Source organism: Homarus americanus, unplaced genomic scaffold, assembly GCF_018991925.1.
Source record: "Homarus americanus isolate GMGI-L3 unplaced genomic scaffold, GMGI_Hamer_2.0 scaffold42657, whole genome shotgun sequence".
Lineage (NCBI taxonomy): Eukaryota > Metazoa > Arthropoda > Malacostraca > Decapoda > Nephropidae > Homarus > Homarus americanus.
The window spans coordinates 358911-430999 of record NW_024722584.1 but is presented as its reverse complement, the minus strand read 5'-3'; the positions used below and the strand labels follow the sequence as shown (position 1 = coordinate 430999).

The 72089-nt window shown below is 39.5% G+C and overlaps 11 protein-coding genes across 13 annotated transcripts; 10 read left to right on the top strand and 1 right to left on the bottom strand.

Moving 5' to 3' along the window:
• The first annotated feature begins 3228 nt into the window (after positions 1-3228).
• On the top strand, positions 3229-4509 carry LOC121862848 (oleosin GRP-17-like). The gene has a single exon (XM_042361171.1). It carries the CDS (start codon positions 3229-3231, stop codon positions 4507-4509), a length of 1281 nt encoding a protein of 426 aa, XP_042217105.1.
• Positions 4510-11045: 6536 nt separating this feature from the next.
• Positions 11046-14393, top strand: LOC121862838 (keratin, type I cytoskeletal 9-like). 2 transcript variants are annotated; one of them, XM_042361159.1, is made up of 3 exons: positions 11046-11160; positions 12752-13584; positions 13618-14393. In XM_042361159.1, the coding sequence occupies exons 1-3, from the start codon at positions 11074-11076 to the stop codon at positions 14204-14206; spliced, it is 1509 nt and encodes a 502-aa protein (XP_042217093.1). In that variant the 5' UTR covers positions 11046-11073; the 3' UTR covers positions 14207-14393. The 2 variants fall into 2 exon arrangements, with proteins under 2 accessions (XP_042217093.1, XP_042217092.1); XM_042361158.1 differs by having other exon boundaries at positions 12752-14393.
• Positions 14394-26088: 11695 nt separating this feature from the next.
• Positions 26089-26903, top strand: LOC121862836 (keratin, type I cytoskeletal 9-like). The gene is made up of 2 exons (XM_042361157.1): positions 26089-26116; positions 26280-26903. Exons 1-2 carry the CDS (start codon positions 26114-26116, stop codon positions 26802-26804), a joined length of 528 nt encoding a protein of 175 aa, XP_042217091.1. The 5' UTR covers positions 26089-26113; the 3' UTR covers positions 26805-26903.
• Positions 26904-28903: 2000 nt separating this feature from the next.
• Positions 28904-29763, top strand: LOC121862835 (keratin, type I cytoskeletal 9-like). Its single transcript, XM_042361156.1, has 2 exons — positions 28904-28995; positions 29159-29763. Exons 1-2 carry the CDS (start codon positions 28993-28995, stop codon positions 29672-29674), a joined length of 519 nt encoding a protein of 172 aa, XP_042217090.1. The 5' UTR covers positions 28904-28992; the 3' UTR covers positions 29675-29763.
• A 2343-nt stretch (positions 29764-32106) lies between these two features.
• On the top strand, positions 32107-32897 carry LOC121862833 (keratin, type I cytoskeletal 9-like). The gene is made up of 2 exons (XM_042361154.1): positions 32107-32126; positions 32263-32897. Exons 1-2 carry the CDS (start codon positions 32124-32126, stop codon positions 32803-32805), a joined length of 546 nt encoding a protein of 181 aa, XP_042217088.1. The 5' UTR covers positions 32107-32123; the 3' UTR covers positions 32806-32897.
• A 3968-nt stretch (positions 32898-36865) lies between these two features.
• Positions 36866-37665, top strand: LOC121862834 (keratin, type I cytoskeletal 9-like). The gene is made up of 2 exons (XM_042361155.1): positions 36866-36906; positions 37043-37665. The coding sequence occupies exons 1-2, from the start codon at positions 36904-36906 to the stop codon at positions 37571-37573; spliced, it is 534 nt and encodes a 177-aa protein (XP_042217089.1). The 5' UTR covers positions 36866-36903; the 3' UTR covers positions 37574-37665.
• A 3373-nt stretch (positions 37666-41038) lies between these two features.
• On the top strand, positions 41039-41850 carry LOC121862832 (keratin, type I cytoskeletal 9-like). The gene is made up of 2 exons (XM_042361153.1): positions 41039-41079; positions 41216-41850. The coding sequence occupies exons 1-2, from the start codon at positions 41077-41079 to the stop codon at positions 41756-41758; spliced, it is 546 nt and encodes a 181-aa protein (XP_042217087.1). The 5' UTR covers positions 41039-41076; the 3' UTR covers positions 41759-41850.
• Positions 41851-55687: 13837 nt separating this feature from the next.
• Positions 55688-56867, top strand: LOC121862831 (keratin, type I cytoskeletal 9-like). 2 transcript variants are annotated; one of them, XM_042361152.1, is made up of 2 exons: positions 55688-55739; positions 55998-56867. In XM_042361152.1, the coding sequence occupies exons 1-2, from the start codon at positions 55737-55739 to the stop codon at positions 56733-56735; spliced, it is 741 nt and encodes a 246-aa protein (XP_042217086.1). In that variant the 5' UTR covers positions 55688-55736; the 3' UTR covers positions 56736-56867. The 2 variants fall into 2 exon arrangements, with proteins under 2 accessions (XP_042217086.1, XP_042217085.1); XM_042361151.1 differs by having other exon boundaries at positions 55705-55739; positions 55995-56867.
• Positions 56868-60884: 4017 nt separating this feature from the next.
• On the top strand, positions 60885-62017 carry LOC121862830 (keratin, type I cytoskeletal 10-like). The gene is made up of 2 exons (XM_042361150.1): positions 60885-60932; positions 61403-62017. Exons 1-2 carry the CDS (start codon positions 60930-60932, stop codon positions 61895-61897), a joined length of 498 nt encoding a protein of 165 aa, XP_042217084.1. The 5' UTR covers positions 60885-60929; the 3' UTR covers positions 61898-62017.
• Positions 62018-66147: 4130 nt separating this feature from the next.
• On the top strand, positions 66148-66848 carry LOC121862829 (ctenidin-3-like). The gene is made up of 2 exons (XM_042361148.1): positions 66148-66169; positions 66330-66848. The coding sequence occupies exons 1-2, from the start codon at positions 66167-66169 to the stop codon at positions 66750-66752; spliced, it is 426 nt and encodes a 141-aa protein (XP_042217082.1). The 5' UTR covers positions 66148-66166; the 3' UTR covers positions 66753-66848.
• Positions 66849-68537: 1689 nt separating this feature from the next.
• LOC121862828 (keratin, type I cytoskeletal 10-like) lies at positions 68538-69508 on the bottom strand. The gene is made up of 2 exons (XM_042361147.1): positions 69461-69508; positions 68538-69152 (listed from the first exon to the last, which is right to left on the bottom strand). Exons 1-2 carry the CDS (start codon positions 69461-69463, stop codon positions 68658-68660), a joined length of 498 nt encoding a protein of 165 aa, XP_042217081.1. The 5' UTR covers positions 69464-69508; the 3' UTR covers positions 68538-68657.
• Positions 69509-72089: the final 2581 nt, after the last annotated feature.

The following is a 72089-nucleotide window of genomic DNA, read 5'->3' as shown; positions in this document are numbered from 1 at the left end:
TAAAAAACACGTGTTTTAATAGGCTACGAAAATTATATAAAACACAAATTAAAAAAAAAATATTTAGAAAGTGCAAAACCAAATAAACACTTCTAACACAGACACAGTATTAAGTAAAATAATAATCATTAGAAATTGAAGTATAAACATATAACGTAATAAAACAAATAACTATACAAAAAAAATAAGCTTATTTTTAAACAGATGGAATTGGTAAAGACAAAATATAAAACTTAAATTGCCAGAGATTTAAGCAAGCAGAGAGGTTAAAAACTGGTGTGGTAGTTTTACGTTTTCCTCAAACCAGGACAGGAGATGCTGCGTCACTCTAGATATTTATTATACAGAGTGAGAAGGTGAGAGAAACCTGTGGTAGAGAGAGACACAAGAAAACAGTGAGAGATAAGAGAAAAAATAATTAAAAAAAAACTTGAAGATTAATGATAACTGAAGAAAAAAATGAGAAATTTAATTGGAATGTTTTTAATTGTTCACTTCCGACGTCAAGGTAAATCAGGTCCTCGTGCCATAGGAAAGTCAAAGGAGTCATAAATCTTGACATAATTTAAAGAAAATATTCATTATCAAACTTGTCTGGGATCTCGTGACATACAGACATAACAAATTTACTTAAAGTCAATTATTCCGCGAGAGTTACCGTGTCCGTGACTCCCGGATACACGGACTGAAGCACGCAAGCATAGACGGGCTGAGACTTCACAAGCACGGACTGACAGATGGAGAATATATACTTTTAAGTCGGGAGAAGATTAGTTAGCACCAAAAGATAAGTGAGAGAAAGATCTGCTGTAAATATTGATAAAACGAGGAAGATCATATGGATATAGAGAGAGTGGCAAACTGAATGTATAATGTGTCTCAGAAAAATGCAAACACGCTCGTCTTCCACATTTCAGTGGTTATGGTAGTAACATTGTTGTCACTTGTTAATGTGTGAGGTCCCCCATAACGTTAAGGGACACCTTACACATCAGCAAGTGAGGAAAATGTATAATGCATAATAGTAATGACTTTAATAATGAAATATTATAGCTATAAGCAACAACTATTTCCCAGGTAAGTTAGAAGACGATTTTCTGATTAAGCAGGTGGTAAATGGGTCAACTTTTACCTGAAAAAATAAGGTAAACCTGATTGATAAGGGTAAATTAATCTCCTATGATCCTTCAATCCTCAGGCTGTAGTAAACCTGGTCTTATTCACACTAAATAAGATTAAGCAAATAAAAGTAAAGTAATTGTCGCCTTTACTCGGCAGGAGGCAATTCCTCCCCTTGACACTCTCTACGTCAAAATAGGTAAACATAGGTTAATCTCTCAAGCTTCAGTTTCACAGTGATAATCGATTCCTCCTCTCCTTTCTCTCCTCCAGATCAGGAATTGCTCATTATTCCTGGAGGTAAATGTCCTTCCTTCCCTTTCCCGTACAATCTTTAGTGGGTAACGTAACCATTTACTTTCACTCTCGTTATACCACACTCACATGTAAATTTCACCTCCCCCTCTTCCTGCTAAGGGGTAATAAAAGCTTTATAATGTTTGACAGTTGAGTGAACGGTGTTTAGTAATCTTGGCAACTGAATTACCTAAAACTAAGACCTAGGTAATGGTGCTTAATAATTCGTGTAGTAGAAATATCTAAAACTAGTAATGGTGTTTAATAATACTGGCAGTAGAAATTAAAACTAAGACCTAGGTAATGGTGCTTAATAATCCTGGCAGCTTAAGCACTAAAGAACGACAGCAATAGCAAGAGGATTCCAGGCTGGTATCGTATGGCGCCACGTAAAAACTCTACACATAAGTTTACCCTTGAACTATGATATTGGTGACTGATCTGACACACACTACCAATTCTACGGCATCTGTACTGACCTAATTTCTCCACAATAGGTTCTTATCATTACGTGATTTTTGTGTGTGTGTGTGTGGGGGGGGTATTTGGGGGTTGGGGGGTATTTGGGGGTTGGGGGGTATTTGGGGGTTGGGTGTATGACTAGCTACGTAATAAATTGAACAAGAAATAGCTCCCAGGGTTAAGTGAAAGTTTCCAAAAACAAGAAACTTTCTAATGACTAACTGACGCAAGAAGAAATCTTCTGAAGGTTATCGTACCCACATTGACTTCATAAAGAATTCACAATTACAAAAACATTAAGAGAATGCGTCACCTCCTCGTAAAGTCCTTGATCCTATTTCTCGGAGGATAGAAACAATGCCACACTCGTCCTATGGAACGCAAAACCGCATCCCAACCAGAAACAAAAAGGCACTTCAAAATTCGCGTGTCGAGGTGACTGAACCGTGTGGTTCCTTGGCTGAGCAGAGACCCTGAAGTCTGAAACTGAAAAAGCCAGAGAGGACAGACGTGCATTGAGGGGGAGGTTGTCGAAGCGTGAGGTCCTGGAGGGGTTGAGTTGGTATATATTGAACGTGCATCTCTGGATCTCTTCATTCTGGTTATTTTTCGAGGACCTTCTCTTCCTGTCCTGCACGATGGTGAGCTATTATTACCCTGTGTTTATTTTCACTTTCCTTCCTTCCTTCCTTCCTTCTTTCTTTCCTTCCTTCCTTCTTTCTTTCCTTCCTTCTTTCTTTACTCTCTCTCTCTCTCTCTCTCTCTCTCTCTCTCTCTCTCTTCCTTCTTTCTTTCCTTCCTTCTTTCTTTACTCTCTCTCTCTCTCGTTCTCTTTCTTTCTCTGAGAGTTCATTTTTTTCTTTCTGTATATTTTTCAATTACCCCCATCGACCAGAGTTAGGAAATATACAGAGTACCAAAGTGTATCTGTTTGTTGTGTTAAAGAGAAGGAGTCTCGAGTCGCAGGTTCCACACATTAATTACGAGTGTGACCAAGAGGAGTGAGATCAACCTCACAGGAAAACAAGAGTTAAAGTCATGGACGTGTTTGGGTTTGATAACTCCTTAATGATCTGATTGCTGTTGTTACTTGCTTTGTTCTGTAGCTAGAAGTGAGGATGTTTATTTTTCCTTTTACGTGAATTAAATTTAATGATGGTAAGAAAATAATTGTATATGTATTATGACATATTGTCTATTATTATTATTATTTTTATTATACTACAGCTTGATAAAACGAACCTGATAAAATCATTGATTCATTTTAATACTATAACTATGTGTATTCTTGGACAAATTTTACGAGCTGCCTTTATTACACTTAATTTCTCGTGTTGACAGAGGAGCTTGATGGTACTGCTGGCAGCGGTGTGTTTCTGCCGGGCCGCCAGGTTGGCTCCCGTCACTCCTAGTGGTCTTGCTGGCCTCGAATCTGGCCCCGAGTCCACCTCTAATGACCAGCTTGTCAGTGGCGGTCATGGGAATACTGGTTCTCATAGCTTCCCGGTTAGACAGGGTAGTTCAGATGACCTCCCGGCAGAACACGGTGCTACCGAGGACCCTTGGACAGGTCAAGATAGTTCAAAAGGTTTTCCGCCTCGACACAGGGCCACAGATGTTTCCTTAGCGGCTGGACAAGGTTATCCACAAGGTAAATCGGCTGAGCACAAGGTTTCACTAGACCTCACAGTAAGAAAAATACCTTCCAGTAATACTCAAAAGAATAAGAATTTCGAGGGAACCTCTATCAAGTCATCAGGTTCTTCTCCTGATGGTGGTCCCGTCACCGAAGTCACTAGAAGCAACCATAATGCCCCCAATAGCTTGGTCAGTGATGGATCAGCTAGTGCCGTCATCCAGACAGTTGGCACCTCCTACAACCTAGAGTTGCCCTTAGGATACGACTTCTCGGAGGGTTCTCCTGACGAAGATGACGATGGTTCATTAAAGGTGGTATCAAGCGTAAAGCACCGTGATGGTGCCGCTGTTGGAGGTAAGACTCCTGGTTTGATCATTCGAGGTCACGGTCTTTCAGGTGGAGGTCATGGGTTATTAGGGTCGACTAATGGAGGTCGAGGTACCATAGCTGTAGGTGTTAGGCCGCCAGAACTTATTGTTGGAGGTCATGACGCCTCAGCTGGAGGTCGTGGACGACCAATCCTTACCATAACAGGTCACGGAGGCTTGACTGAAGGCAGTGGGCCAACAGGCTTTACTACTATCAGTGGAGGTCACCGGATATCAGGTAGTGGTCAGGCGTCGTCAAGCTTTAATAGCGGAGGTCATGGTGGATTAGGTAGAGGTTATGGACCACCAGGATTTACTAGTGAAAGTCACGGGATGCAAGGCTTCCCTCACGGCGGAGTCGGAGGTTCACACCTTGGAGGTTCCTCAACAGGATTCGTCGGCGGCGTCCCCGGAGTGTCCCAGGGGGGTGCTAATGGCTACGGTAGACCAACTGTGAATGGAATCTTCGGAAATTTCTTCCCTACTGGATGTGGACTTTCTGGTCCGAGACCTGGACACGGGTTCAGTGGGCCACGTAGTTGGTACGAAGCCAATGGTTTCAACTGTGGTCATGAGACACGTGACTCGGAGGACAAGGGCTACGTTTATAGTTATGGTAGATAAAGTGTGTAGTAGACATTAACTTAAGAATCCTAAACATCAGATATATGTGGATATGTGTGTGTGTGTGTGTGTGTGTGTGTGTGTGTGTGTGTGTGTGTCATACCTATTGCATGCAGTGTAAAGATAATTGAGTAAATAACGGTAGATGCAATACAAATTATATATATATATATTTTTTTTTTTAATTTGAACTGATGTAATACAGGAGCAGTAATGCAGAGAACTAAAACACAAGCTGTCAAATAATTTCATCAATAATAACGCTATCTTGAAAAAGTTTGATTATATCAAAATACAGGAAGGATGTCTACAGCTACTTTCCCATAATTACAGTCAATCACGTGGAAACTGCAACAAAAAGTTCTGGTTGAGACATGTGGAAGCCCCTCCGTAGTAAACACTCGGAGGGGATCCTAATGTTTCCACACACCAGAACATAATAATGTAGTTCCCACTTTGCTGACTATGTATTAATATCCACGAATTTATGAGAAAAATAATGTATATTTCCGCAGAGGATACTTTTACGTTTTAAGAATTAGATGAACGATTATCTCTAAGAAACATCAGAATATATACATATTCCTTTAAGAAAATATCAACGAGGCAGTAAGGAGTAATCCTAAGTTTGTAAGGCAGGAGATCTGATGCAGAGACTTACATAGGGAAATATTACAAGATGCTAAAAGCGACGTCCTGGGGAGAATTTTTTATATCATATAAATAAACAATGGTGTGGATCTCAAGGTACATGTGACTTGCATCTATAATACGGACATTTATTATAGATTATAAAAACTATATTGCGGAGGTTTATAAGAGAGCGTCAGCTGATTGTGGAACTGAATTATTATGTAATAGTATATCTTCTTACATTTCATTTTAGGTTATTTGTTATAAAAAGAAAGATTTTGATTATGGTAATGATAAAAATAACACCAATAAAAGTTATAAAAACAAAACTATTAATAATATTAACAACAAATAAACACCATTATAGGTGATATTGTTATATTTGTAATTCATAATAATTTAAATATTTTGCTACAATTAGTGTTCTTGTTATAATAACCACACTAGCCCTATAAAATACTGGTAAAAAAGCAGAGTATATATTAATTTGACTGTCAACATTATTTATCACTGCCACGGATATCATTGTAGTAGTACACGAAATAGTGATAGATGCAGCAGTAGTGTTGTTAGTAATCATATTATTATTTCAGCAGTATTAGTTGTAGTGACATTATCATCACAAAGCCAAATAATATTTTATGAAGGACTTTAAGTTGATCAGTACCAATATATTTTAAGCATGTTTACTTGACAATAAATTCACTATTTTAGCAGTCGAAATACTATTATTTATTACTAAATTTAATAGCATTAGATCTTGATGTTACAATTTCGATAAATAGCATTTTTAATGACTCAAAAAATATGACTTGTCCTTAAGTATTACTGATATGCAAGTCAGTTATATATTATTACTATTATTATTATTATTATTATTATTATTATTATTATTATTATGTCTAGCATCAATATTGTTAGTATATTTAACTTCTCACATAAAGCTATAATTATTCACAGCTTTTAAATCTTTAGTATCATGTTTGCGTAGATTACTTCAGGTTCATAAAGCTTACACAAATATATAGGAACACATGTTATCTTATTTTCTCTCTCATTACAAGTCAACAGGAATGATACACCATGAATCAGCAAATATCCCCAAAACGAAAATATATTGATATAGTTTTTAAACCCATTTGCTTTCACTTTACCATTGCCACTAGTAAGAACCATGGCCAGAACTTTTATCACGTAGCAGGTGTGTGTGTGTGTGTGTGTGTAAAGGAACAGATAGAGAAGTTTGTAGTCTATGATAAGGGATGATAAGGCAGGTTTAGGTTATGCTTGCATGACTTTACGAGGTACTTGTTCTGGTATTCATGGCAGTTGTGAGTTTTTGTACTGTTGAAGTGTTGAGTTATTTAGTGTGTTTGTTATATTGTTGTTTAATTTGCTTAGATTAATTTTTATAGTTATTGTTTATACCATTGGTATTATTATTAATGATACAACAACAACAAGAACTACTACTTCTACTACTACTACTACTACTTTATTTTTTTTACGTGGCCTCCAGCCTCCCCCAATAACCACACCTTCGCCACCATTTAATTACCTTAAAATCAAATATCCTAATACATAAGAAGCTATCCTATATGTGTTAAATTAGTTGAGCCGCAGATCTATGCGGCATTCGGTGACAGTAGCCTCATAGTCAATATCTGCAGCAGTTGTCGGAGTTGGGGCAGAAGCTCTCGTTCCCCTGAGGCAGAGCAAGGCCGATCGAAGGAGAGAGAAAGACAGTCGACATCTCATCCAGGCTGTAACATAACTTCTGGGCTGCTGTTTCTGTTCGGAGATCACCTCCGCGAGTCTGGCGTAAAAACATCTTGCACTTGGTCCCATCCCACCAGAGGTTGTGAACACTAGAGGAGTGAAGCTGCCTTGATCAACGTTTTGAATTCTCTCCCCATATGCCCTTCTCTTGTCGTTTCGTTCCTCCTATGTGCAGCATCGAGAGCTAGGTTACGGTGACATGCGGCCATGGGATCAAAAATCCTGATGTCGAAGAAAGCTCGCTGTCCCCGTCCCAGAATCCTCGAGCACTGACGTCCACACGGGCTTCGTTAGATGTGTTTGAAGTCCTGTGTTGGAAGATCTCGCCATCCAATGGAAGGAGGGTCGGTTCTACCATGACGTCCCGGCAGATTTCCTTCAACATATTTGCTGTGAGATCCCTTACCTCGTCATGCCTCATGCATATGAAGCCCCCCTTCTTGCACACCATGGCGTGATCGCCATCATAGGAAGAGCCACACACGCATTGGGAGGGCAAACCTTCTACTGGCCGACCGTACCTTAGAGCAATGGCATCTGTAAATTCTTGTTTATTAAGACTGAAACCATTTGCCCTTATCGGTAACGTAGTTAACCAGTTCGAGGCGCCCACCTCCTGCGCTATAGCTACTTTTTTTCAAATTTTCTGGTACCTGCAGCAACAGTTGCTGCAACTTATCATTTTGGCAGTGCTGTCGATCTGTCGTAATGGACCTACGAATCTTATTTACTTCACTGGTATCCACTTCCCCTGTTGCATTCTGGGCTATTATGTGGTCCGTGAGGGCTGCCGTGAGCTTAAGTGAATTTTGATGTTCAGTGGCAGCAATCTCCTCTGGATTTGTTAGTCCCATCCCTCCCAGTCTTGATGGAAGTGCAAGAAGTGCTCTTTCTGCTGGGGTTAAGTCAGGGTGTTTACTACTACTTCTACTACTACTACTACTACTTAATTTAATTTCGTGGCCTCCAGCCTCCCCCAACAGCCACACCTTCGCCACCATTTAATTACCTTAATATTAAATATCCTAATGCATAAGTAGCTATCCTATCTGTGTTAAATTAGTTGAGCCGCAGATCTATGCGGCATTCAGTGACAGTAGCCTCATAGTCAATATCTGCAGCAGTTGTTGGAGTTGTGGCAGAAGCTCTCGCTCCCCTGAGGCAGAGCAAAGCCGACCGAAGGAGAGAGAAAGACAGTCGACATCTCATCCAGGCTGTAACATAACTTCTGGGCTGCTGCTTCTGTTCAGAGATCAACTCCGCGAGTCTGGCGTAGAAACATCTTGCACTTGGTTCCATCCCACCAGAGGTTGTGAACACTAGAGGAGTGAAGCTGCCTTGATCAACGTTTTGAATTCCCCAATATGCCCTTCTCTTGTCTTTCTTCGTTCCTCCTATGTGCAGCATCGAGAGCTAGTTTACGGTGACATGCGGCCATGGGATCAAAAATCCTGATGTCGAAGAAAGCTCGCTGTCCCCGCGTCCAGAATCCTCGAGCACTGACGTCTACACGGGCTTCGTTAGATGTGTTTGAAGTCCTGTGTTGGAAGATCTCACCATCCAATGGAAGGAGGGTCGGTTCTACCATGACATCCCGGCAGATTTCCTTCAACATATTTGCTGTGAGATCCCTTAACTCGTCATGCCTCATGCATATGAAGCCCCCCTTCTTGCACACCATGGTGTGATCGCCATCATACTACTACTACTACTACTACTACTACTACTACTACTACTACTACTACTACTACTACTACATACTAATACTAATACTAATACTAATACTAATACAATACAATTAATAAATAATAATAATAATAATAATAATAATAATAATAATAATAATAATAATAATAATAATAATAATAATAATAATAATAATAATAATAATAATAATAATAATAATAATAATAATAATAATAATAATAATAATAATAATAATAATAATAATAATAATAATAATAATAATAATAATAATAATAATAATAATAATAATAATAATAATAATAATAATAATAATAATAATAATAATAATAATAATAATAATAATAATAATAATAATAATAATAATAATAATAATAATAATTATAATTATAATTAATTATAATTATAATTATAATTATAATTATAATTATAATTATAATAATAAATAATAATAATAATAATAATAATAATAATAATAATAATAATAATAATAATAATACTAAGAATGATAACTTTGTGCAGTTAACTCTGAAAGTATCAGTTCTTGTACCTAAATGAACAATATAAAACAAAATAAAATGAAATTCAAATTATATCAAAGACAAAATTTCCTTGTTAAAATAGATGAAAATATTTGAACCTAGACCTTTATACCATCAGGAGGAATATTAACAACATGACTGAGGGAAACTAAAGACACTTGACACTTTCCACTTATTGATGACACAAACGAACAATGGCCCGAAGAAGAATCACTAAGTGGTAGTCTTTCCCGATGACACAAACGAACAAAGACCCGAAGAAGAATCACTAAGTGGTAGTCTTTCCCGATGACACAAACGAACAAAGACCCGAAGAAGAATGACTAAGTGGTAGTCTTTCCGATGACACAAACGAACAATGACCCGAAGAAGAATCACTAAGTGGTAGTCTTTCCCGATGACACAAACGAACAAAGACCCGAAGAAGAATCACTAAGTGGTAGTCTTTCCCCACTTTAGAAATACAGAAGAGATGTTTTTCTAAGTATATGTAATCATAATCTTTATTGCCACACTTACCATCGATATATAACTTATGTTTACTGACCATTACTGTATTTCTCATTCCTTCTAAAATTATTTATGTGTAATAACTCTTGACCAATTGACACATTTCTAATTTATTGGAAATGACACGTTAACAAATAAACTTTGTGAATGATGCTACTCTACTCAACTTTGACACCTGAATCACGTAAAACTAAGACCTAATAACCCTGACACCTGAAGCACTTAAAACTAAAACCAAACCCTGACACCTGAAGCACTTAAAACTAAGACCTAATAACCCTGACACCTGAAGCACTTAAAACTAAAACCTAATAACCCTGACACCTGAAGCACTTAAAACGAAGACCTAATGACCCTGACACCTGAAGCACTTAAAACTAAGACCTAATAACCCTGACACCTGAAGCACTTAAAGACCTAATACGACACCTGAGCATAAACTAAACCATAACCCTGACACCTGAAGCACTTAAAACTAAGACCTAATAACCCTGACACCTGAAGCACTTATAACTTTAGACCTACTGAACGACGCTTACCCAGACAACGACAATTAATAAGGACAGCGTATAACTCCTTTCCGTTCATCAAACTGTACCACATGGTCTGTTTGCATTCAACTCACGTCTCGAAAACGATTAAGCTGGTGGTCGCTCCCTCTCCTTTACTGTTTCTCCCTCTCCTTATTTTCGCTTGTCACTTTATTCTTCTCGCTTTTCTCTGTCTATTTTTTCTCTTCGTTTACCTGTGGCTTTATATCACTCGTCTTATGTATGAATGTATGAATATACTGTATATCCGGTACAGTACTTCACTTGTTTATTTAATTCGTTGTATACCTGTTTTGTTTGTATGCATATATAAATGCAGATAAATTTAAGAGCACTGCTAATAATTCACATATCTAATATAGACCATTAATGTTACTGTAAAAGCGTAAGTTATCTTCGTTCAGTTATCTTTTATTATCAGTATTGAAACACAAAATCTTACATTTATTTATCCTTTTCTTTACGTGTACATCAACGTATAATAATAGGTTAAACTACTTGAACTTAACTAATACTTATATAAGTTCATTTAAAACTAAATAAAATAAAGTTTGTTCTTTTTTAAAGTGAAAGCATTTCATATATGAATTTTTTCTAACCGATAGAAAGTCCCAAGTGGTGAAATTTTATTATAGTTTCTGCTTTTCCTAGAATTCTTAAGTGTAAATATTATAAGCAAGATATTAGTGTTATATGATTAATAAGTATGCATGATATCACAAGAAGGACATGCCAACCGAATGCCCATCTACGTTGGGCCTGCCTGGAGAGTTGTGGGCGTCACTTAAGACTGGCAGTGGGCGTGGTTTAGCAGCGTGACCTGGCCAGAATGCAGATGGAAAAGGATGGTTCCTGGGAGGTATATAAGGGCTCATCACCTCCCAGGTACCATCACACTAAACTTACTTCACAAGCCCCTGACAACAACCATGGTGAGTGAGGTTCTCATTTCGTCTCTTGGATCAGCACTAGTGATAAGTCTGCATATTGGAAAACGTTGTAGTAAAATGTTCAGAATCTGATACGGAATATTTTCTTCACACAACTTTAAGTCAACACTTATCACAATACTGTGAAGTGGGCCATTGACAGTGAGTGTAGATTCAGAAACAGGAAAATAATTCACATTGTTGGGATTCGTGTGTGTGTGTGTGTGTGTGTGTGTGTGTGTACGGTCAGCCACAGGATTAAATATACAGCTATGGTTCGTTTTCGGAACAAAATATCTGGTAACACTGTCCTGAACATAATAGATAAAATAACAAAATGACCAGTAATTTATGTTTTATATTTACATATATGTTATAAATAACGGTGTGAATATTTTAGTCGTGTCTTGGTATAAATTAACAGTAATATATAGTATCCAATGATATTAAATTTGTTGCCGAATGGGTTTGAAGTTGTCTTACAGCCCCCACCTCCATTCTCTCCCCTTTTTCCTCCACACCTGTCTATCCCGTCTTTCCCTCCCTTCCCGGATTTACCTCTCATTCTCCATCTTTACTTTTCCCCACATCCTCCATCTTCTTTCCACGCCGCCACTGAGGAAATGCAGCGATCGTATCAAAATGCATTTGAACAATTAACCAGTTACAAAAAAGTCCATCACTACGATGACGCATTAATTATTTATTACGGGTAATGCCTGATACCTTAGGCTGTTTCATAGTCAACCACTATTCTGACTAGGTGTGACTCCAAACCCTCCCCGTATCACGTCTTCCCAACCAGCCATTCCCTATCCCGCACACTCCGTATTTTCAGTCCCCATTTACCCCAACACATTTATTGTTTCGATTGATTGAACAGTTCAGTAAGACATTGGATAACTCATTGATTTTATGAATTATGCCCGAATTCAGCCATGGCCGTAAGAGACTCACACTGTTTCGTAATTTATCAAATGCTTCGAATCTTGAAACCTAGTCGATAATTGAGTTATAACCTGACTTGTTAGATAGGACTTTTTATTGAGAAATAGATTAACCTCTTGTCTACGGGAGAGCCTTGCTTAAACCAAATCATATTTCTTTGCCGTCGTTAACAACATTAACACTTACAACAGCAGTCAGAAACAAAAAGTTAGGTCATTCTATCCACTGGGCTATGTGCTGATAATGTAAATGCAAATTAGGTTTCGAGTTATTATATAGGAGAGAGAGAGAGATAAAAAATAGAAAGGATGACTATAAATTATGGGAATGTGCTAAGGAGGGTGGGAGATAAGTGAAGGAAGGCGAGATGGAAAAGGAGGGAAGGAGAGCTGTTTCATTGTGCGTCTTGGCAGTTCCTATGTTTCCAGACCATTTTCGGGCCTGACACCTACAATGTGTATACTTATTCCTGAGGCCGACTGTACATGTGTGTGTGTGTGTGTATGTGTGTGTTGGGCGTGGCTTGTAGTTAAACTTACTGTTTACTTAACTTAACTTATTATTTGCACTTAATAATGTTTAGATACATTTCAAAGTGGATTTATTTTCGTATAATCTGATGGCGAGTCGATCATCTTTTATCCAGATTCTGCTGTTGTTGACGACCCTCCTGCTCGGGCTCACCTGTGCTGATCATCCCGTCTTATCTACTAGCTACGGCGCTCCCGGGTCATCACAGGCAAGCTTATCAGGAGTCAATACTGGGGCTTCCTTCAGCGGTTCATCAGCCGGCCATGCATCTGCTTCGGGATTTACAAATGGTCAAATTGGCTTCACTGGCGGCTCCTCAGGGGAACGATATGAAAACTCTGCTGAACATTTTTCCACGGGGAACAATGGAAACTTTCATGGTGGTTCCTTTTTCGGTGGTTCAAGAGTAGGTCACAGGGGCTCTATTCCCGTGTCTGGTTCTGTCAGTAGTTCCAATGGTAACGTATACAGAGGCGGTTCATCATCTTCTTCAGGGTTTTCACAGAGTGGGTCGTCTGCAGGCCACTTCGGATCCTCAGGGTTTTCTAATGAAATCCAAGGGGCGTCCTTCAGAGGACCTGCTGGCGGGGGGTACAGTGGTCTTTCTTCCAGTGGAATATCAAGTGACTTCTCTATTAACGGTCATGGAGTTTCTTCGGGTATTTCAGGAGGAACCGCCCAAAGACCGGCAGGAGGTTCCAACAATGGTGGTTCATTTGGAAGTCAAAGGCCGCAATCTGGTGTTTCACAAGGATTCTCTACGGGCGGTCATGGCGGATCCCACGGAGGCTCCAGCGGTACAGCATCCTACAGCGGTGGCTCGTCCAGAGATCAAGGATCACGTGGTGCATTTTCCTCCAATGGTGCTTCAGGATCTTCTCATGTAGGTTTCAGCCAGCAGTCCTCATCATCTGGCTCCTTCTCTTCAGGCCATGACGCCGGGTTCTCCAGCCAAGCACCCAGAGGAGGATCTTATAAAGGCAACTCCTTTGGTAGTTCTTCCTCCTCAAGCTTCCAAGGTGGCGCTGTTGGGTCTGGAGTCAGTAACAACTTCGCGTCATCTCGCCAGTCTTCTGGAAGGTATCAAGGCAGTTCAAGCAGTGGTCTGAGTTCTTTTGGCAGTGTTGGTGGTAATGGTGGTGGTTCTTTTGGCGGTGTTGGCGGTATTGGCGGTGGTTCTTTTGGTGGTGTTGGCGGAAGCGGCGTCTCACAAGGTTACACCAAGCCATCAAGAGCAGCAGCTTCTGGTTCTGGGTTTTCTTCTCCATCCGGATTCTCTGCCGGGACTTCTGGACACTTTGCTAGCCCCAAGGACATTCTCAGTCTGGACAGTCAGCTGGAACAAATGGATATCCTGCTGGCGGTCAAAGGGGTCCTTCTTCACGCCCTGCCCCTAGTAGTTCTTATGGCGTTCCTGGTGGTTCTAATGGTCAAGGTGATACGTCATCAAACCTTCAGATCATCAAGTCTCTCGGAGGCCGTGTGGACCTTCCTGGTGTTAGTGACAACTATCACTAAATGTTGCCATGGTAAAGCTTTGTATAATTGCATGCCTAAAGAAAAATACTAACATTACATTTACGTCTTGGAAGCTTGTAGCTCCCTTGATTTATATTTCAAACAAAATTTAATTTGAAAAGTATATGACTGAGTTTAGACTAACCTTTGCATTATATATATTTCATATAACACACAAAAAATGTACTTGCTGCAAGCCAGATTACTTTTTATATTAGGAAATAAAATGCAAAATACAACATGTGTATTATTCATGAATTCCAAGATAAGTGGATAAACCTGTAGACTATATGTGAGGCCCAGTCCAGGATCTTTGTAGTCTTAGTGATGCTCATGTCTAAATAGAATAATTCTGATATGAAAATTCTTCCAAAAGTTAATCCTACACTATCATGGAACGTGTGAGATCTGCTCCTTCACCTAATCAGACAAAGAGTAGAAGGGACTATTATGACATACGCAATGAAGTTGTTTAAGTTAATTGGTTATAGCAGTAATTATGGTAAATGGGAGTGGTATTGGCTGCTCTAGAGGACGTGTTTGTCATCATGTAAATTGTTTTATAACAAAGGATCGCCGAGTGTTAAATATATTCTGAACTGTATTTGGTGTTGTGACTGATCAATTAAATTATCTTCACTTTGGTTCCTACGTTTAACAAACACCAACAAGTTATAAGTATAATGCTGGAACACCAAAAAAGTTATATCTATAGGAGCCATATATAAATTACGGTGTCACCCCAGCTACCAAAGTTGTCAATAGCAACCCCAGCATGGCGCCCACTTCCGGCACATTGCGGCAGACGTAACGCCCTACACTGAATATCGCACAACTGACTGAACCTAAAAGACCATCATTTCAAGGTAACAAAAAAAAATCAGTACTGCTGCACATTCACTCAACAAAGCCACGTTTCACTCATTCAAGTGAATATCTTGATAGATGCTGACCCGAGCCACACACCCTCAAGTGGATGATACCAGGACACTCCAGCCACACACCCCTCTAGTGCGGATGAGATACCAGCATCCAGGCACACACACCCTCGAGTGGATGACCAGGACCCAGTTACACTCGAGGATGATGCCAGGACCCAGCCACACACCCTCGAGTGATGATACCAGCATCCAGCCACACACACCCTCGAGTGGATGACATACCAGGACCCAGCCACACACCCTCAAGTGGATGATACCAGACCAGGCCACACACCCTCAAGTGGATGAGATACCAGGACCTACAGCCACACACCCCTTCGAGTGGATGATGCCAGCATCCAGCCACACACCCTCGAGATGATACCAGGACCCAGCCACACACCCTCAAGTGATGATACTAGACCCAGCCACACACCCTCGAGTGGATGATACCAGGACCCAGTCACACACCCTCGAGTGGATAATACCAGGACCCAGCCACACACCCTCGAGTGGATGATACCAGGACCCAGCCACACACCCCTCGAGTGGATGATACCAGGACCCAGCCACACACCCTGAGTGGAGGATACCAGACCCAGACACACACCCTGAAATGGATGATACTAGGGACCCAGCCACACACCTCGAGTGGATGATACCAGACTCAGCCACACACTCTCGAGTGGATGATACTAGGACCCAGCCACACACCCTCCTCGAGTGGAGATACTGACCCAGCCACACACAACCTCGAGTGGATGATACCAGGACCCAGCCACACACCCTCGGGCGTGGATGATACCAGGACCCAGCCACACACTGAGTGGATGATACTAGGACCCAGCCACACACTCGAGTGGGAGGATACTAGGATTCCAGTCACACACCCTCGAGTGGATGATAACAGGACCCAGCCACACACCTCTAGCATGATAATTAGGACCCAGCCACACACACCCTCGAGGGATGATAACAGGACCCAGCCACACACCCTCGAGTGGATGATACTAGACCCAGCCACACACACCTCGAGTGGATGATACCAGGACCCAGTCACACACCCTCGAGTGGATGATACCAGGACCCAGCCACACACCCTCGAGTGGATGATACCAGGACCCAGCCACACACCCTCGAGTGGATGATACCAGGACCCAGTCACACACCCTCGAATGGATGATACCAGGACCCAGCCACACACCCCTCGAGTGGATGATACCAGGACCCAGCTACACACCCTGAAGTGAATATACCAGGACCCAGTACACACCCTCGAGTGGATGATACCAGGACCCAGCCACACACCCTCGAGTGGATGATACCAGGACCCAGCCACACACCCTCGAGTGGATGATACCAGGACCCAGTCACACACCCTCGAATGGATGATACCAGGACCCAGCCACACACCCTCGAGTGGATGATACCAGGACCCAGCCTGAAGAATCGTTACGACCAGTAAGTATACAGCACAAATTGGCCGGCACTGCACTCGACCACCTTCACTTTGTCCAACTGTAAAGTTAGGTACTCAATCACAGATGGGTGAATTATGGATGCCTCGAGTGTGAGCGAACAAGTTTATATGTTTTCTGCTCATAGGCGGAAAACATAATCGGCAGATTCAACAGGATGCAGCCCTGTGCTTCAAATTCCATTAAAAAAAATCAATTTCAGTTTTCTTCTTTGGTTGTGGCCCTAAAAACTGAAAAGTCTACGGTGAACAAGACAACGTTGGGGAAATTCGTGCCTGCCAGGGAGCACCATATTTCACGACGATATAATATTATTCTATTTGAAAAACAAAACAAAACATTCAAGTAGGAATATTGTGTTTCCTTCTAAAAATATGAGAAGGATCACAAAGATCAGACAATCTAGATTCAGTACGATGTTGTAAAAAAAGTACAATGAAATATTACTTTTGAATATTGTGATACACTTTAGACCCGATCTTTGGTAATCACAAGAAAAAATTATAAACTTGCCAGTTCTATGAGGATGCATGATACTGGAATGGAAAATAACTTAAAATTTCAAAGTTTCGGAAGTTGATTGACTTAATGATATACGCAAATCTCTATCTAGAAAAACACTGGATCAAGAAAATTTCCCGAGTGACTTTATACAGCAAACGTGATTCCGATCTGCAACACGGGAGGTAACGGGAACTTACTCAGTTAGCGGAGACATAAGACTCCCGAGTAAGTAAAAAAAAAAAAAAAAAAGATAGCTGATGTATAAAACTAAATTGGACATACCTGAAGTGTGAAACGTTGTGATGTGTGCCGGTCCCTCGATGAGCTGTTAACTTTCACCTACCTGGAAAAAACACACAAAAACACATTAGATTAACCTTCCATCCCGCTTTACTCCTATAGTTTATTTTGTGTAATAGTCGTCACTTATACCGTGTTATATATTGGGAAGGATCTCAAGGATGTGTTTGTTTTAAATGTAAGGTAATGGTGGAGGCGACAGCTAACACCAGAAGCAGTTGTTAGATTTCGTTCATTTTTTCCACATGACTGTAAGTAATACAAACGATACGACAACGCACAAAACCTAAAAAGCCTGACCTAACAAACCAAACCTACCTAACTTTACCAAACCTACCTAACCTTACCAAACATACTTAACCTGACCTAATCTCCTAACCAACGGGCGGAATCCCTCGGACCCCCGGCACATTAAGCAGAAGTAACTTAGTTTGATACCTGGTAGGCTGGTACCAATTATAGTAATTTTCTTGAAGCGGAATATGTAATGTTATGTTTTATTGTGATCGTAAAAATATGATCGGTGTGTTGCACTGAAACACAAAGTACTTTTTCAATGTCAGTTTTCTGTTGCATTTTGAGCACTTGCACGTCCTGCCAATTAGTTCATGTTGACTATGAGCTGTTGGAGACGGTCTTCATCCTCCACAATCACAGATAAATTGTGATATTATTTGCACAACCTATAATCATGAGACTATAACATCTGAATAAAAACCCCAATGTTATGCTCCTTTGTTTTGTTAATTTCCAAGTGAAGAAATTCCCGATTCAAAAGTTATTAGTTTAACTGCAAACATAAACACGCGGCACCATGGGAAAAGTTATTGGAGGAATATTTACGGTAAGTAATTAATTTCATTGCCTACAAAGTACGCAGAGATGAAATGACTGTCATATGATTAGTTTTTCAGTACGTCCCCTCAATTTCCATTATCTTTCATGCCCTGCTGGCAGATTGAGACTGTACCTCACAGAGTGTGACAGTAGGCACCAAGCAATGAGCCTACTATCTATTACCCATGGCCCTGTGTTAGTTAATCCATAAATTAACCCAGCAGAGTGATATTTTCTTTATAATAAATAGAAAGGGATGCTAGTGTTCAACTGAAACTTTCAGGTGTATTACTGATGACTCCTGGCAAACCTATCAGGACGTAATATCTACAATCAGCAAAGTAGGACAGTGGTAAAGACTACATACTATTTTATTTCTTCACCACAAAGTTACATGAAACAGTTCTCAGGTTGCTTATCATCTATCCATAATCTTACTGTCTTCAATGAGACAGGGGCTAATATAATAATCCAAACGATAACTGTGGAAAACATTAACAAAATCGAACAACTGCTTCTGCCATAAGCCATCTCTTCCACTATTACCTAAAGTAAAAATGTTCTTGCAAAATGACAACAGCTGGTGGGGCTCCAACAATTAGCGACAGCAACCAACCTAATCACTAGATACATAAGATCGTAAGTTTGGTGTAGTTGGTTCGTGCTTTCTGTCAGCATTAGTCGTTTACACCCTCAGCCTTTCTGGGAAAGTTTTGGTGACAAGATCATAAAATTCTGAAGTAATACTGTATGTATTTTACATTCCTATATTTTTTCTGGCTCACCTATTGGATAAGTATCTATGCATTACAACACTTGCTGTACATCCCCCCAAAAAGTGGTAACCCTCTTCTTGATCTGTACCAACAACATTATTTCACTCTTGAACTCACAGGAACACCCTGATACTAACAATATCTTAAATTAAAACCAAAAATTAATAGACACTTGTCCACCGTGTCTTAGTAAGTGTAGCAGAAGTAGTGCTCACCTTGCCCTGGTGGTAGAGGAAGCCTTGACATTGCCAGCTATGTCTTGGGCCAGGGACCATCCTGCCTGAAAAAAACAAAAACATTCATGAATGAGGTCATTATTCTGCTTTAAATAATCTAATTATATACACCTTCATTTAAATTTAAACACAAGAAATGGTGGATACTTCCAACTCTCAATAATGATCAGTACAGAACCTCAATATAACTTGACACAGAGAGGTTCCAGAAGTCATAATGGCCAGAACCTCGAAGTGTAACTCAGTCATAAACCTACACTGACAATTTTCTGGTGCTGTTATTCTTATTCGTTGGTGTGAATATTTTCCTATGACATTTTCTCTAAGAAATGCCTAATATTTGTATGTCATTTTACCCCTCAGAACACTGCTCTTTGTCAGATTTCAGTTATCATTCTAGGCTATAACACTTTAGCATACAGACATCCCCCATGATATGGAATCCCGGGGTACGGAAACTCGCTCTTACGGAATTTTGAATTTATGATGAAAAATTCAAGATACAGAAAGAGAAACCTTGCCCTTGGGGGAATTTTGGTAAATTTTTAAATTAAAAATAATTGCAATCTTTATCCCAATTTTTTACCAAAATAAAAAAATTATTTAGTGTGGAATTTTTGTGGTAGCCACATGGCTACCACAAGGCTATTATATTTTCGTCCCCCAGGCCCCGATGTGGGTCAGTGACCTAATCCCTGTAAAAAAAAAAAGGGCTGCTCAATTTGAATTCCTTCCCCAGTTTGTGTTCGGTTAAGCATCTGCATTACTGTGTACCCTTATTCAAAGTGAGTGGAAAAAGACGAAGTTCAAGTGAAGTTTTAAAGAGGTAACTCCCAGTAATTCTGATCCCAAACCTCACCTCACCACCTTCTGCAGCAATCAACATCGTTTCTAGAAAGTAAAATTCGAGTGGTTTGTTCATCTATTATCATGTTACATAATGAATGACTCATTGTTTGTGGCAAAATCTGTCTAATTTCATACAGACTGTACATGTGCATGTGTTATGTTTTTGGGCCTTAAAAAATTTCCATGGAAACGCATCTCAACTTATATAATAGAAGTCAATGGAAAAATGGTTTCGTGTTACAGAATTTCACGTTGCGGAAAGATTTTCAGGAAAGGAACCCCTCCGTAATCCGGGGGATGCCTGTACTCTATGCTACTCCATTTTTCTTATATAATATTTAGCCATCACTGGTTGAATAGCCTGGTAGTCTACACAACTGGGACGACTACATATACTTCCAGGCTATTCAGTCGTGAACCCATAAACATATTAACAACTGTATATCTGTAACTAAATACACAGTTTCTGCTAAATATGCCGGAGGGGGGGGGGGCGGTTAGGAAGTTAGGTAATGTTAGGTTAGGTTAACAAGGTTGGGTCAGGTTTTGTTAGGTTCTGTGAATAGTCGTTTGGATTTTATTGTTTAGTATCATGCAAATAACATCTACAGAAATTTTGGTGCAATTACAGTATATAAACTCCTTGGGATACTAACTGGCTCCTCCACCATCACCCCAAAATTAAACTCAGCACCTGAAGGAATTTATAGAATTGTACACAAATTTCTGGAGATGTTATTTGCATAATAATAAACAAGAAAATGGAAAAGCCTATTCACAGAACATAAGTAAACTTGCTGATGACACTAAAATAGGGCATGTAATTAAATTTGACGAGGACTCCGCAAAATTACAGGAAGATCTAATAAAATTTTTCGAATGGTCTGAAAAATGGCAGATGAAATTCAGTGTGGACAAATATAAAGTACTTAGTCTAGGAGATGTAAACAGAGAAACCAGATATCAGCCCGAGTTGACCACCACTTACCTCTTGATTTTATATTCCCTCAAAAACGACGACACTTTACAACACTTCACTGTGACACTTCTTAACACAACAAAAGTAGCAACGAAAGTGACCGTCGCGGTTCATGACACTGATTCATAAAGCATCTCAAAGCAGTCGGAACTTCATGGGACTGAATTGAACCTGTCTCATTACTGTGAGAAGACTACGATTGTACAGTATCTCTATCTGAATTTACCAAATACGTGATTCGCTGTAGGACCCATGTTATTACTTATTTATTTGTCAACATAAATTATTCTGTGCTCATAAGAAGCCTTTACTCTTTTAATTATAAAGATTATTATCCCATATGAATGAGTTTAGTGTAACGAACACAGTCACCGCTGGTTATGAACCTCTGAAACAATACGTCCAAACTCTGTCCTCATCAGTGTTTCAAACTGTCCGTCAACTATGAAGAAACTAAAAAAAACATTCTTAATTTGTTTAAATCAGCTTATTGACTGAACACAGCAAAAAGAAAACTGATAATGAGATGAAACACAACTATATATATCCTCCTATCATTAGCAAATGACAAAAGAGATGTTTTTCTTTTTCAATTCAATGCTTTCGAAGACGTCCACCAGGCAGAGACACCAACACAGAGAGGGCCGGATACAGGAGTGGGCAAAGTGGCCAGCTGCCCAGGGGCCTCCACATATTACATTATTCTATTTATTTGTTTATTCATTTGGATTATTTTTATTTTCATTCTTGTGTGTGTGTGCTTGGAATTTGTACACTATCAATAAATATACAGTTAATTAAAAATTTCTCAATGTTCTAATTTCCTCAATATAACTGCATATGGCTTCAAAATTCTCCAAAGAAGTGTTCAAATTTCAAAATTTTCCCGGGGGGCTTACAGCGCCCCCCAGAACTCCCAGATGTTTAGGCTCGCTTCACTCGCCACCCCTCCCTCTTGGGTAGTTATAATGAGGGGGGCCTCCACAAAGAGGCTGCCCATGGGCCTCCACAGGTCTAAATCCGGCACTGAACATAGATCACCACCTAGACAACGTGATACGCAAACTATATATTATAACATTATCCTTGGGACTCTTGTGATTCACTACAGTTTTGTAATACCAATGTGTTATATAGACTGTAGGTAAACTTAGTGCTTCTTGTGTACGTGTATTAGGAAGCGAGGAATAAATGATATAACAGTCTTAACAATTTGGTGAAATTTCCAGGAATTTCACAAAGTGACTGGTTTCACAATCTTACCGTGACGTGCGTGTGTGTGTGTGTTCATCCTTTTATCCATACCCGTTGTCTCCTGTTATGGTATAGTCTCACCCAAAAGTTCGTTAACTCTCTTATCGATTTCATGTTGTGGTTGGTACTGAGGCAGTGTCAAACATCTGAAGTAGGCAGTGCAGCAATAGTTGGCTGGGAGAGTTAACGAACTTTTGGGTGAGACTGTACAACAAACGCAGGAACTAAGACAAAAAAACATTATTTACGTCATCAAAGTTGCCGCCGGAAAACAAAAGTACACGATACAATTAGGATGATTAATATCCCGCCTTTAGAGGTTAATTACAACTTATTATTTATATCACAAAATATTTTCGAAGATGATCCATAACTCTACATTTATTTAAAAAAAATTACAAAGAACAAGCAAGGACGTAGGAAATTACTAAAGCAGAAAACACCGTTTTTACTGCATGTTAAAACACACAGATTTATATGTAAACATTTACATTGGTAATTTAGGGGCACAATGGCTCCACAAACTCTCTAGTTAATCTTCTCTGGATATTGTTAATATCTTTGTTTTCCTGAGGACAAACAATAGTACACAGGGATAACAAAAAACGTAAATAATCGAGGAAATTAACAGGATAATGCCACCTGGCGCACACCTCAAAGGGCAGAATTTAGAATATAGTTACCTGACACTGACCTGATATAGGCTAGAAATGGGATACTATAAATGAATACATGTATACGGAGAAACAGAAAGACAGATATACAGACAGCAACTATCACTCGAGACCATGAGGAAGAATATACCCTGGACCTTCCTGTGTTTATTCGTACTGTACTGTGTTCCTCAAGTTCCTCGCTCCTCCAAGATTGTTTGCCACGAGTTTCCTCTTCGCTTGGGTCGATTCACCAGCTTTTTACAGTCGACTCGAGCTATTGTGAGGCAAAACTCCTCCTGGTCTTTGTTCTTTAGAAACTAGTTACGTGAATCTTTTGTTTATTCTTGGATATTAAGACAAATTGAGTATGAATGTTATTCGAATTCATATTAATAGAGATATTTGTGTTGTATCTTAAGTTAATCGTTATCATTTTTGTTCCCAGTCCTTAATTCCTAATCCCTAATTGAAAAAAGTATTGTGAGTCTTTGAGAAGCCAATTCCTGGGTCTCCACTGGCAATGATTCGTAGGGTATTGAATTAGCTGATTGATTTTAGCTATACAATAAAGCCTAAACAGTGTTGAAATTACGGAACCACAAATAGGTGTTATTGACATACACGTCTTCAAGAATCCGGGATGAGTTGCTGTCTTTTAATGGCAAATTGAGTGCTATTTTACAATTGAAAAACGTTGCTTTTCTGCATGTTGACAAGGATATTATGATAACTGACGCCATTCATTGAAATGGTCTTTACACTTGGGGTATGTTGCAAGTACGTGAAGGAACACCAAATATGCAATAGAGAGTTAGAACGGCCCTTCATTACTTACGGAAAGGAAAATCATGCAAATCACTGTATTTTTTTTAATACAATTTTCACTTACGAACATACAGCGGTCATAAGAAACCTCAACCATGTAAAGGAGACATTTAGTTTTCATTCTGAACCTAAGTCGCTCCTATGTGTTTGTTCAAATAGTTGCCACCACACGACCTCATTCCTGGAGCGTTGTGTATTATTCCCTGCTGTTGTGTTCACCATGACCAAGCGGGATTCTCATTACCACATAAGGCATGACAGGAATATAAATACGTTGCGAAAAAAGTTTACCATCTTTGAGTCTCTTTACTTTATGATCTTCAATAGGAGTATGAATGGAGAATTATGATGATGTTACAATGTTTTACACTTGAAATATAGAAGAATTTTATCACGTAGTTTAACAAATATGATAGAGGAACATTTAGCCTACAGTCTGTGGTTAAAGATTACACTCCATTGCAATTTGATAGATCTGCAGTTTCTGTAATTTCTGACTCTCAATTTCAAGGCAATTTTTAATGACTGGCAAAATCTTGGGATATTTCAGGAATTATTTTGTGATGTGAAAGTTTGTTTTAGACGGGCACGAAATTTTAGTATTAAGAGCAGCTGTGCGTAAATTGTACTGTAGCTTCTCAGACGACCGTAACTTAAGGTTTAAGATATCATAAGCAGGAATTTTCAAATAATCGTAAAACGCAATGAGGCAGATAACGATGTTGTTTGAAAAGGAAGTAAAAACAAACAAAAAATGGACTCGTATTTGTGTCTAAGGAGTCATAATACCATCGGACAGTATCCGGGGCTTATGACATACCACTTTCACTTTTGAGCGAAGCATTTTTACGATCGATAGACAGATAGATAAAAAAATAAATAAAGAAACAAAAATAAATAAAGAAACATAGACTCACAGACAGTTGAATAAAATAGTCAAAGAAACAAAAAGAAAACATCGACACACAGACAAGAGAGAGAGTTAGCAATTACAACTGTTTGTAGGGAAGAAAAAAGTTTTCATTTTGTTTCATTTTTCAGTTCAACATATCCATCAATTATGTCAATGCATTTTATTGTAATAATATAAATATAATTATAAAATGTTATTGAGAGGATTGTACAATAGAAGAACGAGAAGAACGAGACACGGAGAGTAAATATTATGCTTAATGAATGTTACTGTGGCGAGCATCGAGGTATGTACAACTGTGAACTGTTATCACAGGTGTAGAGGCTATGTATTTTGTTATTATTTTATGACTTAATACATTCAGACAAGCACACCTCAATGAGAAGAAAATACAAACATAGCTAAATACGTAATATATACATACAGGACCTTGTTGTTGAGTCTATCCCTGATCCACAACTCTTTATCAGTCTCATATAAAAATCTATTACAGGTGAAATAATCTTTACTACTGTACTTAAGGTTGAGCATCACGAGAAGTAGCACCCAAGATATGAGAGAGATGTGGCAAGAGAGGTCACATATGCCTCATTCGTTCCTGAGGAGTTTATCCCCAAGGAACTTGTATAGTGCATTATGCCAAATGAAAACGAACTGGTCGGTAATTTTACATTGAAAAACACGATTTTCCTTTAATTACATCGAAAGGACTCCTTTCCTTGGCCTTTTTAGCCTGAACAATATTCTAAATTAGTATTAAATAATATCAGAGAATGAAATCATATTAGCTATCATAAATTATGTTACAAAGATATAAATATCAGATTAGTATTACGGTTTGTGTATTAATGTTACAGTTTAGATTCATGTATGAGATGACGAGCTGTTTTGGAACTATCTTACCAATTACATAAATAAAAGTAAAATGCAAAACGAAAAAATATAAGAATGAAAAAGAAACCCGTCAAGCATACTGTCCGCGAGGTCTGCTTAATATCATGCAGCGTCATAAATCTTCTTGGCAGACAAAACCGCCGACCATCCTTAACAGTGTTCAGGGCTCTCACGAAACACATCTCCGTAAGTACCTAATACTTGACTTACAAAAGATAACATTGAGCTTTTGAAAGGTATGGATCGATTTCTATTTATCAAGAAAAAATTACTATTACTCGTACATTTCCACTCTGGCAACCTATCTTAAACGTCAAGGGGATGTTATGGAAAATATTAATCCTTCAGTACGTCCTGTTGTTATATTTGCAAATGGAGATCTTGACATTTAGTAAATTATATTCTGCTCTCGTCTTTATGACAAACATATGTTATGACCTTGTGGTGAGCAACAGGGAACAGGATGTTGGGAAGTATATATAGACTCCAACGGGTGCAAAACAGCAAGTCAGTCTTTAACCACCAACGACTTGCTACAATGGTTAGTCTTTCTCTCTTCACTTACTCTTCTGTAAACTCAATTTTCACCTACACAAGGGTCTCTAGATTTGAATGCTGAATGAATATTTATCTTCGTTTTTCATGTGATTTTCATTAGATTTGATGTATGTCATTCTTCTCTAACCGAATTCTTCCTCCTCCAGAAGCTGTTGATGATCACCGTGAGTGTTGGTCTCCTGTTGGGCTCTTGCACGGCAGATGGCGGCTCCAGCTATGGCCCTGCAGGTGGCAGCTTTTCACGTGGAACCCACGGAGGAGGCGGTTCTGGCGGTGGCGGTAGTCGTGGGTTCAACGGCGGTTCATACTCCAGGGGCGGCTCTCATGGTGTAATTGGAGGCGGTCAAGGGTTCATCGGAGGTTCCAGTGGGGGCCAGGGCTTCACCGGAGGTTCCTCAGGAGGCTTTTCATCTGGCAGTAGCGGTGGATCCTATAACGGAGGGTCTGTTGGAGGTTCTTTCACAGGAGGCCGTGGAGGATTTCCAGGTTCATCGGGAGCTAATAACTTTATATCCTCCGGGGGTGGATCACGAGGGTATGGTTCCACAGGGGTTCAGGGTGGTTCCTCCGGTGGCCAAGGGGGATCATTTGGTTCTTCTGGTAGTTCCTTCGGTGGTCAGGGTGGCGGCTACAGAAGTCGAGGTTCCTCTGGCAGCTATGGGGGCCGCTGAGCTGACATCCATAGAAGTAACGATGAAGTATAATGATATCCTCTAATTCCTTTATACAATGAATAGAAAGAACCTAAATAAAAAGAGATGCAGAATGAATCATATTTTAATTAGCTTCCTTTTGAACAGTCATTGAGTAATGTTAGAAGTAGTAACCTATGGTGTTTATGAATGAGGTTTCTTTATATTTACCCTAAGAAACCTGTATAGCGTCTTTTATAGATAAAAATAAATTTGGAACCCGTACCTTAAACTAGCTGAGACTGAACACTGAATTAAGACATTTTTTAATTACATGAGAAGTTATCATTTTATTCTGAAATGATGATGCATTAAATAAATGAAGGCATCAAATTAACTCCATTTATTACACTTTTGATGTAAAACAGATATTAAAAAAAAGGTTTCCTCCCAGATAATGAAGTGAAGAAAATGACTAAGATTCTCCCGAAAATACACAGGAAAAAACCATAGTAGATTGATTTTACACACACACACACACACACACACACACACACACACACACACACACACATCTTAGGGATCTTATAATGAACTACATATCTTTATTTATTCATAACCTAATAATCTTTATTTCGTCTTTCAGTTCATATTTTAATGTAATCCTTCACAATACAAGTTTCCACCATTTGATCAAGGGTGTAAACCATACGCCGGTCAATACTAAATTTTCTCTCTATATATATTAGTTTATTCTAAACCCGTAAGGAAAAGATTATTTAATTCCGATAAAATTTTTCTGAAAATAAATTACATGCTGAAAAATTTGATGAAAAATAAGTGGAATAGGATTTCTGTCTTATCATATTAACCGACCTTATTTTTCACCGCTCCTTTGTGTTCTTTTTAACACCAGAGAGAGAGAGAGAGAGAGAGAGAGAGAGAGAGAGAGAGAGAGAGAGAGAGAGAGAGAGAGAGAATATGGTGAAACGTTCCAACTGGAGACTTCTCAACACTCTAGTGACGTAATATAAAGACTTTCCTTTGAAGTGTCTGTCTTCATTTGTTCAATAAAAATGCTGAGTTCATTATAAGCACAAACACCAAAGAACTGCACTGAACCTAAGAAAGAGCCACTTGTTGAAATCCTTTACCACAATATCACTCCAGGTATAAATAACAAGAAACTAACAAAGCTTTAACAGATGTCGACACCTTTATCAAAGTGTAATGACAAAATGTATTCTTAGATCACTACTATAATTTATTCTCACTAATATCCAAAATTTTAGCCAAAGTATTAAAGTCGTGTTGGTTTTGTTTATATGAGAAGTTGTGATGAAAAGAAATAGTGAATATATGTATAACTCGAACTTACTCATAAAATAAAATAAATTAAATTAACTTTCATACTTGAGGGTAGAATTTACGACATTGATATAATTGTGATATTACGTGTGGCCTATAAGATTAACATTGTGAGTTTGGGTTGTAATTAATATCCTGTAATATAGAGAAAGCGAATGTTAACTTTGAACATTAGAATACATGTCTTATTCCTCCTCCTCCTCCTCCTAAAGAGACAGTGCTGTTGTGCTATAAACCAAACCTAACCTAACCTAACCTAACCAAACCTAACCTAACCTATCCCACCTACCCTAACATAAGGGATCTTGCAAAATAGTTTAGCTTGACGAGTTCTTTTAGATCGTTCATTTAAATACAAAAAGAATTTCACTGCAAAATAGCAGGTAAATTTTGATAGCTGGTATGTCGGAGCATTATGAATACCCTGTGACGACGACAACAACTATGTCAATAGAGTAAGATGACGGAGAAAGTGACCCTTATAAGGCAGTCATGATAAATAGGCGGCTCTATAATATGTTTCCTTGAATGATAAAACCAAGAATACATATTTTCATGAGTGAAAAATCTTTATCACAACGGGATCAATTCTCGTGATTCACGATACAGTTAGCCAATGAACATGAGCCTCACAAAGTCACAGCCGTAAAAAAAGTAGCAGTGAAGTGCTCATCATTGTTATCGTACTATATAGGTTTACGCAACATGACTTTGGAAGAGAGGAGAAATCTTTTTCGTCATATGGGAAAAGTGTTATTACCTTGAGGCTAACATTAAGGAACAGCAGGCGAACAGGTATATAAGGCCCCAACGCCCACAGCACAGCAAGTCAGTCTCCAACCACCAACGACCTGCTAACATGGTCAGACCTTCTTTCGCAATAGGCTGTTCAAGATTCTTTGTTTCTGTTTCAGAAAATTCTTTTAAGCTCTGTTGTTGAAGATAATATTATTTGAATTGCATTCATTATAGATATTATAATTCTCGCTTATCATTCTTCTCTAACCAGAGTCTTCCTCCCCCAGAAGCTGCTGATGATCACCGTGAGTGTTGGTCTACTGTTGGGCTCCTGCACGGCAGATGGTGGCTCCCACCATGGCTCTGCAGGTAGCTCCTTTTCACGTGGGGCACACGGAGGAGGCAGTTCTAGTGGCGGTCGTCGTGGGTTCAACGGCGGTTCATACGCCGGGGGCAGCTCCGGAGGTGGTCATGGATTCGTTGGATCTAGTGGGGGCAACGGCTTCACCGGAGGTTCCTCAGGACGTGGGTCAGGAGGCTTTTCATCTGGCGGTGGCGGTGGATCCTACAACGGTGGTTCTGCTGGAGGCTCTTTCACAGGAGGCCGTGGAAGGTTTGCCAGTTCCTCTGCAGGTAACGCCATCAGCCAAAGCGGAGGATCAGGGGCTTATGGCTCCTCTAGGGGTGGTTCCTCCGGTGGCCAAAGGGGCTCTGTTGGTGGACATGCTGGATCATTCGGTGGCCAAGGTGGCTTCCCCGGTAGTCGTGGCGGTTCCATCAGTGGCGGTAGTTACGGCGGCTGATCTGACTTACACATAACGCTGTAACATGACCAAACCCACTTATCTTTCTGTAATAGAAATAGAGCATAAATAAAAAGAAATACATAAAATACGTATTCTAATTATCCTACGACTGTGAAAAAAAATATTAAGGTGTCTTTTCTTTCTTTTATATATGACATATTGATATACTGTATTATTTATTGAACTGTCCTGTGTATGTTTTAATTTATTGGTAGTAGCTTGTATAGTATCTGCTACATATTATAAATTATTTATCTATATATCGAATTAAATAAGAAACTGCATTACAGTTCACACCCACATGTTCTGGAGTTATAGAATTAATAGTTTACTTTATAATTTGTGCTGATGATAACTCTTCCTTCAGACGACACACAAGTTTCGTTCCCTCTGTGATTTGCTAAAGTTATCAAGATATAATAAGGAAAGTTTTGGTTCCATTAGTCCATCTCCCCCAAAATATAGTACTTAAATAATTATATAAACAATGATATTAATATAAAATTGTAGAAATTTGGCTATAAACTAATACACTATATTGCCGTGAACTTCTTTCTAATATAAATAACTACCAACAAAACCTAACCTAAACTTAACCTATCCTAACCAAATCTAACCAAAGGCCAACCTTACCTTAACTTATCCTTAACTTATCCTAATCTAACCTAACCTAACCTAAATTTAACCTATCCTAACCAAATCTAACCAAAGGCCAACCTTACCTTAACTTATCCTTAACTTATCCTAATCTAACCTAACCTAACCTAAATTTAACCTATCCTAGCATAAACTAAACTAAACTAACCTAAACTACGGACACTAAATGTATAAATAACTAAGGGATTGAACAGCCACCATGGTTTAGTTTTAAAAGAAATTCATAGTAAAATTGACTATGTGTATAGATAACATGATGTTACCGTAATAGATGCTGTATTTACAAATTATCTGATCCATTACAAATGTTAATAACCTCAAGACAATCATAGATAAGATACAAAGCACACGAGGAAATAAAAAAACACGAAATAGGTGTATGTGTCCGTGTGTCTGTGTGTCTGAGTGTGTGTGTGTGTGTGTGTGTGTGTGTGTGTGTGTGTGTGTGTGTGTGTGCGTGTGTGTGTGTGTGTGTGTTATTTCACTCATAAAAGTTAATTGTAAGTCAATTGTTATACACTTATTTAAAAAGTATCGTCGATTTTTTTACGAACATAATCACTTAGTCGAATAAATTGTGGTCACACAAAATTAAGAAGACGACGGCAGGTGGCAACTTAACATTAACAATCAATAACTATTGTGTAGTGCATTAGTGAACCAAATTGTCTTCAACAATTAAGTTGTTCCAGAGAGAGAAAGAGAGAGAGAGAGAGAAAGAGAGAACTAAGGACTGTGAGGGACAGAGAACAACGTTATCATTTACAGCAGGTGGCTATGATTCTCTTAAGACAACTATCGTCTCAGTTTACTTGAATGATGCCATATACAGAATTTTTATCAAGTATTCCACAAATAGAGTGTGGACTTAGTTCCCCGTTGACAAGGCTCCAATAGCTACTTGTATTGATACTCTTGTGCAGAACGATTTTGATACCTTCCATAAAATGAATCAGAGGTTTCGTCCTTTAAAGGATCACTGTCAAAGGCCGAAACCCGAATCCCATCCTGGTTCCATCTGATGACTTCAGGTTTGATGTTTTGTATTATGGTAATTTTAGTAATGTGAGATTGTTCAGCCAATGATTATGTTGGTTTAAGGTCATGATGTCTTTTGACTTGGTAACGTTTCCTCTTATAATATTTAGTGAATCTGTTATAGGCGAATTATTGCACTATACCCCCTGTATAGAGACAATTGCTTATTAACGAAGACTTCTATGTATTTCTCTCTTTGGGAAACCTCTAACTAGCCGTAACTAATCACGAACATAATATTTCCGGCATAACCAAAGTGTCCGGTAACAGATAAAATGCCATTAACAGATAAATCCTGGATGGCGGATTACACGTCTCAATCAGAGTAGGTTCCTAATTTAAAAATCTCTACATCCATTCCAGTACCCGTACGTATAATTAAAAAAAAAGCTAAATAAGTAAATAAAAACAAAGAAAACTATAAGATAAACCCAGAACTGATGATGTACAGTATTTAAGGCGACATAAGTCATGTTACAACAGAGTCATTCCTCGTGACATACTGTACAGTTGACCACAGAATATATACCCCAGAGCTACACACAAACAAAAGAGTTATCCTTGAAGTGATCACCCACGTTAAACTCAACTAATATTAACTCGAACATAAAGAATATATTATTTTTATGTACTAGTCATGGGTAGAAACTGTAATGTGACCTTGAATACAGCCTGGGGTACAGGACTCGGGGAAGTATATAAGACCCCAACACTCACATGGAAGCCAGTCAGTTCTACACCACCGACAACTATGGTAAGACGTTCTCTCCTACTTTGTATATTGTTTATATACAACTTTTCTCTTCGATTAAATGTGTTCACGTTTCCTTAAAGTATTATTTCCGTTGGCTGATCATAATTCTTTAATAATTTGAGTCTTCCTCCCTCAGAAACTGTTGATGATCACCGTGAGTGTTGGTCTCCTGTTGGGCTCCTGCACGGCAGATGGCGGGTCCCACCATGGCAGCAGCTTTTCACGTGGAGCTCACGGAGGAGGCTCTGGTGGCGGTCGTCGTGGGTTCAACGGCGGTTCATACTCCGGTGGCGGCTCCAGCGGTGGTCATGGTGGCTCCAGTGGGAGCCACGGCTTCACAGGAGGTTCTTTAGGACACGGGTCAGGAGCCATCTCATCTGGTAGTGGCGGTGGATCCACTGGTGGATTTTCTGGATCCACTGGTGGCTCCCTCGGTCATAGTGGCTCGGCTGGTAGTTATGGATCTGTCGGTGGTCGAAGTGGTTCCTTCGGTGGTCAAGGGGGTTCCTTCGGTGGTCAAGGGGGCTCCTTCGGTGGTCAAGGGGGTTCCCACAGTGGTCGTGGGGGATCCTTCGGTGGTCAAGGAGGCTCCTTCGGTGGTCAAAGGGGTTCCTTTGGTGGTCAAAGGGGTTCCACCAGAGGCCATCGTGGCTCATACGGTCGCCCATACGGTCAGTGATGTGAGTCCTCGTGACATTTACAGACACAAGGTCAAATCTACGTACTGCCTTGTGTCAGGCACTAAGTGTTAATAAATATAATCAAAATCAACATTGCTCTTTATTGCACCACCATGTCTTACACGATTAAGATTTTTCCTTTTGCTTATTGGTCATGTGTGTAGGTCTTTGTTTGTATGGAGGAGGCAGAGGAAGAAGGGCGTAAAATGATGCATCTTGTAAGGTATAATTATTTCTGTTTTACAAAACAAGAAGCTGAGCAGACTTAGCTATTTTACATGAAATTTGCCAAAAGCAAACAGTGCAATAGAGTAGTGTAGATAATTTAATTCATAATTCTTGGAGATATCATATGATAAGCATTTACAATCTCTCACTCTCTCTCTCTCTCTCTCTCTCTCTCTCTCTCTCTCTCTCGCTAAGTTAGGACAACAAAACATCTCATAGATTCTCTACTCAGTATGTGATGGAAAACGAAACCTGTATAACAACATTTTCCTCCTCTTAGATAAAGGAATATAATTAACTAATTACTACTGTATAAAATAGTTGGGGGCATGAGATATAAACCTTTGTTGAATGAATATTAATTATTACACTATACGAACACTTCTCCTGTTTGTAAGTATAATATTAAGCAAGATATCATACTTTAAGTAAACCAAAATTATGAATCAAGATATTAATATTCTTAATTATGTTTTACTAAACGCACGAGCAAAAATGATTAGTTTCCTTAGTTTAACTTCACTGAAAAACTATCTTACCTATTTGCTGTTACTTATTTACAGCCGTATTGTGTATTAATTGTGTTGCGTGTAAGAAGTAACAAATAAAAGATGTGATAATATGAATGACAACACAAATAATTAATAATGATAATAATAACAAATGACAATAATAATAACGACTGAACTACAGAAACACATCCAAATATAACACACACAGACGAAACAACATACAAAGCAGATCTTGCTCACTCGAATGACATCAGTGTCACACACAGGTACACACAGTAAGGAGCCATATTGAAAACAGGTACAGATTAAGTAGTATTGAATTTTACCTGACCTCATCTGCATACCGTGGAATGCTTGTGTAATTCGATCGACTTGAAACACCGATGTGATTGTCCTGACTATCCATCTTGTCCCTCACTACCTGGAGATTAACCAGCTCAGCTATCCTCCATCCCGTAACGAAGTACAGTAGTTATTTCCATCAAGCAGATGAAAAGTAACAAAGCCACATGGCCTGAGAGAAACCTAGCCGAGGCGTATAAAGCAGGAAGACCTCTGCTTACCAACTGTCTCCACTCTTTCCTGGAGACTGGGAAAAGGAGGAAATCACCCGAGATCTTAAAGACGCCTCCATCATCAATATTTATAAGAACAAGGGAGACCGGTCAGACTGTGGCAACTACCGCGGGATCTCGCCCCTATTCAGACCTAACATGATTATCGCCCGAGTCCTCCTAAACAGACTACTTTCTGAGGCGGAAAACGTCTTCCCAGAATCTCAATGTGGCCTTAGATAATCACGTGGACCCACTGACATGATCTTTACTGCCCGCCAGATACAGGAAAAGTGCAGAAAACAGCAACGTTACTTGTAGATGGTCTTCATCAACCTTACTAAGGCCTTCGACTCTGTCAACAGGAAACCCTCTGGCGGGACCACAGTCGCTTTGGTTGCCCAAGAAACTTCATCGCCAAAGTGAGGCAACACCACAATGACATGAACGACAGTGTCCTGCACAGTGGCACCCTATCTGAATTCCTTCCCATCCAAATGGGGGTAAGACAAGGATGTGTACTGGCACCAATTAACTCTCTCTTCCATTTTCTTTGCTGCCTCCCTTACTAGTGCCAGTGCCAATTTAGTCGGCGGGGTGGACATCCAGTACAAGATGAAGGGACTTTTCAACATAAGACGACTCCAGGAAGGAACAAAGGTGCCGGCCTCTTCACTCACTGAACTTCAGTATGCAGACGACCTCACCCTCGTCACTCACACTCAACATGACCTACAGGAGATTCTAAACACCTACGCAGATGCGTATGCATAATTCGACCTTGACACGAATGTGCGTAAGACTCAGATTCGCTTTCAACCTGCCCTTGGTTCAACCACACCTCCACCACCCATCCAGCTTAACGGTACTACCCTCTCTAATGTTACCCACTTTCAGTATCTTGGCTCCCATGTCCACTCCTGCGAAAATCGATGAAGATATTCAACATCGGATCAGATGTGCATCTCAAGCATTTGGCAGACTCCGGACCTGTGTTTTCAGCTGTTAGGAGCTGAAATAATCTACAAAGTTGCAAGCTGCACGTATATCGATCAGTGGTCCTTACCACCCTGCTGTATGGAAGTGAGACGTGGGTCACATACTGGAGGCACCTCAAGCCACTTGAAAACTTTCACCAACGTGGTCTACGTTCCATCCTCCAAGTTCGCTGGGAAGACAAAAGAACAAATTCCAGTATTCTCACTGACACCAACTGTAGGAGGATCGAACCAACCAGTATCCATGAACAACTAAACTCCTATTATTGTATCATAGCTGGATGGCCGTCATACCCAATTCCGAGTGGCAGCAAAGTAATAACAGTAGCAGCAGTAGTTGTGTGTGTGTGTGTGTGAGTGTTATTTCATTCATAAAATTTAATTGTAAATTAATTGTTATACACTTATTTAAAAAGTATCGGCAATTTTTTATTAAATATAATCACTTAGTCGAAGAATTGTGGTCACACAATATTAAGTACACGACGGCAGGTGGCAACTTAACATTAACAATCAATGACTATTGTGTAGTGCATTAGTGAACAAAATTGTCTTCAACAATTAAGTTGTTCCAGAAAGAGAGAGAGAGAACTAAGGACTGTGAGGGACAGAGAACAGCGTTATCATTTACAGCAGGTGGCTATGATTCTCTTAAGACAACTATCGTCTCAGTTTACTTGAATGATGCCATAATACAGAATTAATATCAAGTATTCCACAAATAGAGTGTGGACTTAGTTCCCCGTTGACAAGGCTCCGATAGCTACTTGTATTGATACTCTTGTGCAGAACGATTTTGATACCTTCCATAAAATGAATCAGAGGTTTCGTCCTTTAAAGGATCACTGTCAAAGGCCGAAACCCGAATCCCATCCTGGTTCCATCTGATGACTTCAGGTTTGATGTTTTGTATTATGGTAATTTTAGTAATGTGAGATTGTTCAGCCAATGATTATGTTGGTTTAAGGTCATGATGTCTTTTGACTTGGTAACGTTTCCTCTTATAATATTTAGTGAATCTGTTATAGGCGAATTATTGCATTTTCTATGAATTTTTCTCTTTGGGAAACCTCTAACTAGCCGTAACTGATCACGAACATAATATTTCCGTCCTAACCAAAGCGTCCGGTAACAGATAAATCCTGGATGGCGGATTACACGTGAGTAGGTGGAAAATTTACAGGTCTCAAAGTCTTTGTGTACTTGGAGTCAACATACTGTTTGACCTCTTATAATATTTAGTGAATCTCTAATGGGTTGCCTAAATGAATGGGAAACCTCTAACTAGCCGTAACTGATCACGAACATAATATTTCCGTCCTAACCAAAGCGTCCGGTAACAGATAAATCCTGGATGGCGGATTACACGTCTCAGTCAGATGAGGTTCCTTATTTGAAAATCTATACATCCATTCCAGTACCCATACGTATAATTAAAAAAAAAGCTAAATAAGTAAATAAAAACAAAGAAAACTATAAGATAAACCCAGAACTGATGATGTACAGTATTTAAGGCGACATAAGTCATGTTACAACAGAGTCATTCCTCGTGACATACTGTACAGTTGACCACAGAATTCAACCCCAGAGCTACACACAAACAAAAGAGTTATCCTTGAAGTGATCACCCACGTTAAACTCAACTAATATTAACTCGAACATAAAGAATATATTATTTTTATGTACTAGTCATGGGTAGAAACTGCAATGTGACCTTGAATACAGCCTGGGGTACAGGACTCGGGGAAGTATATAAGACCCCAACACTCACATGGAAGCCAGTCAGTCCTACACCACCGACAACTATGGTAAGACGTTCTCTCCTACTTTGTATATTGTTTATATTTAATTTTCCTCTTAGATTAAATGTGTTCACGTTTCCTTAAAGTATTATTTCCAACGGCTGATCATAATTCCTTAATAATTTGAGTCTTCCTCCCTCAGAAACTGTTGATGATCACCGTGAGTGTTGGTCTCCTGTTGGGCTCCTGCACGGCAGATGGCGGCTCCCACCATGGCAGCAGCTTTTCACGTGGAGCTCACGGAGGAGGCTCTGGTGGCGGTCGTCGTGGGTTCAACGGCGGTTCATACTCCGGTGGCGGCTCCAGCGGTGGTCATGGTGGCTCCAGTGGGAGCCACGGCTTCACAGGAGGTTCTTTAGGACACGGGTCAGGAGCCATCTCATCTGGTAGTGGCGGTGGATTTTCTGGATCCACTGGTGGCTCCCTCGGTCATAGTGGCTCGGCTGGTAGTTATGGATCTGTCGGTGGTCGAAGTGGTTCCTTCGGTGGTCAAGGGGGTTCCTTCGGTGGTCAAGGGGGCTCCTTCGGTGGTCAAGGGGGTTCCTACAGTGGTCGTGGGGGATCCTTCGGTGGTCAAGGAGGCTCCTTCGGTGGTCAAAGGGGTTCCTTTGGTGGTCAAAGGGGTTCCACCAGAGGCCATCGTGGCTCATACGGTCGCCCATACGGTCAGTGATGTGAGTCCTCGTGACATTTACCGACACAAGGTCAAGTCTACGTACTGCCTTGTGTCAGGCACTAAGTGTTAATAAATATAATCAAAATCAACTTTACTCTTTATTGCACCACCATGTCTTACACGATTAAGATTTTTCCTTTTGCTTATTGGTCATGTGTGTAGGTCTTTGTTTGCATGGCGGAGGCAGAGGAAGAAGGGCGTAAAATGATGCATCTTGTAAGGTATAATTATTTCTGTTTTGCAAAAACAAGAAGCTGAGCAGACTTAGCTATTTTACATGAAATTTACCATAAGTAGACAATGCAATAGAGTAGTGTAGATAATATAATTCATAATTCTTGGAGATATCATATGATAAGCATTTACAATATACATACATCACCAATCTCTCTCTCTCTCTCTTTCTCTCGCTAAGTTAGGACAACAAAACTTCTCATAGATTCTCTACTCAGTATGTGATGGAAAACGAAACCTATATAACAACATTTTCCTCCTCTTAGATAAAGGAATATAATTAACTAATTACTACTGTATAAAATAGTTGGGGGCATGAGATACAAACCTTTGTTGAATGAATATTAATTATTACACTATACGAACACTTCTCCTGCTTGTAAGTATAATATTAAGCAAGATATCATACTTTAAGTAAACCAAAATTATGAATCAAGATATTAATATTCTTAATTATGTTTTACTAAACACACGAGCAAAAATGATTAGTTTCCTTAGTTTAACTTCACTGAAAAACTATCTTACCTATTTGCTGTTACTTATTTACAGCCGTATTGTGAATTAATTGTGTTGCGTGTAAGAAGTAACAAATAAAAGATGTGATAATATGAATGACAACACAAATAATTAATAATGATAATAATAACAAATGACAATAATAATAACGACTGAACTACAGAAACACATCCATATATAACACACACAGACGAAACAGCATACAAAACAGATCTTGCTCACTCGAATGACATCAATGTCACACACAGGTACACACAGTAAGGAGCCATATTGAAAACAGGTACAGATTAAGTAGTATTGAATTTTACCTGACCTCATCTGCATACCGTGGAATGCTTGTGTAATTCGATCGACTTGAAACACCGATGTGATTGTCCTGACTATCCATCTTGTCCCTCACTACCTGGAGATTAACCAGCTCAGATTATCCTCCATCCCGTAACGAAGTACAGTAGTTATTTCCATCAAGCAGATGAAAAGTAACAAAGCCACATGGCCTGAGAGAAACCTAGCCGAGGCGTATAAAGCAGGAAGACCTCTGCTTACCAACTGTCTCCACTCTTTCCTGGAGACTGGGAAAAGGAGGAAATCACCCGAGATCTTAAAGACGCCTCCATCATCAATATTTATAAGAACAAGGGAGACCGGTCAGACTGTGGCAACTACCGCGGGATCTCGCCCCTATTCAGACCTAACATGATTATCGCCCGAGTCCTCCTAAACAGACTACTTTCTGAGGCGGAAAACGTCTTCCCAGAATCTCAATGTGGCCTTAGATAATCACGTGGACCCACTGACATGATCTTTACTGCCCGCCAGATACAGGAAAAGTGCAGAAAACAGCAACGTTACTTGTAGATGGTCTTCATCAACCTTACTAAGGCCTTCGACTCTGTCAACAGGAAACCCACTGGCGGAACCACAGTCGCTTTGGTTGCCCAAGAAACTTCATCGCCAAAGTGAGGCAACACCACAATGACATGAACGACAGTGTCCTGCACAATGGCACCCTATCTAAATTCCTTCCCATCCAAATGGGGGTAAGACAAGGATGTGTACTGGCACCAATTAACTCTCTCTTCCATTTTCTTTGCTGCCTCCCTTACTAGTGCCAGTGCCATTTTAGTCGGCGGGGTGGACATCCAGTACAAGATGAAGGGACTTTTCAACATAAGACGACTCCAGGAAGGAACAAAGGTGCCGGCCTCTTCAATCACTGAACTTCAGTATGCAGACGACCTCACCCTCGTCACTCACACTCAACATGACCTACAGGAGATTCTAAACACCTACGCAGATGCGTATGCATAATTCGACCTTGACACGAATGTGCGTAAGACTCAGATTCGCTTTCAACCTGCCCTTGGTTCAACCACACCTCCACCACCCATCCAGCTTAACGGTACTACCCTCTCTAATGTTACCCACTTTCAGTATCTTGGCTCCCATGTCCACTCCTGCGAAAATCGATGAAGATATTCAACATCGGATCAGATGTGCATCTCAAGCATTTGGCAGACTCCGGACCTGTGTTTTCAGCTGTTAGGAGCTGAAATAATCTACAAAGTTGCAAGCTGCACGTATATCAATCAGTGGTCCTTACCACCCTGCTGTATGGAAGTGAGACGTGGGTCACATACTGGAGGCACCTCAAGCCACTTGAAAACTTTCACCAACGTAGTCTACGTTCCATCCTCCAAGTTCGCTGGGAAGACAAAAGAACAAATTCCAGTATTCTCACTGACACCAACTGTAGGAGGATCGAACCAACCAGTATCCATGAACAACTAAACTCCTATTATTGTATCATAGCTGGATGGCCGTCATACCCAATTCCGAGTGGCAGCAAAGTAATAACAGTAGCAGCAGTAGTTGTGTGTGTGTGTGTGTGAGTGTTATTTCATTCATAAAATTTAATTGTAAATTAATTGTTATACACTTATTTAAAAAGTATCGGCAATTTTTTATTAAATATAATCACTTAGTCGAAGAATTGTGGTCACACAATATTAAGTACACGACGGCAGGTGGCAACTTAACATTAACAATCAATGACTATTGTGTAGTGCATTAGTGAACCAAATTGTCTTCAACAATTAAGTTGTTCCAGAAAGAGAGAGAGAGAACTAAGGACTGTGAGGGACAGAGAACAGCGTTATCATTTACAGCAGGTGGCTATGATTCTCTTAAGACAACTATCGTCTCAGTTTACTTGAATGATGCCATAATACAGAATTAATATCAAGTATTCCACAAATAGAGTGTGGACTTAGTTCCCCGTTGACAAGGCTCCACTACTTGTAATACTCTTGTGCAGAACGATTTTGATACCTTCCATAAAATGAATCAGAGGTTTCGTCCTTTAAAGGATCACTGTCAAAGGCCGAAACCCGAATCCCATCCTGGTTCCATCTGATGACTTCAGGTTTGATGTTTTGTATTATGGTAATTTTAGTAATGTGAGATTGTTCAGCCAATGATTATGTTGGTTTAAGGTCATGATGTCTTTTGACTTGGTAACGTTTCCTCTTATAATATTTAGTGAATCTGTTATAGGCGAATTATTGCATAACGAAGAATATTAAACCTTATGTATTTAATGTAACTAGATAAATCATGGGATAGAAACTGTCAATGTGACCTTAAGAATACAGCCATAAGGGAGTACAGTACAGACTCGAGGGTTAAGTATATAAGACTACCACAAACACCTCACATGGAAGCCAGTCAGTCCTACACCAGCGACAACTATGGTAAGACGTTCTCTCCTACTTTGTATATTGTTTATATTTAATTTTCCTCTTAGATTAAATGTGTTCACGTTTCCTTAAAGTATTATTTCCAACGGCTGATCATAATTCTTAAATAATTTGAGTCTTCCTCCCTCAGAAACTGTTGATGGTCACCGTGAGTGTTGGTCTCCTGTTGGGCTCCTGCACGGCAGATGGCGGCTCCCACCATGGCAGCAGCTTTTCACGTGGAGCTCACGGAGGAGGCTCTGGTGGCGGTCGTCGTGGGTTCAACGGCGGTTCATACTCCGGTGGCGGCTCCAGCGGTGGTCATGGTGGCTCCAGTGGGAGCCACGGCTTCACAGGAGGTTCTTTAGGACACGGGTCAGGAGCCATCTCATCTGGTAGTGGCGGTGGATCCACTGGTGGATTTTCTGGATCCACTGGTGGCTCCCTCGGTCATAGTGGCTCGGCTGGTAGTTATGGATCTGTCGGTGGTCGAAGTGGTTCCTTCGGTGGTCAAGGGGGTTCCTTCGGTGGTCAAGGGGGCTCCTTCGGTGGTCAAGGGGGTTCCCACAGTGGTCGTGGGGGATCCTTCGGTGGTCAAGGAGGCTCCTTCGGTGGTCAAAGGGGTTCCTTTGGTGGTCAAAGGGGTTCCACCAGAGGCCATCGTGGCTCATACGGTCGCCCATACGGTCAGTGATGTGAGTCCTCGTGACATTTACAGACACAAGGTCAAATCTACGTACTGCCTTGTGTCAGGCACTAAGTGTTAATAAATATAATCAAAATCAACATTGCTCTTTATTGCACCACCATGTCTTACACGATTAAGATTTTTCCTTTTGCTTATTGGTCATGTGTGTAGGTCTTTGTTTGTATGGAGGAGGCAGAGGAAGAAGGGCGTAAAATGATGCATCTTGTAAGGTATAATTATTTCTGTTTTACAAAACAAGAAGCTGAGCAGACTTAGCTATTTTACATGAAATTTGCCAAAAGCAAACAGTGCAATAGAGTAGTGTAGATAATTTAATTCATAATTCTTGGAGATATCATATGATAAGCATTTACAATATACATACATCACCAATCTCTCTCTCACTCTCTCACTCTCTCTCTCTCTCTCTCTCTCTCTCTCTCTCTCTCTCTCTCTCGCTAAGTTAGGACAACAAAACATCTCATAGATTCTCTACTCAGTATGTGATGGAAAACGAAACCTACATAACAACATTTTCCTCCTCTTAGATAAAGGAATATAATTAACTAATTACTACTGTATAAAATAGTTGGGGGCATGAGATACAAACCTTTGTTGAATGAATATTAATTATTACACTATACGAACACTTCTCCTGCTTGTAAGTGTAATATTAAGCAAGATATCATACTTTAAGTGAACCAAAATTATGAATCAAGATCCTAATATTCTTAATTATGTTTTACTAAACGCACGAGCAAAAATAATTAGTTTCCTTAGTTTAACTTCACTGAAAAACTATCTTACCTATTTGCTGTTACTTATTTACAACCGTATTTTGTATTAATTATGTTTCGTGTAAGAAGTAACAAATAATATGAATGACAACACAAATAATTAATAATGATAATAATAACAAATGACAATAACAATAACGACTGAACTACAGAAACACATCCATATATAACACACACAGACGAAACAACATACAAAACAGTACTAATTACACATATTATTAAAAATCTGGTTATCCCGTAATGACACCAGAGATACTCACAGACACACACAAAAAATGAAGCCATGACAACAGGTAAAGATCAAGGTGTATGGAACTTCATCTGTTCTCATCTGCATACTGATAAATTCTTGATTAGTTCGTTCGGTTTAAGTGTTTGTGTCAGTAGGTGAAGGAAGTGGTAGTTTTGTGTTATGTGTAAGAGGAGTAACTAGTGTTGTGTGTAAGAGGAGTAACTAGTGTTGTGTGTAAGAGGAGTAACTAGTGTTGTGTGTAAGAGGAGTACCAGTGTTGTGTGTAAGAGGAGTACCAGTGTTGTGTGTAAGAGGAGTACCAGTGTTGTGTGTAAGAGGAGTACCAGTGTTGTGTGTAAGAGGAGTACCAGTGTTGTGTATAAGAGGAGTAACCAGTGTTGTGTGTAAGAGGAGTACCAGTGTTGTGTGTAAGAGGAGTACCAGTGTTGTGTGTAAGAGGAGTACCAGTGTTGTGTGTAAGAGTAGTACCAGTGTTGTGTGTAAGAGGAGTACCAGTGTTGTGTGTAAGAGGAGTACCAGTGTTGTGTGTAAGAGGAGTACCAGTGTTGTGTGTAAGAGGAGTACCAGTGTTGTGTGTAAGAGTAGTACCAGTGTTGTGTGTAAGAGGAGTACCAGTGTTGTGTGTAAGAGGAGTACCAGTGTTGTGTGTAAGAGGAGTACCAGTGTTGTGTGTAAGAGGAGTACCAGTGTTGTGTGTAAGAGTAGTACCAGTTTGTGTGTAAGAGGAGTAACCAGTGTTGTGTGTAAGAGGTACCAGTGTTGTGTGTAGAGGAGTACCTACCAGTGTTGTGTGTACCAGTGTTGTGTGTAAGAGGAGTACCAGTGTCAAGTATCCAGTCCAGCCCCCTGTGCCACCACTGTTGTGTGTAAGAGGAGTACCAGTGTTGTGTGTAAGAGGAGTACCAGTGTTGTGTGTAAGAGGAGTACCAGTGTTGTGTGTAAGAGGAGTACCAGTGTTGTGTGTAAGAGGAGTACCAGTGTTGTGTATAAGAGGAGTAACTAGTGTTGTGTGTAAGAGGAGTAACTAGTGTTGTGTATAAGAGGAGTACCAGTGTTGTGTGTAAGAGGAGTACCAGTGTTGTATTGTATAGAGTGCGGTCCTGTTTACATTGGACGAAAGGGTCGGGAGCCCCGAAAGTTAGAGCCCGTTGTATTCTATTCACCTGAGGTACATTATAACACTAGAGACAATGGTGAGATGTTTGTCTAACGTGCTCGGGAAAAAATAATTTCCTCTGGGAGTTTCATTAGCTGAGTGGCCTTTAGTTCCTCGTCTGTTCTCAACCTATTCCTCCGCCTCCCTACCCCCTGCACACTTCGCTAGCACCTTCCCCCTCTGCTTCAGCGATGCTAATAAAATTGTTGTTTTAACCCTTCTACGCCCCTTTTCCCCACCCCCTCATCCCTCCATTCCTAAGGGGAATTATGATGTTCCGTCAAGGATTACTAACCGAGCCCAACCCACGCCGTGTTACCTGCTCCTTACTGTTATCTTCGTCTTAGGCTTTAAAAGGACTAGGATTATGCCATGCTGCCACGATGTCGCCACATTAATATTAATCCTACCTGACCTTCAATGCTCTCGTAGGATTTCACTTCCCTTCTCAGCCTTGCAATTACATGGTCCTGTACGCCTCCAGGGGCTAAATTACACACACACACACACGCGCGCACGCACGCACACACACACACACACACACACATGCGCGCGCGTGAACCAGACAGGACTGTATCAGAACCACGAGTTATCCTCTTCAACACCAAATTATCAATAGGTCAGAAATAAATTGTATCTTCACTCCATGTATTTAATTTGTTTTGAAAGTTTCTATTCAACAATCCACCCCTCCCCCCCCAATGTCATTACACCTATTACTGTACTGTAAGTATTATATTCGCTGCACCAGAAAGCTTGGCAAAAATGACTGCTATTATGGATAAACATTGTCGAAAAGAAAAAGTTGTTAAAGTGACTTAGTCAGAGAGGAGCTTCTTCAGGTTGATCTTTTATGTATTTAAAAGTAAATATAAGCATGCCTTATAAGAGGGAGATTGATATGATTTTTTTTCTGTTGTGTAAGGGTTTAGTGTTTGTTAAATAGTTGTATACTAAATCAGTGACTACCAAATGAAAGTAACTCTTTTCTACAATTCGTATTATGTCATGTAGAAAAGTTAAAATAGCAAATAATGAATAGAGAGTTGTTCACTAGAGTAAAAACAGAGAATGAGTGAAGGTTAAGAATCTGCCTCCACACTATAAAGGAATCTTGATCATAACACAAAACCCTATAAACTGTTCAGTAAAAGTGAAGGTGACTCAAGTAGTTAGAATATTAATTACATATTGTATGCAAGATTTATCCCAACGAAAGTATAAAGAAAATATAAATTGAACTTAAAAGCGAAACGGATTGTTATAGAAGTAAATACAGCTCACAAACACACATTTGTACATATATTAAGCATATTGATGACTTAACATAATTATCTTGTTAATAACCGTCGTAGATACGAGAAAAAATATTACTGCAGTGTCGTCTCGTTACAGTCAGTCTGAGCGTTCTTCACTTTACTGTATGGTAAACACATTGGAGAGACCTCGAGATTAATGGCACCGTGCAGCATGAAATAGTAAAGTGTAATACAAGACAGTGGTGAGTCAACTATGATCCTCCCTCTAGACAGGAAGATAATCAGATGTTTTCCTCTAATTAGCAATGTTCAAACCTTTAAGACGCAATAGGAGTTTATGAATTAATTATATATAAACTTTTCTTTAGCTACTGTGGCCTTAATAGTAGTCGGTGATTGTTATAAAACCTATTCAAATCAAATAATTATTCTGATACATCAGTGTAGGTTCAAGTCCAAGTAGAGTATACAGCAACAACATTATAATAAAATGATATTTGAAACACGTATAAAACTATGTAAAATATACTTCATCAACATGGTAATTATCTCGAATATCTTCTTACTATTCACGTAAAACACAAATGTTATTTATCTGGACATTTGTATATGAAACCAATGGAATTAGACTTTAACACTCACGAATTAAAGCAAATCTGGTATATTTCACAACGAAACAGTGAAATCTGTGAAAGTCCTGAGAGGTCAAGATCAGTCCATTAGCATCGTGACTGTGATACGCGGAACACAGTGAGATACCTGTCATTAGGGACGCCACTTCCTGGGCTGACTCAAACAAGACGGAAGAACAGTTGGAGGTATTAATGATCATCTATCGGAGACAACGTTAGGTTGTTGATGTTTTTTTAACAAGAGTCAATGTCAAATCTGCGACAACGAAAAACTGAAAATAGGAAATACGTGTCAACAAGCAGCTGAAGAAGACACATAATAACATCAGTTCCTTGAATTAAATTGACCAAAAACGAAAGAAAAAACCATAATCAAATAAATTCTAAAGATATATTAATAGCAGTGGTTATTCTCTAATACTGTAGCAACACAAGAATTGTCTGTATCTTCACATGGGAAGAAGCGTAACATTATTAAAGAATGAATAGACAAGGTTCTTCTGAGGAGTTGGAGAACTCTTACAGGTGATCTTTATGTCTCTTCAATTGACTTATTGCAGACGAAGGCTAGAGGACACTTTCTCTCCGGTAACAGGCTTTTGGTCTATGACTATGGAAAATATAATAATAATAATAATAATAATAATAATAATAATAATAATAATAATAATAATAATAATAATAATAATAATAATAAATAATAATAATAATAATAATAATAATAATAATAATATTTTTTTCTAATTATGGCTTCCAACCTCCCCTCACAGTTATACCAACTCCAACTACTACTAATGATAATAAAACCAACACGATTACATTCAAGCACAAAACCAACTTATGCCTTGTGATGGCTCTCTCCAAGTTGTAACCTTGACCTTTGAACCTTTGACTCAAGGAAGATAGAAGCTCTCAGGCCTTATATGGTATATCATATATATCAAATTTAGACTCTGTAGCTTTCTCCGTCCACGAGTTACGCTGCCGTCATGCAAAGACATTGTGTAATAGTTAAAGAGGGTAATGACCGCCCTATTCACTTGATCCCGCCCACGTAAAGTAGGTTAGCAATATCAGTAATAATAATGATATTGATATTAACGGTAATAGTAATGATGCTAAATATAGTAATAGTATTAATACTTTTGATAATAATAATAATAATAATAATAATAATAATAATAATAATAATAATAACATAGTAATAAAAAGTATAATCATAATCATAATAATAATAATAATAATAATAATAATAATAATAATAATAATAATAATAATAATAATAATAATAATAATAATAATAGTAAAAATTTTTATCAATCACTATTAAAATAATAAATAACTTACTTGAGTTACTACACTCTCTTATATATTAACTCGTTAACATTCCCACTATCCACAGTCTCATCTCCACTCTCCATAGTATCTTCTTATTTGCATCAATAAAACTCGTACCCAGAAATAATCAGCTTCGTCACTACATACACAAACTCCTTCATGAAAGTGACAGAGTTGGACTGATTGGTATGACGGTCCACCACGTGAACCAGTATTGTCTATTGTCGAAGTATTAATATTTCCTGTAACACCTACTATATTTACAGTACCTGCTTTTATTGTACCATCAAAACCGTTTTATCGGAAATTATCATGTAAATAGATAAGAAATTACCATTGCAATAAATATATTTTATAATCCTGACAGCTCTGTCCTCTTGTTCAACCTTAATACTGTACAACCCATGTTGTACTGCTCCCCCATTATACTTATGTTTTTCAATTCCACTGTAATTTATGTATATACGTATAATATAAAAACAACATAAAAAATAAAAAATAAAAATTATTAAATTGAATAAATAAATATGAAGTGATAACCGTGGTAACATTATGAGGTGTTCTTATTACCACCATGCTATTGTACAATTTCAGATGATACTAAATGTTACATAATACTTCCTTGAGATAAATGTATAGTATATATCAGGTGCCTACAGGAGAGCTCAGGTTCTCAACTGGCTCAGTCATGGATTCCTGGCCTGTCCAATGCTCTGTTTGTTCATTTGAGGGATAACAAGCATTGCATTGACTGGGATAATGCCTCCTCAATATTACCTTGTAATTCAACTGATAGTAGGAACATCATAGAATCTAGTCTCATTAAACATACCGAAGCATTCAACATGAATTTGAGTAATGGCATGTACAAACTGGACAATTTTGTAATTAAGAAGATTTGTAACCAGGTGAGAAGGTTGGGTCACCTTACCCTCTGACCTGACTACGGACCGTTGCGGTGCTATTTAAAGATTAGTAGGGTCATTACCTAATACGTGACCATTTGAACTAGGCCTATAGAAATTCAAAAGTACTTTATCGAATTAATGTAGACACGATTTAAGAAGTTAAGGGACGACTAGAAAATTAGAAGTTATTTGGGATAGTTTTCCCGTTCAGAATATGTTACATGTGTTCCCTGGAAAACTAATAAAAATAAGCGAATAGATGATGTCATGAGGCAGACGGGCGCCCTGGGGGACGCGGTCATTGACTGGGTCTCATTCAGTTGGCGGCCACTGACCCAGACGGACGTCCCAGTCCGCGTTCGTCCGTAATCGACCACGTGACCTGCGTCCTTGCACGGACATCAACCGTGTTAGAAGTAAGTTCTCGTTCGATCTCAGACATTGTTAGATAGGGTGGAGAAGAATTTAGCAGTAGTTAATAGAGCGCTCCTTTTTTTCAGGAGCCTGCAGACACCACTTTGTCGGATAACTGTCTGGTGGTTCGAAAGATATAGCTGGCAAAGCACGAACGGAGGCAACCCGACCAGCGACCGAACAGGTGTCTCTATTTACCAAACTACCGTGACTGACCGTAGATCTTGGATATGGTCGACCTGGTTCATCTAGTCTTCCCCAAATAGGCTCATACAACACCACAGGAACCCACACATCTCCTTAGTCAGTTAAGGAAAAAAAATCTTATTAAAGGGAAATAAAACCCCTTCCTCAGCTAGGGTAAGGTTCACCTGGGTGTACTGTGAGCTGGCCAACTAGGCTTGATTTAACTGTCACTCTTTTTCCCCTATAAAATAAAGGGGACTTATAGTGAGTGAACTGAATGGTCAAAGTCTAGGGGCCAGAACTCCTCAGGGTGTTAGTGATTATTGGGTGCTTTCAGTCCCCCAACAGTGGGAGTATATGGCTTATTTAACCAACTCCGGGTGTGAGGTCAACGACCCTTTGGTTGATCGCACACTCTGGTCGTATGAGTTCCTCTTAAAAATGTTGGGCTGTAGTCTGATGCATTTAATGTATTAACAGTGATGTATGGTACAAGTAATATTTTTTTTACTATTTTATTTGCTATTAACAGTGGTGAATGGTGCAAGTAATAAGTTTTTTTAATATTTCATTGCTATTAACAGTGGAGAATTGTGATGAAGGATGTATTGGGGGGATTGATCCTCATGAGTTCCTGTCTCTTATGTGTTTGATAATTTAGTTTTACTAATTTCACTACTGTTCAATTAATCTCTTTTTTTATTTCATTGTTGTGCTATGTGATACAAGTGTTATCATAACCAGTGCGTCTCTTTATCTCCAATCGCAAAGATCTCCAGTCCGAACTACGTGAATAATTTAATATTAACTGTGTTTATGCTGGTTCGGTATTCTGAGGGGCGCTTCCACTGCATTATCATACACTGTAACTCAAAAACCCCAATTAGTAGAATTCCGACCGGTTACAACTGGTAGCAGAGCGTAGTTTTATCGTGACTGGTAGTTCTGAGGTTGGGATAATGAAAGCACTCATGTTTTGGCTAGTAATGGTAGGGAATGAGCTCGCACTGATGCTCATCCTTGTGTCTGGATTGTTTTTTGGGGGGCTTGACAGTAGAGATGAGTATGGGGAGGAAGGGAGACAGTCAAGAGACCGTGCATTGGGAATACAGGTGCAACAGCTAGGAGAGGATTTCGTGGGCCTAAGGAGGGATTATCAGGCATGGGTGAACAAGTTCAGATGGGAGCATCAGGCACACATTCAACGGTTCAAGGAGGAAACAAGGGGGGAGCATCAGGTACATATCCAGCAGTCAAGGGAGGAATTATGGGGGGAGTATCAGGCTCAAGTGGAAAAGTAGAGGGGGAACAATGATAAAACCTAGCTTAGTGGGAGATGCACCAAACAGGGTAGAAACACGGTATCGAACACAGCATGAAAAGAGACAATGGGTGAAGTTTAGAAACACCATGTTAGTTTTGGGGCCGGGTTGACCATTTCTAAGTTCGACAGTAAGACCAGGCCAGAGGTATGTAAGTGGTTAAGAGAGGTCGACCGAGTCCCCAAACTGAGAGACGAAGACGAAGCCGGCCGAATACAGTTCAGGTGTGCATGATGACGAGAAAACAGACAGGTTGCCAAGGGTGAAGCTAGCAAGCATGACGGAGACAGGGGATAGATAAGTTGTGGAGGAGTCATGAGTAGGGCAGAGAAAATAGGAGAGATGGCTATGTCAGGAATGTGCATTGGGTTGTGGTTGTGATGTCAAGAGCTGGGTTATGAGAATGGTTGTAATGACCAGGGCCTCACTAATATGGATTGGTGCATTGTCAGGGGTTAGCCTATGTAGGATGCATTGGTGGATGGCAAAGCTAATTCCATAAATGTGGTTTCTCTCCACAGCAGGCTTATCCTTCCAGAAGAAGGTATACCCAGACCCCTGTCCTGTTAGTTGACCCTCCTCTGGGAGCCGGGACTAACTAATGGCTGCTATGTAGATGTTATACCTAGCTAGCTCTTTTGCCAGTAGGGCGGTTCTTCTTTCCCGACGCTCATTTGTGCCAGTATCCAGAAGGGTCCCGACATTTCATGCAGCGACCATAAAAGGTTGCATAGTTTGTTTTTGTTTTGATCTGTGATTATGATTGTGTTCTCGACCGCATAAGGATGACTTTACTGGCAGGCTATGTTTAGGGAACCTTTTCTAGACCCCTCCCCAGATGGGGTGAGCAGAGTGGCTCCTCGAAAGGGCTGCTCATTCGTACAGACAGGACTGGATTGCACTGCTGCCTAGAACCCAGTGCATAAACGACCATCTTATCTGTGCATCCCATGAGTTGTGATTAGTCTCCCGGCAGTCATCTCTGCCTGTCCCCGTCGTCATGGGACTTTTGGGGAGGGGGGGGTATAGGGGTTTTGATGATGACTGCACATGAGTTGATTTATGCGGTGAGGCATAAGCGCAGGCTGCAACCACACATCTTGGCTCTCCCTTTTCCTGATCCAGTGGTGCAAGTGTTGCAACGACTGGGGAGAGGGAGAGTTACAATGGACTGCCGATAGCCCAGTTTGTTGGGTTTCACCTTAGTAGCCTGTCCATTAGGCAATGTCTTTGTCTGCCGGTATAGTCATTGGGTTCCTATGTTGGTCACCATTTCCTCATATACCGCCGTTGGGATCTTGTTGGAGCTCTGTAAGCAAGTCTGCCTGATGTAGAACTCCACTGCAAATTTTTCATTCGGGGTTTACTCCTGTAGCCTTATACCTACCAAGGTTATTCCGCAAGGCAGCGGGACACTGTCTATGTGCCAGTGGGCCTATGCGCCGTTGCTCCGAGGTCCACTGGTGCTCCGAGATCCCCTGCTGGTCTAGCTGGAACCACGAGGCACCCAGTTACCGTGTGTTGCCACAAGGAGGCACAGCAGGATGCTTGATGGTGAAGAGGCTGTGTACTGGCAGGGAAAGACATATGCAAGTTGCTTCCCTGTTCACCATGAGGGCTAGCTAGCAGCAGTAACTGATAGCGAGAGGAAGCAAGCAGTGTTTGCACCTTAACACTAACAGAATTCTGCCACACTAGACGCATTCCACCACCCTGTGCACACACACACACACACACATATATATATATATATATATATATATATATATATATATATATATATATATATATATATATATATATAGATATAGATATATTGTAACTGGTACACCATCTTTCTCGCTAAGAAAGTGGGGGACAGCTTTCCCTCCTTGTACACTCACACTCAGTAGTATATAACTGTTGTAACACTCATTCGGTGGGCTTCCATCAGTATAGTACAACAGGACGGACCAGCACTTGTCCGTGTATCACGGTAGGTGGAGTCTGTGCATATGAAGAAAGAGAATATATAGAAAAAAATTTCTAAACAAAACTCGGTAACATATAACTGGACTTGTGACTCACTCGTATCAACGTATATTTATAATGAACACCAAAAATGACAGATGACCTCCAGTACGTGACTACAGCCAAGAAGACGACAGCAAGTCATCACCGGTAGTCCACACTCTGGCTCTCCTGCACTAGTTAGTCTGTCTCCTAGACTAAAAGTTCTTGTATCAGGAATACTGTTAATATATCTTGTGTAACCGTTTTGCTGTTTACCAAAAATAAGAAAACTTTCATTAAACCTAAACACACGCATTCTTCTTTCCTATCTGAATATCAGAAGAAACATAATTATCATTAAAATAAAAAAAAATCAATAAAAATCACTCAACACTGAAAAAAAATCGTTTTCTTGTTACAATTCCACAGTGTGAGTGCAATGGCAGTCTTTGTTAGCTGTATACACGCGCACAAGACGCGATGTCACGATCAAAGACATGTGTGTTCAGTCGTGAAGCTGGAAGGAAGATTTAAAATACATAAAATAATGTTACTTCACCCATCCTGTCTACAAGTATAAATGGTTCAGCCAGGAAAGCAAGACCTTTGGCATCAAAAACATTTGTCTTTTAATTTGATTTGTACACTAAAGATCCCTCATCCACGATTTGCTGTTTGACACAACAACCGTATCCAGCCCATACGACCCCATACTAATCTCTATAAGAATAGCCCAATCCATTGTAAAAATTATCAACAATTCGTAGTTAACTCCCTGCCAACCTTACTTTTTTTATTTTTACTATGATGAAATTTCTTGTTAAATGACCTTCTCAACCCCCTCTTGTTTTTATAATATATAATAATTGTTCCACTTATGTTACTTGTAAGTAATTTGTCAATAAACCGTTAATTATTATTATTATTATTATCACACACACACACACACACACACACACACACACACACACACACACACACACGGATATGGTAAAAATAAAACACTGTCCTCGGCATGATTCGAATTCGCACAGCTCCATGTGACAATCGAAGGTGAACCCCGTGAATAGCTAAAAGTTATTGACTGGATCGAAGTTATCTTAAATTCTATCAAATTACAGTAAGTTACTTCTACAAAGTTACTTACCAGCCATCAAGGACCATATGGCTCTGGGAAATTTCAGATATGTTCAGCATTTTTTAATGGGCAATCATCATGTTATCACTAAACAGAAAAATAAAGTTAACTCTAAGCTCATAATGTTACTTAATATCAAGTATATACACGAATTGAATTATCTATGTCATATATGTAGATAAATAAAATAAAAGGTGTTGTTTTTTGTAGTCTAATAGGTTATATTAATTATGTACAGTACACCCACGAAACGATTATACTAAATATGATGCCAGACAAGTATGTTAATGGCAATCTTAACTGAGTGACTCTGAGAACTTTTTAACTAAACTGTCATGAATTTCTTTAAGAAAAATTCTGTTTTAAAATAATGTCCCTTTTCATGAGATTCTGACGGTGCCATATTACCCAATACACTTTCATATGGTAGAGTTTAGTCATCGATAATTGTCGGTGTCTGTGACGGGTGTTGTTGTGGCACCATGAATGATTTTAGTGACGAGAGAATGATTATACACACCCACCCACTCATGAAAGATACAGCATCATAGACATAAGTATTGTAGTCGAGGCGTGATGCTGCTGAAATTAAAAACAGACAATGGTGTTGTCAAGAGAACATTTCCTCACCTCTCTTATAACTCTCCTTCTTGTAATTTACATTTCTGATCTTCTGAAGTTTTATGCTGAATCACGCTGCACCGTGAACTTGATTATCTAATAGAAATCTTAACTCATTCACGATGACGTGTTTATATCCAGTCCTGTTCATTCTTACGTAATACCCCATTCATACATATGTTACTTAAGGTGTTAAGTGTTGAGACACTTACCCATACCATGAATACTTTTCACGTATAGTAATTCAGATATCGACATACAGTAGAGAGTGGCAGCTGCCGTGATAACTGATGGCTAGGACTGCAGCCGTCAAGAATCATTTTAATATTGAAAAAAAGTGTATAAATGAGTGGTTATGATACCATGTACACTGAAAAGGTAATGGGAAATTTTTTACGAGTTTAAGATTGTAAAATTTTAAGTAATTTTACAATCGGACTGTGAATGGCATGTTATTCTCCGTGAACCTTACAAAAAGTGACAACAAATCGGGAGAAAGATACTGAATACTTGATGTCCCTTTTTGTTGTTGTGGTGATTGTAAGGTAACGAGAAACAATACTTTTATGAACCTGACTTAAACAGGCGTCTTGTTGAGAACTTTTTGACTTAGAAATTAAAATAATGAACTATATATCAATCATATCCTATTATATAACAATTATTTATTATTAAAAATTTTATTAAGAATTATATATTTTATTATCATTATCATTTCAGCGTAATGAGTTGGAAGAATATATTGGATAGAAGATGAATGGGCTGATGAAGGTAGAGCCTGGTGCTGGCAGCGAGACACATTGATTCGATCCGATTTTAATGTGTTTAAAGGTTGTGGGTGGCGAGGAAGGTAAGAAGGAAGTTGTAAGAGTTGTGAAGAGCTGAAGTGATGTCAACAAAGAGGAAGTAGACATTTACAACGACTGTATACTGACGATGTTAAAGATACGTTGTTATAATGCAGGTTGTTTTTTTATGTAATACTGAAGCCTTTGTAAACTACAGTATAATTTTGAATTAGCTAATAAGGCACAAGTTTTTTTTTTATATTACCTCTGTTTTTATTTACTTTCATAACACAAGGATTTTAATATATTTTTTTAGTGTGTGGGTATAAGTTAAAACAACAAATTCACTTCCCTGGTTCTTCGAAGTTTTTCAAAACACAACAGTTATGAAATAAGATTAACGATATATGTTTTTCACGATAGGTTTTTAGTAAGAACAACTTACGACTGTTCTTAACCAAAATTTCTCCTGAAGACAGACAGTATCAAGAAAATATTGAGAGTGATACTGCTAGTTGAGGTAATTAATTTGATCTTACCTATGATGTTGTTCAAAATTACAAACAGGTAATCAATCCATTATTTCTTTATCTATACTGATACTCATTCAGCTTTGTGTGGCACCTCACCAATCCTGCTTGGAAATAACTGTCCGTGTTTTAATGAAATGAATAGTTATACTTTCAGCTCTTATAATAAAGCTCTTTGGGTGGCCACTCTCAGTATGCTATTCTTATTATTTTCTCCGTGAAGTTTTGACTTCTCTGTATGTTTGTGTCTGTGTGCTCTTAATGTTCTTATATATATATATATATATATATATATATATATATATATATATATATATATATATATATATATATATATATATATATATATATATACATATATATATATATATATATATTTTTTTTTTTTTTTTAAGAAACTTTTTTATTTTGTTATTTGAAAACATGTGTATGTATAAGGGAAAAGCTTTATCCTTTTCAGTACCCGGAATTCTAATATAGCAGATTTAGATTTGTGATTCTTTAGTCATGAAACTAACGGACAATAACAAGGAAGAAAGATGACCTCGTGGCAGCGTGACTATGATAAGAGAGGCGGCGCTACAGTATATAAGGCGGTAGCCAGCCATCACCAGCAGTCCGCACCCTGACTTACTACTGCACTGTTAAACATGGTTAGTCTCTTTGACTGTGATTTTTTATATTTCATTTAACATTACGCACAATAGAAATTGTGACTTATATCATTAATTACTTTATATTTCATTTTTTTTTATTTCTATCCTATTGTTTTTTCCTCATGTACACCACAAAGCATTATTAAAAAAATATGTAGGATTCTAAACAACAGCAGTTAAGTTTTATAATGCCTTGCTGTCTATTTTACTATGACAGTACTTTGTGTGTTATATGTGAGTATTTCTGTCTAGCAGAAGCTGCTTTTGGTCACCGTGAGTGCTGCTGCCCTCCTGTTGGGCTCCTGTAGAGGAGACGGAGGCCACCATGGAGGTGGCTCTTCAGGTGGACTCGGCACTTTCTCCAGTGGTGGAAGAATTGGAGGAGTTTCCGGTGGAGGAATCTCCAGTGGAGGCTATGGAGGAAGTTCAGGTGGAGGATTTGGGAGCCAGGGTGGTTTAGGCGGCCTCTCTATCATCCACACTAGTTTCACCAGCGGAGGTAACGGCGGCAGCTACGGCGGTGGCTCACACGGGGGCTTCTCCAGTGGAGGCAGCAGCTTCGGAGGTGGCTCACACGGAGGAATATCTAGTGGAGGGAGCAGCTATGGCGGTGGCTCACACGGAGGCTTCTCCAGTGGAAGCAGCAGCTTCGGAGGTGGCTCACACGGAGGTTTCTCCAGTGGTGGCAGCAGCTTCGGAGGTGGCTCACACGGAGGATTATCTAGTGGAGGTGGCAGCTATGGCGGTGGCTCACACGGAGGCTTCTCCAGTGGAAGCAGCAGCTTCGGAGGTGGCTCACACGGAGGTTTCTCCAGTGGAGGCAGCAGCTTCGGAGGTGGCTCACACGGAGGATTATCTAGTGGAGGTGGCAGCTATGGCTCCTTCGGCGGCGGTCGTGGAGGATCCCACGGAGGTCGTGGTGGCGTTTCCTTCGGGAGTCGCGGTGGATCCTCATTTGGTGGTGGAAACTTTGGTGGCCGTACATATGGCTAAGGAAAATAAACGAAATATACTTAAGAAAGTCAAGCTCTACCAAAACAAAAACGGAATGGCTACCAAAGTTATACAAATACTCTCTCCTTTTCTTTCATCCTTAGTGAAATAATAAATTTTTCATCTACATTATCGATTATTTTTCTATCCCCAGCTGTTTGAACGTTCAGTGTTTAGACGCACACACACACACACACACACACATACACACACACACACACACACACACACACGTGCCCATACGTGCACGAACTGATCGCTATAAGAACAGCCCAGTCCCAGCCATTGTAAAAATTATCAATAACTTGTAATAAACCAGTGTATTCACTCCCAGTAAACACTACTCCTTGCACTGTCACTATGTTGAAATGAACTGTAGTTTGAGCTTTTCCCCATCTAGTTATTATATGTCTTATTTGTGTCACTTATGTTACTTGTATATTATTTGTAATTCGAAACCCATTCCCCAAATATGTAACTGTATATTTTCAGCCTTCTGGCTGCCAAGCTCTTTCAATAAACCGTTAATTATTATTATTACACACACACACACACACACACACACACACACACACACACACACACACACACACAGACATGCACTACTATTACTACTTTAATGTCACTCGAAATCGAGTAAGACGATCATCCAGCTGAGGATGTCGCCTTCGTTGATGAGTTTTAAGGTGATTAAAGAGGCCAATACGGGACCGGCAGGATCGTTCACAGATGTTGCACATGTGGAGGGCTCCATCTAGTGCGAGAGGGGTGGAGGCAGCGTCTTTCCGGTTTTGGCGCTTGTCTGCCTCGGTATCCAGTCGGGCTATCTCGAAAATATTGCCACCTTCTCGTGTGGTGCTCCTCCAAGCGTTACGGTGTGGAGTAATCGTCTCCCAGGTGAGGGGGTCGATTTGGCACTTTTTCAGGTTTGTTTAAAGACTTTCCTTATATCTTTTCAGTTGCCTGCCAGAGTTATGTTTAATATTCGTTAGGTGACTATAAAGTAGCTGCTTTGACAGTCTACTGTCGGCCATGCGGGTAACATAGCTAGTCCAGCGTAGTTGTTCATGGATAATGGTAGCCTCGATGCTCTTACAGCTGGTGTCAGCGAGAATACTGGCACTTTTTCTCTTGTCTTCCCAGGGAACTCGGAGGATGGAACGTACACTACGTTGGTGAAAGTTTTCAAGTGCCTTTAGATAAGAAAATAAGAACATAAGAATGGAGGAAAGTGCAACGGGCCTATTGGCCCAAACTGGGCAGTCCCATTTACACCCAAACCCTATTGCTCGTATATCCATCCAATCTATGTTTGAAGCTATCCAGCGTATTCGCGTTAATGGTGATATTTGGTAACGTGTTACACTCGTCCACTATATTTCCAAACCAATTTTTACTTATTTCGCGCCTAAATATAAATTTGTCTAATTTAAAACCATTGTTACGAGTTCGCTCCTGGTTACATAGTTTGAGTACCTTTGTAATGTCCCCTTTGTTTAGCCATGACTTCCATTTATACACCTTGATCATATCGCCCGTCACTCTACGTCTCTTGAGGGAGTGCAAATTGAGATGCTTTAACCTGTCTCTGAACTCAAGGTTCCTAATGCCCGGGATTAGTCTTGTCATTCTCCTCTGAATTATTTCCAGGGATTCTATATCCATTCTGTAGTCCGGTGACCAGAACTGATCTACGTAATCCAGGTGTGGTCTCACAAGCGCATGATATAGTTTTAGGATGACCTCATTAGTCTTGTAACTAACACTCCAAGTACTTTATAAGACTTGTTTCGAGCAAATGCACATTGTTTACTTGGCTTAAGATTCCTACTTTTCATTACTCATAAATCTTTCTCGCAGTCGGATTTCTCAATAACATCGTTGTTCATCTGGTATCTGGTTTCCCTGTTTATATATCCTATACTGAGTACTTTACATTTGTCCACATTGAATTTCATCTGCCATTTTTCAGACCATTCGAAATTTTTTTTAGATCTTCCTGTAGTTTTGCGGAGTCCTCGTCAGATTTAATTACACGCCCCATTTTAGTTTTATCAACAAATTTACTAATGTTGCAGTCTACGCCGATATCTATGTCGTTTATGTATATGATAAATAATATTGGTCCAAGTACTGAGCCTTGGGGAACTCCACTAGTGACGTTGCTCCAATCGGATTTAGTGCCGTTAATGCTCAATCGCTCTTTCCTGTCCTGTAACCACGCCCTAATCCATTTTAGAATATCCCCTTTAATGCCATGAGCCTCCACTTTTCTTATTATTCGTGGGGGACTCTGTCGAAAGCTTTGCTAAAGTCGAGATATACCACATCATAATTGTGCCCCTCGACCACTGATTCAAAAACAGATGAAAAGAATGTTAACAGATTAGTTAGACATGAACGCCCGCTTGTGAAGCCATGTTGGGAATCATTGATCAACTTGTACTTCTCTAGGTGATTTCGAATAACGTTTGAAATGATTGCTTCCAGTAATTTGCCTACAATTGATGTTAGACTGGTTGGACGGTAGCTAGAGGATAGTGATCTATATCCCTTCTTGAAAATGAGCATTACTTTCGCTATCCTCCAGGATTCTGGTACTACACCCGTTTTTAAGGACATGATAAACGACTTTTCTAAGGGCATACTAAACTCTTCCTTACATTCCCTTAATATTCTGGCAAGTATCTCATTGGGACCTGGTGACATATTAGGCTTTAGTTTGTCTAATTGCTTACTAACATCGTTACTAGTCACTACTATCTCGCTTAATTTATTTTTTCACTATCTCTGTATATAGTTGATGCCTCGGGTATCATGTTTAAATTTTCGGTGGTGAAAACTGTTGAAAAAATATTTATTCAGATTATTGCTCATTTCTCCGTCGTTATCAGTTAGGTCGCCGGTACCTGACTGCATTGGTCCAATCTTTTTTCGTGTTTTAGTTTGATACATTTGATAGAATCCCGTGCGGTTTAACTTCACCTCCCTTTCTACCTTCAGTTCATTATTCCTCTTTGCTTTTCTTATCTCGGTCTTAACCCTACTGGCAAACTTTGATACTTTGAAGGGGCAGCTGAGAGCAGGGTATCACGCTTGGGGGTGAATTACATGACCTCACACAATGTACCCACACAGGGCGAGCTCACCTTACCTGGAGACCTGACGGTTAAGGATGACCTGATCACGAGATCTGAGGTTGACGAGTTCCACAACAATTTAAATAATGAGTTACCTAATGCACAAAGGCAGAACAAACCATACAGAAAACTTAGATCAAACAACAATGACCCCAAATAGATAAATAATTATTTAAAGAATAATATTGGACAAAGAAAGGCTATAGGTAGGAGAATAATAATCTCGGAGGTAAACTTCACCACGATATATTCTTCTACCTATAGCCTTCCTTTTTCCAATAATATTCATTAAATAATTAATTATCCATTTAGGGTCATTGTTGTTTGATCTGAGTTTTCTGCATGGTATGTTCTGCCTTTGTGCATTGAGTAACACTTCCATGAGTTTTATGCTCCGCCATTCAAGTCTTTGAATGTCAGTCTTGATTGTTTGAATGACTGAGGACAATTTTCACCAATATTTTACGAAAAAATTAATACAGCCCATACACCACACTACTGTCAACGACGTATACAGCATCGATGTAACTGATCACCACGAGTCATATTAGGCACTACAGATAGATTTCTACGTATGTAATACAGCATTCTATTACGTAGGTTGAAATAACACTGGAGAGCACTACCAAGGTAATGAATGAGACCATATCAGGCTTACGATAGAAATATTACCTATCTACTGCTTAAAGGCTGGGGATTATTGGATGGCATCGTTATGACCTGACCTCTGAAGATGTCTTGAATAAAGACGAAAGCTGAGGTGCTCCGTTGTTTCCCTTTTCCCGTGTGATTTTATCAAGATATATATATATATAAGCTTATTGCAGTTTGTTTCATCACATATTCATATAATTATATACTGTACTGTAACTCTTATTAACGCTCTGAGTCTATACGAAAAAAAAAACTCACGATTCATCGTCGCGAAGTTCACGGACAACAGAAACGAAAGTCGACCTCGCAGCAGCATGAATGGCCCCAGAGTGGCGCTACTGTACAGTATATAAGACGCTTCACCAGTCTGTTTCACTAGGTTAACTCTTCTGTACCCGCCATGGTTAGTCTCTCTACTGGTGTAATATTCTTTGACTTAAAGAATATTCTCATAGCAGTCGTCTTTATTTACACTGTTCTGTTAGGGTTTACCTTAAAAACCTTAAAAAGACTATATACTGTATATATATATATATATATATATATATATATATATATATATATATATATATATATATATATATATATATATATATATATATATATATATATATATATATATATATATATATATATTGTTCTTTGAGTTTCCTTTACATGATTTTTTTCATTTAGAATTTCAATCATAATAATGTAACAAAGTGTCCACTGCTCGCATGTGGCTAAATTACTGTTATGTTCTTTATCTCTGGGCTCATATGGCTGATACCTTATCTTGCTATTGCATACCTTTAATTAAACTTTACAACTGTGTTAAATGTGATAGTGTAAGTGTTTCTTGTGTTTTATATGTTTATATTTTTTGTTTGGCAGAAGCTGCTGCTGATCACCGTGAGTGCTGCTGCCCTCCTGTTGGGGTCCTGTAGAGGAGACGGAGGCCACCATGGAGGTGGCTCTTCAGGTGGATTCAACACTTTCTCCAGAGGAGGAGGTTTAGGAGGATTTTCCGGTGGAGGAATCTCCAGTGGACGCTATGGAGGAAGTTTAGGTCGAGGATTTGGGGGTCAGGGTGGTCTCGGCGGCGGCTCTATCATCCACGCACAGTCTAGCTTCCCCAGCGGAGGTAGAGGTTTCTCCAGTGGAGCTGGCTTCTACGGCGGTGGCTCACACAGAGGTTTCTCCAGTGGAGGTAGCAGCTTCGGTGGTGGTTCACACGGTTTCTCCAGTGGAGGCAATGGCTTCGGCTCCTTCGGCGGCAGTCTCGGAGGATCCCACGGAGGTCGTGGTGGTGCGTCCTCCGGGAGATTCGTTGGATCCTCAATTGGTGGTAGAAACTTTGGTAGCCGTTCTTATGGCTATGGAAAATAAGCGATGTTTACCTAAGAAAGTTAAGAACTACCAAAATAAAAACAGGATGGCTACCAAAATTACATGAAATCATTTTATAAATTCCTGGTATGTCGACCATGAATAAATCTTTAACTGAAACTAATGGATGATTTGTTACCCCAAGTTATACAATTGTTCTTTATGGTGTTTCTAAAACACTTTTTTCTATGAGTGAACAAGTACAAGTTACCCGAGTTCCACTTGATGTAATTAACAAGCAAATTTTATCCAAATTGGTCAATATTTAGGGAGTTGCACAATATGTAAGCTTTAATACCGATGCCTAATGTAAAATGGGCAAATTACACCCATTTCCCTCATTGGTAACCGAAGAGGATACTGAAGAACTTCTGGGAGTTTCTGCTGCTACTGACGGCACTGGGGAACAGGTAGCTGTAACTGTCATGAAGGGAGTCAGAGGAGGTGGAGTGGAACCAAGAATTAGGGCAGGATACAAATGCATTACAGGAGGATCTAAATAAACTACAGGGATGGTCTGAAAAATGGCAAATGAAATTCAACACCAGCAAGTGCAGCGGACTTAATATTGGAAGAACAAACACTTATAATGTATACAGCCTTAACAACATCAACCTAGAGAAGTCGACTTGTGAAAGAGACCTAGGGGTACTTGTAAGCCCGGACCTACGGCCTAGAAAACGGTGAGTTAATGTTCGAAATAAGGCAAACAGAGTATTGGATTTTATATCTAGAAGTGTAAGTAACAAGAGTGCAGAAGTCTTATTGCAACTATATCTTGCGCTAGTCAGGCCGCACCTCGATTATGCGGTTCAGTTCTGGTGCCCCTATTATAGAATGGATATAAATTCACTAGAGTCGGTGCAGCGAAGAATGACAAAAATGATTCCGGGACTTGGAAACCTTCCATATCAGGATAGGTTAAAGAAACTTAACTTGCATTCCCTAGAAAGACGAAGAGTGCGGGGAGATATGCTAGAAGTATTTAAGTGGGTGAAAGGAATCAATAAAGGGGATATAAAGTTCTTATAATATCCGAGTAGGATAGGACTCGGAGCAACGGATTCAAGTTGGATAAGTTTAGGTTTAGGAGGGAGATAGGAAGAAACTGGTTCACAAATAGGGTGGTGGACGAGTGGAACAAGCTTAGCAACTTTGTAGTAAGTGCGGGAACTCTGGAAAGTTTCAAAAGGAGGCTAGATACATTCATGGATGATAGAGAGTGGTAGTAACTCTCGACAGGAGCTGCCATGCACAGGCGAACCGGCCTATTGCAGACTCCTTATTTTCTTATGTTCTTATGTTCTTATTAGTGGCATGGGATTCGATACAACAGCACCGAATACTGGGATCATACAGAGCGTCTGTATTCGATTTGAGGAAAAGCTAGGGAGGCCGCTGCTTTGGCAATTCTTAAAGATTCCTTCAACCTTAGCTATGGATTCCATTTGTTTGCTAAATTCTGCTGGGAGGTGATCAACCCCACAAGATTTATAATTTATTATTTTGCTCCAACAGCCTCAACTTATGTCTTCTGTTTCCGGAATTGGCATTTTGATCTTTTTTTCCTTTTCATTTCTTACCTCTACTTTATCCTTATCATTGTATAGTTCTTCTACGTACTCTGCCCATCTATCTTATATATCTTTTGCCCCAAACAGAATCTTATTGTTCCTGCCTTTAATTGTCCTACCCCATTCATTTCCATTTTCTCTGGTTCGTTTGTTTAAATTTTCTGTACATTTCCCTATAATTATACCTTCTGTCATCATCTTCAATTTATTTGCATTTCCTTTCTAGATCATCTTGTCTGTATTCCCTTCGAATTTCTTTGTTAATTTTTATTTAAGCCTCCCTTCGTTATCTTAATTAATTTTTCATCCACTTACTTTTAGTCTCATTCCTCCTATGTCCTTTAAGTTTTTCCCCAGTCTCTAACATTAATTATTTGTAATATTTAAATTGTTGTCTTGGTCCTTGTTCATCAAAGTTCATCCTCTAGCAATACTGAAAATCGATTTGTTTTCAATTTCATATTCTGTCCCTGCCTCTGTTTTGAGTTAACCTGGATAGGTCTTGGTTCGGGTTATTGAATTTTTTATTATTTCCTGAAATAAACTGTAATAAATTTGATTCCTGCCTATGTTGTTTACTTTGTCCTGGGGCGAGACACAAGTTTACTACAAGAAAGTATATAAGTTCTACATAAATCTACGCCTCTCAGCGAGTACATCCACACACCCAACGATTCCCTATCATATAGGAGAGGCATTATCATGTATTTTATTCATATGACTTTCATGTCCGAAGCACCAGAAGTCTTACCATGGTATCAGGAGAAGACGCCTTGCATGCTATCTGCTTCGCCTCTCTTATCACTACCCTCACCCATCATAACATCCGCTTGTTGACGGTACGCACCCAAATATACGCGAAGATACACATTAACACAGATACTCGTTTACTTTCTCTTCTTGACAGATGTTGAATGTAGAACAACACTGCTCCTAATAAGTGATGAGGTACCCACACCTGTTAATAATATTGGTAGCTCCTTGTGGTCGGGTAAGGAAGATTAAATAAAAAACCTGACGACGTCATGATGGAACAACCTTCCATAGACACAGTCAAGTTGAATAATATTATTTCATATACTACTGAGTGCTTGTAAGCTAAGTGTCCACTTTAAGTGATGACGCAAAGTTTATATAGTTCATTTTTTCCAAAGAGACAAAACAGCGAGTGTAAATCTTAGTTTATCTGTAATCATGTAACTTCACTGTATAACAACCATTTAATACAGTTTCTATCCCCCTTTAACCCCGTAACACACCCACACCTGTTTTAGTGTCAGTGCATCCCAGGAAGAAGACTCCTGCTTTGGTCTGCTCACTCTGGCCTTGGCGACTCAACTTTTCCTCCTACGAAACCTGTTTATTTCTCTGATGTTTTATTTAAAAAAAAAACATCTTTGTGTTTTATGTATATTCCAGGTTTTGTTTCTTTATGTGAATAATATTAATTCTCTCACACTTTTTATGAATGATTGTCTAATACTTTATATGAGCCAACGAACTGTTTTGTGACCAAGGAATAATCTCTAAATATTGTTAAATTCCCTTAAAAATAATGCACATATCTTGCAAGTGACTCTATATGACTTAAGACGCCCTTCCCTATCTAAACAAGATTAACGTATACTTAAGGTGAGGTTAAATAAGGTTAGTCATTTATGTTTGTCATTATATTAATTTACCCGTTAGTCCCTCGGTTGAGACCACTTCAAAACTTCTCCAAAATAAGATATATTTCATTATTGCTATGTTGTAATTATACCTAAAATGCGTGACGGTGTTACTCATTGTTTGTTTTTTTCCAGCCAAAATTAAATGCAATTATATTTCGAATATAAATTTGAAAAAGTGCAAACAATATGAAGTGTTATTAATTTTCAGTCAAAAGTTTATATTTAACTGAACTCACTGGTGTTGAAGGAGCTTGATACGAAGATGAATCAATAATGTCACTAATGCAGAGAAAATTATTATGTTTTAGAACTATCACTACGTTGGGTAAATAAACTTTAATGTCAAAATTGAAGGCAAATGTGTTTAGGCTATATTGATGCCGAAAATGTTGTTATATCTATACGCATTTTAAGTCACATTATACATATATGTAGATAAAAGTCAGAGTATTAATTATTATCAATGAAATCGTGGATGCACATATATAGTATAATTACATCGTTATATATAATATACCTTACTAGTCGGGAATCGAACCCTAGACCTCTGCATGTAAACAGGGATCGCTACCACCGCTCCACAAGGTCAAAAAAGCAATCCTAAGCTTTGTTATATTCCACACAAAGCCTGTTCAAGTGTTCATCGTGCTCGTTAAGCACCGTGAACCTCCATTGGGATTGCCCGTGCCAACTATGTCTGCGTGCCATATGGACTGATGATATATATATATATATATATATATATATATATATATATATATAATGTTATAGGTCATGGATGAAGAGGAAGTATTATATAAAGAATTATCATGATCTGTGCTGAGGAAACCTCCTTAAAGGTTTCAACAAAATGATCACACACTCATCATGACGCATTTCACTCATGGTCATCAAGAGAGAAACACTACGATGACCTTGTGTCGGGTGAGGCTGGAGGTGAGGAGGAGGAGGAATGGCTGGGTATATAAGACGTCGACACCATGGCAGTCACAGACCACATCCAGTCAATCACTACTGATACGATGGTAAGACTAGTTCAGTTGGCAATATTGCATAAATATACTGTAATAAAGTATCATAATGCCTTTCATGCATGACTCTAAAGTGCCAGTCATGATTGTTATAATGTAAGAGTTTGATGAATGTGTTAAGAGTCTAACATATTTATTTTTTTCTTATCAAAAGAAGCTGCTGATGATCACCGTGAGCGCCCTCCTCCTGGTAGGGTCGTGCAGAGCAGATCGTGGCTACCACCGTGGCTCTGGAAGTAGAGGTTTCTCCCAAGGGTCCATCGGAGGCGGCTTTGGCTCCTCAGGAAGCTCCTTCCAGGGCTCTGGTAGGGGATATTCTGGTGGTCGTGGTGGTGGTGGAGCAACCATCGTCCGGGCCAATGGAGGCTTCGTTGGTTCATCAACTGGTGGTGGTGGTGGTGGTGGTGGTTATGGCGGCTCCTTCGGTGGCAACTCCTTGGGTGGCGGCTCCTTCGGTGGTGGCTCCCACGGTGGCAGCTCCTTCGGTGGTGGCTCCCACGGTGGCAGCTCCTTCGGTGGTGGCTCCATCGGCGGTGGCTCTTTCAGTCGCCATGGCAGAAATAGTTACGGGAAGTAGTAACTCCAGAGATAATGACACTAAATCATCTCGAAAAACAAAATTATTCATCAATACTTGTTGACCAGCAACTATAATAAAATATTAGACAAACAAGCCATACCATAATTTATTTCCCTTTTAATGTTTTAATGAAATGATGTGTGTGTGTGTGTGTGTGTGTGTGTGTGTGTGTGTGTGTGTGTGTGTGTGTGTGTGTGTATGTGTGTGTGTGTGTATGTGTGTGTGTGTGTATGTGTGTGTGTGTGTGTGCGCGCGCATATATCAATCTAATAAATTTATGTCTTTCATTTTTTTTTCAATTGAAAAGACAAGAATATAAGTGGAGGTGAAACTTGTCTTAAGAGGACAGAACAGTTTCAGATATAAACAACTCTTAAAACTGTAAGAAACACAGATGAAACACATTTCTCAACACATGTTCCAGATATGAATCACTAGTTGTTGAAACCTTTGCTAGAAAACTGTCTTTTGTTTTCCTTGATGAAGAATCTGAAAACCTAACCTTATCCATTCAAACTAACCTTATTTGCTCAAAGTTTATCGTTGTCCATGATTATAATAATTATTGGTTTATGAAGCACAAGAGAAAGCGATTAAATTTGCTTTAAAACAATGCCAAACTCAGGTGATGATCTTCTGGAGAATATTTTATTATTTAGCTTCAGTGATAACAAGTGTTCACCGAATTGGAATAAATGATGGCTTTCACATGAACCCAGAGGATGAACTCGAGGCAGGTCAAAGATTACTCAATTTCTTATTCAGAACAACACAGAAATTCACCATCGTTCACAGTGGGCTCCAAAGACTTACTTAGATTTCTTTCGATATTTCCAAGAATATCCTGATTGGGACATTTGTTGCAGTAGTCGAGAGATCAATCAAATGGCATCTCTGGTATCTTTCCGAACAGGATTCCGAAGCGAGCCATGGTGCAAAACCAGAGTCATTCAAAGCCTAAAAAGGGATTAATGAGGGTGGAAGGGAAACTCATCAACATCAATGTCTCTCCCTTTGACTTTCACAGACCAGATGGCCGAAAAGATACTTTAGGAAAAGTCCCCCTAATGAAAATGTAGCAGAGTATCAAAAGCTCCTCATAATTCTCACGGGGATGATTTCCGTTCTGAAGGACATTGCTGAGGAATGACATCATCGTCCTCTTTTGAGTTTAAAATATTGATCAGAAACAAATAGTTCAACAAGGCTGGGATCTTGTTCGGCATTGTCGTACTTGGACTGATCAATTAATGGCCAGTGATTTTTTTTTACTCTTTGAAGAGGCTAATATCAGGTCCTGACGAAGCTCCATAGCTAAGGTTGAAGGAATCTTTAAGAATTGCCAAAGCAGCGGCCTCCCTAGCTTTTCCTCAAATCGAATACAGACGCTCTGTATCATCCCAGTATTCGGTGCTGTTGTATCGAATCCCATGCCACTAGTTCTTGGTTCCACTCCACCTCCTCTGACTCCCTTCATGACAGTTACAGTTACCTGTTCCCCAGTGCCGTCAGTAGTAGCAGAAACTCCCAGAAGTTCTTCAGTATCCTCTTCGGTTACCAATGAGGGAAATGGGTGTAATTTGGCCATTTTACAGTAGGCATCGGTAGAAAAGCTTACATATTGTGCAACTCCCTAAATATTGACCAATTTGGATAAAATTTGGTTGTTACTTACATCAAGTGGAACTCGGGTAACTTGTACTTGTTCACTCATAGAAAAAAGTGTTTTAGAAACACCATAAAGAACAATTGTATAACTTGGGGTAACAAATCATCCATTAGTTTCAGTTAAAGATTTATTCATGGTCGACATACCAGGAATTTATAAAATGATTTCATGTAATTTTGGCAGCCATCCTGTTTTTATTTTGGTAGTTCTTAACTTTCTTAGGTAAACATCGCTTATTTTCCATAGCCATAAGAACGGCTACCAAAGTTTCTACCACCAATTGAGGATCCAACGAATCTCCCGGAGGACGCACCACCACGACCTCCGTGGGATCCTCCGAGACTGCCGCCGAAGGAGCCGAAGCCATTGCCTCCACTGGAGAAACCGTGTGAACCACCACCGAAGCTGCTACCTCCACTGGAGAAACCTCTGTGTGAGCCACCGCCGTAGAAGCCAGCTCCACTGGAGAAACCTCTACCTCCGCTGGGGAAGCTAGACTGTGCGTGGATGATAGAGCCGCCGCCGAGACCACCCTGACCCCCAAATCCTCGACCTAAACTTCCTCCATAGCGTCCACTGGAGATTCCTCCACCGGAAAATCCTCCTAAACCTCCTCCTCTGGAGAAAGTGTTGAATCCACCTGAAGAGCCACCTCCATGGTGGCCTCCGTCTCCTCTACAGGACCCCAACAGGAGGGCAGCAGCACTCACGGTGATCAGCAGCAGCTTCTGCCAAACAAAAAATATAAACATATAAAACACAAGAAACACTTACACTATCACATTTAACACAGTTGTAAAGTTTAATTAAAGGTATGCAATAGCAAGATAAGGTATCAGCCATATGAGCCCAGAGATAAAGAACATAACAGTAATTTAGCCACATGCGAGCAGTGGACACTTTGTTACATTATTATGATTGAAATTCTAAATGAAAAAAATCATGTAAAGGAAACTCAAAGAACAGCGTAAAAAAAGACGACTGCTATGAGAATATTCTTTAAGTCAAAGAATATTACACCAGTAGAGAGACTAACCATGGCGGGTACAGAAGAGTTAACCTAGTGAAACAGACTGGTGAAGCGTCTTATATACTGTACAGTAGCGCCACTCTGGGGCCATTCATGCTGCTGCGAGGTCGACTTTCGTTTCTGTTGTTGTCCGTGAACTTCGCGACGATGAATCGTGAGTTTTTTTTTACGTATAGACTCAGAGCGTTAATAAGAGTTACAGTACAGTATATAATTATATGAATATGCGATGAAACAAACTGCAATAAGCTTATATATATATATATATATATATATATATATATATATATATATATATATATATATATATATATATATATATATATATATATATATATATATATATATATATATATATATATATATATACAGTGTGTCCAAAATAATTCAAAACTCTTTAGAATAAACAGAAAATCTAAAATGTTTATTCTGAAAAACGAAAACCCTTTCATAACCTCTATGCAAAACCTAAGTTAAAGTCAGACTCATTCTAAGTTTCTTCATAGCCCCACTCCACATTGCCTATCCCCCTCTTCATGAATAACGTGCATTACGGTATATATATATACAAAAGTGACCTCTCATACGACGCAGGAGGGTCTGTTTGTTCTGTGTGACCTGCCACCAGCCTTTAAGCAGTAGATAGGTAATATTTCTATCGTAAGCCTGATATGGTCTCATTCATTACCTTGGTAGTGCTCTCCAGTGTTATTTCAACCTACGTAATAGAATGCTGTATTACATACGTAGAAATCTATCTGTAGTGCCTAATATGACTCGTGGTGATCAGTTACATCGATGCTGTATACGTCGTTGACAGTAGTGTGGTGTATGGGCTGTATTAATTTTGTCGTAAAATATTGGTGAAAATTGTCCTCAGTCATTCAAACAATCAAGACTGGCATTCAAAGACTTGATTAACGGAGCATAAAACTCATGGGAGTGCTATACAGTATATCAGTAATGATTCCTTAGGATTTTTTATCATTTTCAAGTCTCACCAAACATATTATATATCATGTAAATGTGGGTGTGTGTGTGTGTGTGTGTGTGTGTGTGTGTGTGTGTGTGTGTGTGTGTGTGTGTGTGTGTGTGTGTGTGTGTGTACCAAAAATAATCGCCATTGTGAGGCAACTCCACGATGGCATGAACGCCAGTGTGCTGCACAGTGGCACCCAGTCTGAGTTTTTCCCATCCAAACGGGGGTAAAACAAGGATGTGTACTGGCACCAACTCTCTTTTCCATTTTCTTGGCTGCCTTCCTTACTCGTGCCAGTGCCAATTTAGCTGGCGAGATGGACATAGAGTACCGGATGAAGGGTCTTTTCAACATAAGACGACTTTAGGCAGGAACCAGGGAGTCGGCAGCTTCAATAACTGAACTTCAGTATGCAGACGACCTCACCCTTGTCGCTCACGTTCAACGCGACCTACAGAAATCCTGAACACTTCCTCAGATGCGTATGTACACTTCGGCCTTGAGGTGAATGTACGTAAGACTCAGATTCTCTTTCAGCCTGCCCCTGGTTCAGCCACACCTCCACCATCCATCCAGCTTAACGGTACTACCCTATCTAATGTTACCCACTTTCGGTATCTCGGCTCCGACCTGTCTACTACTGCGGACATCGATGAAGAGATTCTACATTGAATCAGATGTGCATCTCAAGCCTTTGGTAGACTCCGGTATCATTTTGTATCACTACCTCAGAGAGAATTTACTCTCAGTAACTACTTCCACTGTGACCCCCACCAATCACTGCTTGTATTATAACACCTAGATTGTTCATCACTCTTGGGAATGTTTCAAGTGAAATATTCCGAATAGATTATTTCGGTATTATAAAATCCGTGTGCCAAATATTGTTACGGATCAAACATATACTGTCTCCTTAAATTTAAGCTCTGTTACTGACTTTGTGAAAGTACTCGGTAGAGCTATGTCGCAGTGTAACTTTACCGAGAGTGCTCTAGTTAAGCTGCATCTTGAAACTGTTAGTGGTATTCAATGTTTTTCTCAATGTCGTGTTATAGATAGTAGTAAAACTTCACTTACGTCTTGTCCAGTATATTATTGGCACATACTATATTTTCCACAACTGAGGATGTAACGCGGATAGAACCATGATGTTTGTTTGATAAAAAAACAAAAACATCTATAATGCCTCATGCTTCGAACAATATGACACCCCTATTCTGTCACCTTAATCATGAACTTTAGCTACCATGGCGACTGTGTCTCATGGTTCTTTATCCTTTGCAGAGTCGCAGGGGATATAGTTGGATGCTGCGTACCTCATGAGTATGTAAACTTTGCCAACCCTCATGTTAATTGGGAGTTTAGCGCGTTCTTTCAACAACAAGAAGCACAACCACATATTACGTGTTGTTCTGAATAAGAAATTGAGTAATCTTTGACCTGCCTCGAGTTCATCCTCTGGGTTCATGTGAAAGCCATCATTTATTCCAATTCGGTGAACACTTGTTATCACTGAAGCTAAATAATAAAATATTCTCCAGAAGATCATCACCTGAGTTTGGCAATGTTTTAAAGCAAATTTAATCGCTTTCTCTTGTGCTTCATAAACCAATAATTATTATAATCATGGACAACGATAAACTTTGAGAAAATAAG

Excerpts from the sequence above, each read along its gene's own strand:
- LOC121862838 (XM_042361158.1), top strand. The coding sequence starts at position 11,074 with ATGGTTCCTGGGAGGTATATAAGGGCTCATCACCTCCCAGGTACCATC. Across the intron at positions 11,161-12,751 it reads AGCCCCTGACAACAACCATG|ATTCTGCTGTTGTTGACGAC; the intron begins GTGAGTGAGGTT and ends TCTTTTATCCAG.
- LOC121862848 (XM_042361171.1), top strand. The coding sequence starts at position 3,229 with ATGGTACTGCTGGCAGCGGTGTGTTTCTGCCGGGCCGCCAGGTTGGCT.